Source organism: Rousettus aegyptiacus, unplaced genomic scaffold (genome assembly GCF_014176215.1).
Source record: "Rousettus aegyptiacus isolate mRouAeg1 unplaced genomic scaffold, mRouAeg1.p scaffold_m13_p_1, whole genome shotgun sequence".
Classification (NCBI taxonomy): Eukaryota; Metazoa; Chordata; class Mammalia; order Chiroptera; family Pteropodidae; genus Rousettus; species Rousettus aegyptiacus.
The window spans coordinates 166,149,119-166,221,207 of record NW_023416284.1 but is presented as its reverse complement, the minus strand read 5'-3'; the positions used below and the strand labels follow the sequence as shown (position 1 = coordinate 166,221,207).

At 39.7% G+C, this 72,089-nt stretch overlaps 1 protein-coding gene across 1 annotated transcript; it reads right to left on the bottom strand.

Annotated features, from left to right (window-relative positions):
• Nucleotides 1-32,048: 32,048 nt before the first annotated feature.
• HECA (hdc homolog, cell cycle regulator) lies at nucleotides 32,049-68,348 on the bottom strand. The gene is made up of 4 exons (XM_016132676.2): nucleotides 67,947-68,348; nucleotides 43,307-44,347; nucleotides 36,833-36,987; nucleotides 32,049-35,556 (listed from the first exon to the last, which is right to left on the bottom strand). The coding sequence occupies exons 1-4, from the start codon at nucleotides 68,215-68,217 to the stop codon at nucleotides 35,392-35,394; spliced, it is 1,632 nt and encodes a 543-aa protein (XP_015988162.2). The 5' UTR covers nucleotides 68,218-68,348; the 3' UTR covers nucleotides 32,049-35,391.
• Between the last annotated feature and the right edge of the window lie 3,741 nt (nucleotides 68,349-72,089).

Below are 72,089 nucleotides of genomic sequence, written 5' to 3'. Positions count from 1 at the left end.
ACAGAACCAACTATTGGCTTTTGATTTTATCTCTTTTATTTTCTCTATAGTACATTTTGTTTTCTGTTTCATAAACTTGTGTTAATTTTTTATGTTTAATTTGCTTTTCTTTTTCTAACTTCTTAAAATGGATATTTAGATCATTGATTTTCTTTTTCTTCTTTTCTAACATATATATTTAAGACTATCTAGAATGACTTTAACTATATCCCACAAGTTTTTATCTATTATATTTATTATCATTCAATTCAAAATATTTTCTAATTTTTACTATTTTTTCTTTGACATACATTTAAGGGCATACAGACTCATTTCTAAATATAAAATTTTCTGTTTATCTTTTAGCTTTTAATAGCTTAATTCTGCTAAGGTCATAAGTCACATTCTGTATGATTTAATTCATTTGAAATTTGCTGAAGTTTTATAGCCCAGCATATGTTCAATTTTGGCAAATGTTCCATGTACAGTTGCTGTGTGCAGTGTTCTTTCTACATGCATTAATTATGTGAATTTTATTAATCATGTTCTTCAAATCTTCTTAATCCTGATTGATTGATTGATTGATTAACTGATTGATTTTTGGTCACCAGTTCAATCAGTTACTGAGAGGGGTGTGTTAAAATTTCCTACTATAATCATAGATTTGCATAGTTCTCCATTTTGTTCTAACACATATTGCCTTAAAAAGTACTAGGTGAATATGATTTTATAAATGTGATAACCTTATGTCGGAATGATCATTTATTATCATGAAATATCACTTTTTATCTTTAGTAATGCTCGTTGCCTTAAAGTCTACTTTGTCTGATATAAGGATAGATAAATGAGCTTTCTTTTGGTTAATATTTGTCTACTTTATCTTTTTCCATCCTTTCACTTTTAATTTTCCTTGAATTCTTATAATTTGCAATACGTACTTGTGTACAGCATAGAGTAGAGTTTTGTTTTAGTTTGGGTGGGGCGTTTTCTTTTGTTTTCTTTTGTCCGGTGTGATACTTTTTGTCTTTTAATTGGAATTTTTGATTCATTTACATAAAATGTTATAACTTGTATATATAAAATTAAATTCACTGCCTTGCTATTTGTTTTAAATTGGTTTCATCTGTTTTGTGTGTCCCCCCCCCACCCTTTTCGTATCTTCCTTCAGACTATGAATTTTTATTAATTTTATTATTCCATTTCTCCTTCTGTGGGCTATTTTTAGTTATATAATCTTTTATTATGCTTTCAATGGTTACCCTAGAGATGTCAACATTCATCTTTGACTCCTTAAAGTCTAATGAACAATATTACATTTACGACTTGCTGGCCAAAGCAAGGATTTAGAACATCTTAACTCCATCTAAACCCTTCCTACCTTCCTCTAATTCATCTTCCAGTTTATGATCTATCCTCAATTACATCTAAGCCATTGAGTTCTTAATTTTAGTTACTGATTTTCGTTTGGATATTTTGTTTGGTTTTTTATAATTTCCATGTATAGTTTCCAGTACAATTCTCTATCTTTCTCATATAAATTCTAGAACATACTAATCATAATTATTATAACATCCATTCCTGACATTGTAATATCCGGATCTCTTGAGCGTTTTTTTCTCCCCATGGTTTTCATTAATTTTGCCTTGAAGTATACCAAATGATTTTTATTTGAATGCAAGGCATTTTCTATTAAAATTTTTTGATATAGCTTAAAGCTTTAGATAATGTTATCTTCCTGAGGGGAGTTTATTTTTGCTTCCAACAGGCAGTTAAAGTGGAGCAGACTACCTTACCCAATCATAAATTGAAGTGATCTGAAGTTGATCTCCTATCTTTTTAAAGAGTCATCCATTTCCTATGGTGTAGTCATTTGAGAATCCCAGCAAAAAGCCTCTTTGCCAGAGCTCTAAATTATTGGTTATCTCTAAACTTCAATTTTTGTTTCTGATGCCCCATAAAACTACAGGAAGCTCTGCTTAGCTTCCCAGTCTCTCAGCCACAGCTTGGATATTTGCAAGTGTCTTAAAGGGAGAGGGGAAATCAAAATGTTATTTTATTCCTCCGAGGTTTTTTTTTCTTTTTTTTTTTTTTTTCCTTTTTCTCGAGGACCTTGTCCCTTCAGATTTTTGCTACACGGGTAGCTCTCCAGCATCTTCAGACAGTCTATGTATTTTCTCCACTTTTTCTAGTTATTCTTAGAGGGAAGATTACCCTACAATAGGTGATTCCACCCTTACCAGAAGCAGAATTCCCACCCAGCTTGTGTTTTGAGCATTGACTTCATCATCTTAAGGTTCTGGAGAGTCATCATATTTCCTTTGAGCCCTAAAATTAAATGATTCTATTGTGGCTCTATCTCCTTTGAGTTTCTGTTTGAAAACCAACTATGAGGGAACTGTTTTGTTGTTTTAGCTAATATTTTGATCTTTATTATTGTCTAACATAATAAAAAATATTAAAGATCAACCACAGTTGAAACCAGATAAGCAAGTTTTATCCCATGTGCCAAAATGTCTGATGGGCCAACAGGAGAATGTGCCAAATTAACAATGCCTACCCTAGAAAGAGGAATTGCGGCAGCATATTTGCCAGGTATTAATCAGACACAGATGAGGTGATCCATAAGTGAATTCATCTGAGTAGTTACTTTGTATCTTCTTAAATTTTAAAAGGGCAAGGCTTTGCCTCTCTCTTAAAGGTGGACAAATATCGCAATCTTGGCACATATTTGTCCCATAAAGTAAAAATACTAGCAAAAAACAAATTCCAATGTCTAAGAGGTTATGAGTTCAAAATAGAGAGAGGAGGCACATTGTAGGTTGTCTAAATCCATTTGGGCTGCTATAAGAAATATCATAGACTAGTTGGTTTATGAACAACAGAAATTGATTTTGCACAGTTCTGGAGGCTGAGAATTCCAAGATCGAGGTGCCTATAGATGCAGTGTTTGGTGAGAACTTGCTTCCTGGTTCATACATGGCCATCTTCTCACTGTACCCTCACATGGCAGAAGGGGCAAAAAAGCTCTCCGGGGCAGGGGGGGTCTCTTTTATAAGGGCATTAATCTCATTCATAGGAGTTTGACCCTCATGACCTAATCACCTTCCAAAGGCCTCGTCTCCTAATACAATCATACTGGTGGTTAGAATTTCAACATATGTATGACTTTTGGGAGGACACAAACACTAAGTCTATAACATTAGTTGAGACTCAGCAGTCAGGAAATGGAAAGTAATTGTGGTGACCATATTTCCTAAACCCCAAGCAGAGGCAGTATCTGACAAGAGCTAATGCTTTTATAACAGCAGTAAGACAGAACATTAGAAAATCAAGACTAACCAGGAGAAGCCAGCATATAGGTATAAAAAACACAATTGTCACCAATCCAAGATATTCTAGATTTTCACTAACTTGGTTCCAAGATAGGGCTTTAGAGAGTTAGCCTTTTTGATGAGATTCTTCCAAACCAGAGTTATAGGAGGGAAGAGCAGACACCGGATAACTGACTCCAAACCTGCTTCTTTTAGACCAGTAGTTTCACTTCTTGACGTCTCCACTCTTACAGTCAGATTCCAAAGGGCTTTACTCTGAAACTGCTTGCAAGTAGGGGCAGAGAGCAACAGCTGCCACCACACTGATAACAAGTTTGTGCTGCTACTTGCCCCAAAAAGCTGCTTTGAATTGATGATTTGCATTCCTGCTTGCCCAAACCCACAGTCTCTGCGCTGCCGCCAGCTTCAACACAGAGAGAACAGGAGTGCCACCTACCGAAGCACTAGAGATATAGCCAGCATCTCCGCCAGCCCAGGCTGCTGTAACCCAGCAACGGGACTGAAAACCATCTTTGAACAGCGATTAAGTAGGCTTCATTTTCTGCCAACTTCAGTGATTGTTTACCATGGTTAGGCTGAAAAAGTCTCAAGGAAGTTTATTCTGCTCTAAACAAATGAAAGCAAATTGCAGTTGGGATCCAGGCTGTATTCTACTTAAGTGAGAAGTGGGCAAATGCAGAGTTTAACACAAAACAGTTATTAAGTACTTATCCTGGATAGACTGTACCATACAAGATAAGTACTTATTCTGGGTAGACTCTAGGGATAGCCATATAAATAATCAACACGAGAGAAGCAAAATGATAAATCTATATCCGTATTCCACAATTGACAAAATACACTCAGGAAACCCAGGCACAATTTATTTCACAAGAAACATGTCTCAAAATACATAATTTAGAGATCTGGATTTTCCTTTTTTCCCTGGGTTCTATCACCACTGTCACTAAGCTTAGATTGAGAAGTCTTGATGACTTTATCTTTTATTGTTCTCTTCCTTGGTTTTTTTCCAATTACAGTTAACATTCAATATTATTTTATATTACTTTTAGGTATATACAGCATAGTGGTTAGACATTTATATAGTATCACATGACCTCGTTAGTTTTTTTTTTTTTTTGAGTCACTAAATAACAAAAAATATATTTGGAATTTTGTTCTCAAAATAGCTGCTTTGTGGATACCACATACATCCTGCCTTTCAGAAAACATTGCCAGGACAGAGTGTTAAATCCTTTCCCTGTGTTCACAAACTCCTCTACATATGCTAATGGCACATTCCTGATGATGATACATTTTTCAAAGTTTCTAGTGTGGAACAAACAATGTCATAAAATCTTACCACACGTGCATACATACTTATATAAGTGAGCGAGTAAACACCCTATTAAGTTAAGAACACGGCACACAGTGCTTTGGTCACACGTTTGCAGCTGAGTAGCAGAACCTAAACCCCCCGAGGCCTGCTGAGAGACACTGGCGCTTCAGCCACTGGGCACGGCCACCCTCTAAGCATACTCTAATGTGCTGTCCAGGTGCACCTCCTCCTCTAGGAGGGGACTAGGTAGAAAGAAATGATAGGAAATAGACAAAATAGAGTTATGTTGGACACAAGATTCATGGGTTTTAGGCAGAAAACAATATCAAAAAAAAAAACTAAACTAAAAAATTTTAAGCTACTCTTGTGAGAATTATAGTTGAGGTCCTACTAAATTTTCTGGTATTTTACTATAATTTCACTCTTGAACACAGTCCAGGTGGGCAGTAACAAGTATTTATTATGTCGTAAGTATTTATGTTAGCTCATATTTTCACATATAAATGTATAATCCTCATACATCCCATCCATCCCTACCTCCTTTTTACAAAAAGCAGTTTTGAAAAGCTGTTTCTAACCAATCATTCAGCTATTGATCTGATAGACTTTTCTTATATGCCTTATTCTTTAATTCTCATAATTTGGTTCTAAGGGGGCACTGAAAGCTGCTGTCCACTGCTACAAATCCGCATTTAGCTCCTAGGTGAGTTGCTGAGAGAACAAGCACACGCCGCCCTGGGCATTTCTCAGGAACTTCCACAAAACTCTAAGGCCATTCCAGCGCTCGTTCCTGCCAAAATATCTGCACTATTCCAAGGTTAGTCCTCATGCCTTATCTAGTCTCTTTTTGAGGGATACAGACTAGAAGTACTGGGCTGGACGCAGAGGCCGAGTCTCCTTTCATACACCTCTCCTTCCTTCATTTCCTCTCCTTCCTGTTCCATCCTTCAAGGTCAGCAAGGAACTATTAACTGCCACCTGACCAAATCAAAAATACTCAAGACTTGGGGATAACCTTGGTAAAAAAAAAAAAAAATATATATATATATAATATTATATATATATAATATAATATAATGAAATGAAGCAAAATAAAATAACCATAGGTGTTTACATGGGAAGGAAACTTAAAATTCCAATTCAACCTCTTACTCAGAGCTTCAGTGCCCTTTTCACTCCCTGCCAAAAAAGTCATCAACACATTAAACATTTCTAGTGATGGGAATGTACTAACTCCCAAGCAGCTCATTCAATGTTTCAAGGGTTCTATCTTATATCAGCAAGAATATGACACAATAATAATGACTAACATTTGTTAGATATTCCATTTTGTGTATATATAATATTGTTTATTCTCTTCAATAATGCTGGGGAAAAGATACCAAGAACAACCTGTTCCTTCGATGAGAGAACTGAGGCTTAGAGAGTTTAAGTAACCTGCCCAGGATCACGTAACAAGGAAGAGAGAGTGTGCAATACGGACACAGGCTGTTTGACTATAGAACCACTCTAAATTATTGGGTTTGTATAGCATGATTCCTGCTTCCTGTAACTTCTACTAATTAGTTTTGGTCTATCCTTTGTGCCATGAGGGAATCTAATTTCTCTTTCACATGATAGTCTTGCTACTTAGCATAGAGGAGGTGCTATCTGTTCCCCTAGCTAACCACCCAGGTCCTTCAACACACCTCCCATGACATAATTCTATCACTCTCCAGGCCCTCTAATCTAACATGTTCCACTTGGTCTATGTTCCTCTGAAATGTGATACCCAGATTCTAACATAGCCATATCGTTGATGTGGTTATACCAGTGTAGGGAAGAGAGACATGACCACTGCCTGCATTCTAAACCAATACCATCTAACACAACTTTCTGTGATGATGGAAATGTTCTATACTTGTGCTGTCCTACTCAGTAGCCACAAGCCATCTTGGCTATTGAGTGCTTAAAATGTGGTTATGAAACTGAGGAACTGAATTTTTATTGTATTTAACTAATCTCATTTTACAAAGCCACATGTGTTAAATGACTACATAATTGAGAGGTGGTTCTAGAGTCTTTATTTCTACATCACATCTTGATCCATGTTGAATGGAATATTCTCTATAAGTATGTCATCCCCATCTTATAACATGCAGCTGGCTTTGGGGACCACTGAACATATTTTACATTTGCCTTTGACAAATGTTACCTCATGATCATTCCAGTCTATTAAGATCATCCCCAATCTAATTTTGTCATCCAAGTATTTGGACCTCTTATGCTTTACAGGTCACCCACAAGTTGGCTAAGAATACTTGCTACATCTTTACAAAACACAGCTAATTATGTAATAGTAAAAACTGTAGGTAACATTTATGAGGGCTGACTAAGTTCCATAAGCTGTGCTATGCATTCCAGTACCTTATATATCTCTCCTCATCTAAACCCAAGATGGTCTGGCTCCATGATCCACAGTCTTAACTACTGACTAACTGCTTTCCACATTGAGGAAACACACAGGCATCTCTCTCTCTCTCTCTCTCTCTCTCTCTCTCACACACACACACAGAACACTATTAACTTTCTTCCATCAGTTATTAATCTACATTTTTCACACCATCATTCAATCAAAATTGCCTTTGCATCCAAGACAATATTATCGCATTCACAAAAACTTCCTAAGAGTCCTTGTCAAATCTCTGTTGAAGCACATATTCATAATGTCTGTAAACACGTCACTGAATGACCTAACAGCCTTTTCAGAAATATAATGAGATCGGTGTACCCTGATTTGTTCTTGAACTCATCCTGACTCTTGGAAATATTTAATATTTATTCCTTGCTTAGTAATTCACTCAGTCAAGGGCACATTCCCATGGCTATTATGAAGAATATGAAAACTTAAGACATTAATGAAAATTTTATTTCAGCAAGCTGTCTAGCTTGTCAGATAGGGTTGAGATATGTACTTAATGTTTAGAACAAAGAACAATTTGGAATAAAAAGCAAGACTTTAAATGAGAACATTAAAAAAGATACATAAGTCTAACGGGACAGTAAAGATTTTTTTGCCTATTGCCCCAATTTCGACTAAAGTCTCAAAATGGAGAATAAGTGATAAAGCACCCACACATTCTGAAGAGTGAAGCTGGACTGTCTTTGATTAAGAGGGAGCCTCAAACCACCATCAGTAGTCTGTCAACTACCTATAGCCTATATTTGAAAAAATTAGAATGATAAAGAAAGGGCATATTAGTGGATGAGGATGTTTTTGTAGAGCTTTGTGAGGCAGCTGTACAATTTCTCTGTCCTTTCTATCAGGGAATGTATAGTAAGAAAAGGCTTAAAAGATGGGTTGAGAATGACTGCAAAGAGATGTAGAAAGAAAATCAGGAGAATGCATTGTCATGGAAACCCAGGAAAGAAAGTGTTTCAGGAAAAAGGGAGTGGACAGCTTTCTCAAATGCTGCCGAGAGGTTAAGCAAAGGAATGAAAGTATTTGCTGTATAGTTAGCAATAATGGGGCATTGGCTTCTTTGATTAGAGCAATTTCCTTGGAAGGGTAAGGGTGGAAATGAGATTGCAATAGGTAAAGTACTGACAACAGGAAATCCAGACAATTCTTTGAATCAGGCTGAAAGTAGATAGAGAGAAAGACTAGTAACTGAAGGTAAATATAAATTCCAAGAAAGAATGTTTCAGATTTTAAATTAACAGATAAGTGCTCAAGGAAAATAAATTTGCAGCTTCACATGTACTACATGGAGACTATATCCTGGAGTATAATGAAACTATGGGTCTTGAAGAGCTATTCGTATATACACATATTGGTTTTAATAATTTTTAAAACAACGATCAAAGTTAATTTGTTTAAGTCATGCTTAACCAAAACAAAAATAAAATAGAAAAGGAACCAATGGTCATTTAAAGTTTGAAATTCCTAAAATATCTAATGTATGCAAAGGTGGAAGACTTCACAGGACTGTTTCATCTAAACCAAAGTCCACAATGGTCCTAGATTAGTCTAATAAAAAAGAAAATGTATAACCAATAAAGTCAGTTTCAAACAGGTTTCTAAACTGCGCTAAAGTAACTAGATATAATTGAGAAATTTTGAGAAGGAAATTTTATATAGTGTCATTTCAATCAAAAAGAAAATAATGAAATTAAGAATACAAATCACTATTGGGAAAGAAAAACGTGGTCATGGTGTGGGTACTACAGGAGTTGGTGGGTCATTGCATGCCAAAATGGTTAGCTTGTGCTGGGTAGGAAGCAATTGATTTGTCCTGTTGCTTTAAGCTCTGGGACCAGTTCTAGGCCTCTCTAGCGTGGCTGTCCAGTGTTTATCCCAAAGTGAGTTAAACAGTTTGAGAAGGGGATCATGTTTTCTGTTTTCTATTTCATCTTTCACATGCCCCAAAATAAAGAAACCAAGCTGTGAGGAATTCCTAGAGAGGGCAATGTGGACGAATCGAAACAGAGAATTCTTGAGATTCTCAAAGTGGAAGGAAACAGATAAAAGGTATTAACATTTTAGAGAGGAAGAGACAGCTTTTTAAAGATAAGGAGGAAGAAATAAAATCACAGATACTGGGAAGTTTGCTAATCTGAGGCCAAGAAGTTGAAAGATTTTTCATTTGCTGACTTTAATTTCAATGCGAAGGAAAAAGCAAGTGTGTGACTGTGAATGAGGATGGGTGTGGTGGTATTAGTTTAAAGAAAATGGAGAGTTTTTTTTAAAGAATAAAGATCTGCCGTGAAGAATGGGGGAGGAAAACTGGCAAAAAAAGGACACAAAATTGGAGACTAGTTGAGACTGGACAGAGATCAGGAACATGAAATATTCCCAAATACACGGTCGTGGGGTGCTCAGCAGCCTCCCAGGCCACGGGAGGCACAGAGAATGTAGTCTACAGTTAGCATTTTGTCAGCCGAGGTACAAGTTGTAACCATGAGAATATTGGCAAGACAGGACTTGAAGCGCTAAAGGCTGGATTGGAGTCCTGTCACTCAATAAATCCTTGTTAACAGAGAAAGAAAACTAGAAACCTAATAATTAACCCTCTTCCCACCAAACCTAATCACCGTGCCCTACAGACTTTACATTCTCAGTGTGTCTCCATTCTCCTCACTTCCACTCTCTCGCCACATGATCACCAATATCCCTCACCTCCTAACTCGTCTCCCACATCCCCCATTTATCACAGCAACCAGAAATCTTTTCTTACATGTCTCAACTTACCTTTCAACTAGAATCAGCATCTTTCAGGAATTCGTCAAAATGACCAACACAAAAAGAAAGAGCAGAGGCACTGCTGTATGTTTTCTAGGCCTCTTAGAAAACATGGGTTGTTTTCTCGTATTTTCTAAGAGAGTTGATGTTGTAGACATCAAAGGAATGGGAATTACCAGGGAAAAGATGGCCCACAAATATTCCCTTTGGTAGTTAGACAATCTCTCCTGCATCCTGAGAGACAAAGGACTGGAGGGCCATAAGCCTATAACTGGTTTAGTCTGGCCACGGATACTTGCACAGAAAGTACTACCTTAACCTGCCCATAACCTCAGCCTCGTTATACCATCATTTCAATATCATGCCTATGCTCAGAAGTTCATGAATCTAATTATAACAGATGAATTCTGGGTAAACACATGAGCACTAAGTGTAACAGCCAAATGTCAATCGAAATGACCTCACATGCCAATCGCCTAGGAACACCTTTGTAACCCCCATCACCACCCTAATTCAGACCTTCCCACTTCTGTGTCCTCACAGCCCCCTTGGCTGTAACCCACTCAAACGGAGTGTATTTTTATTTCCACGTGTTTAGCCAATTCAGGTGTGACTTGAATCTGCCTTGAAACACGACTTTAATAAATTTTATCACTCATAACTGTCGCTGTGCTAGAATTGTCTCTGCACCAGCTAAAAGACCCGAGAATCTCCACTATTACCACAACAGCACCAGAGTTCAGTTTGCCCCATACTGTAACAGATTTTGTGCCGTATCCTGGATATCCTAGTGAGTACCCAGGCTTCACATTCTTCGCTGAAGGCCCAGCACAACTGCTTGGCGCTCTCTGCAGTGTGCCGCTGGTCGCCAGGACCCAGGATCTGTACTTCATTCACTTCTTCCACTGGGGAGGTGGGAGAGGCAGGCCGAAACGCCGCCCCACACATGCCCCTGTGCGGGGCAGAAAAAATATCCGCCAGGCACAGTTTCTGCTGCTGGCGAGCCCTCTCAGTCTCGTCTGCTGCAGGTGAACTCAAGCATTCGTTTCTCTGTGGGTGGATCAGTGAACCAGGCATGGCCCTGAGTCTCTCAGGTGTGCGCGCATCCTCTTGCGGATTAAACTGGCAATGCTCCAACTGTCTAGCTGCTAGAGAAACGATGGCAGTGCTTGGCTTTGGTCCCTGGCCCACACACTTCAGTGGGCGGACTGATGCGCTTACAGACTCACACTCAGCTCTGATTGGTTTCTGCCTGCAATTTCAATTGATCTCTTCACTCATAGTCCTAAATTCCTCTGTCTAGCCAGAGGGGACAGGTGGCATTTTCCGCACCAGAAGGGAACTTCCTGTGGTGAAAGGTCATATCTTGTGCTAGAACCCCAGGTCTCTTCTCTCATGCCAGAGAAGAGGGCAGCTGTCTCATGCCAGAAAGGTGCATTGCATAGTCTTCCACGTCAGAGATGCATTTCTTCCCTTCTCCTCGCCCATCTCCTTCGTCTTCAGACCTGCGGCCATCACCATCTCGTCCTTAGACTCCCTCCCAGAGCCATCTTCCCCCGGAAAATCTACCGCTCTAGATTCGGGCTTTCTGAAGCCACTCTTTTTCCCTTCTGAGTTTTCTAACTATTGCCCGCATCCATTTTTATTTCTTTCGTATTTGTCGCCTAAATTTACCAATTTAAAAATGCTAATTGCTTACTTTTGCTTATCACTTGAACTTAAAGGCTGTATAAGGTTTTTTTCTAACTCTCAAGATCTTGCAGATAGCCAGAAATGTAATGCAGCCAGCCATTGCTGCTTCGGGCTAAGCCAACTAGAGAAAAAAAGGGGCACTTTAAAACACAAGCAGCTGGACTCTCAAACTGTACCCTACCCCTACTCCAGCCACCACATGGTGGCTAGTGGAGGCAGCTGCCACAGGCCATTACTTGTAGTTTTCTATTCTCCTTTTCAGATGAGAAATCAACCATCATGCTGTCCAGAAGCCCCCTTGTCTGTATTCTAACTCACTGGGCTCAATTTGACCCACAGGCTCTGGAGAAACTCACATTTTCTTTTGCAACACCGCATGGCCACTATATAAACTTGTGGATAGAGAAACCTGACCTATTAATGGGAGCCATAACACCATACTCCAATTAGATCTTTATTGCAAACGCCAAGGTAAATGGTCAGGGATACCTTATGTTCAAGTCTTCTTACTCCAAGAAAATAATTCCCTTTTACAGAAGTGCGAACTAACCACTTTAGATTTGCTTAATACTAGCAGGAGTTCCCCTTCTGAGTTTTATTCAGCTGAACCACTGACTCCTTCTACTCCTTCTCCTACTACTCCCTCTATCTACCAGAAACTTCCACTATACCCAGAGAAATCTCTGCCACCATCTAAAGCTTTCTCTGTATCTCTTCAAAAAGTTTGCCCTCTAGTGGAAGCTCACAGAGGAGAATTCAGACCACAGCTTGTCCACAAACTCTTTTCACTTACAGAACTTAAACAGATCAAAGCAGACTTAGGCAGCTTTTCTGACAATTCTAATGGGTATATTGATACTTGTTTATTACACTTGTTTATGACTTAATCTATAAGGACACCATGATTATTCTGGGACAGATCTTATCGAACCAGGTGTTAGAAGCCCGGGCTCACTAGAGGAAAGGAAGGACAGAAGCTAGGCACACCCAGATACTAGTGGCCTTTCCAGGCCAATCACAGCCCAGGTCCTTGAGTATTCTACCTCCAATGGCAAAGAAATCATCAAAATGTGCCATCTGTCACCGACATGGCCACTGGACCAAAGAGTCCCAACAAGGAAAGCCTCCCAAATCTACGTATTACAAACGTAAGCAGTTGAGTCATTAGGCTGCCCTCTGCCCTGAGGGTCAAAGGACAGCTGGATCAGAGCCAGACAGGCTTCCAAATAATTGCACAGGACTGAAGAGGCCCCCTTCAATTGACCTATCACTAGAAATTTCCATCACCGGACTGGAGCCAAGGGTACAAATAGACGGGGCAGTAGGACAATTACTTTCCTTTTTGCTTATTGGGGCCACCTACTCTATCCTTACTTCCTTCTCTAGACCCTTCTCCTCTTGAAACTACACCACTTGGGAAATCACTGATAAGCCAATTTTTCAATATTTCGCTCCACCTTTACATTACCTATAGGACAAGTATCCATTTACTCAGACTTTTCTGATTATGGTTAAATGCCCAAACTCTTTTCTGGACCAGGACAATCCTCACCTTTTTGGCCAAGCCTTAGCTCATGACCTACAAGATTTGAGGGGGGACCCATTTTACAATAAATAGATAATCTTTCTTTGTTCTCCTACCACACTGACTCCATAACCTTAGGCTCTTATGTCAGGTCACTCAACCAATTTATTAATCAAGGTGTATGAGGATAATTTTCCAGCCTCTCAGCTACAGCCAATTTGGAAGAGATCTTATCCTGTTCTTTTAATCTTCTCCAACTGCGGCGAAGGTCCCCAGAGTTTCATTAGATCCACCCTCTCAAGTCAAACCTTATCTTGAGACTCAAGAGGCCCCTACACTAGACTCTACTAACACCTATAAACTAATAGAAGACTTGAGATTCCTCTTCAAGAAAAAAATAACAGGAAAAGTTTTGTATTGCAGAAGCAATGACAGGTGTCACTGCACTTGGCCCTCAAAGAGAGCTGTTAGAGGAACCACAAAGGCCTTTGCCCTGACCCAAATCCAGGGACAACTAGACCGCTCAGCAGGTGTAGTACCTTAAAAGTGAAGAGCCTTAGATCTTCCAACAGGACAAGGGGAAACATGTGTCTACCTCCAAGAAAAATGCGATTTTTATGTCAACCGATTAGACCAAATTTCCACATCTGTACAATCCCTTCATTCACCACTTGTCATCCCTCTAATCTCAGTTTTTTATTTTCCTAGGACCACCTTTCCTAACACCTTGTTCAAATTTGTTTCTTCCAGGGTCCAGGCTGTTCATCTCCAGATGGTCCTTCAAAAACATCACTCAATCTAGTCAACAGATCCTATACCATATTATGGAGCCTTAGATAGACATCAAAACCTTTGCCTCCAGTCAACAGACAGCAGGTATAGGGGACCCAATCCTCTACCTTTGTCCCTTCTCAGCCTGAAGTAGCTCGACCAGTCATTACCCGAAGACCCAATGATTTTGGTCCCTAAGACTTGAGGGGGGAAATGTTAGTTACAAATATTAGACAGATATGAGTGACAGGGAAACAAAGGAATGAAAGCCCAGCCCAGAGACAGCCCAGAGACAGCCCAGAGACCACCCAAAGAACACCCCATTCGTAAAGAATCTTTCCTGCATCCTGAGAGACAAAGAACTGGAAGGCTATAAACCTATGTCTGGTTTAGTCCAGCCACAGATGCTTGTGCAGAAAGTACTACCCTAATCTGGCCATAAACTCAGCCTCATTATACCATCATTACAATATCATGCCTATGCTTAGAAGTTCGTTAATCTAATTATAACAGACTGAATTCTGGGTAAGCACATGCATACTAACTAGGCAGGGAATTATATAACAGCCAAATGTCAATCGGAATGACCTCACATGCCAATCACCTAGGAACACCTTTGTAAACCCCATCACCACCCTAATTCAGACCTCCCCACTTCTGCGTTGTTACAGCCCTCTTAGCTATAATCCATTCCTCACGTGGAGTGTATTTTTGTTTCCACGTGTTTAGCCAGTTCAGACATGACTCGTTTCTACCTCAAAACATGCCATTAATAAATCTCACCTCTCATAACTCTTGCTGTGCTGGAATTATCTTTGCATCAGCGAAGAGAACCGAGAATCTCCAGTGTTTCCCAGGCAGTGCTGGAGTTCAGATCACCCCGTACGGTAACAGTTCTTGCCAAGAGAATTAATGTATGTGTAAGAATATTAAGCTACCTAAGAGCTGAGATAGCTTCCTGAAACATACGAAGGAAAATGATTAGCAAAAGAAGGAAGTAAAAGAGAAAGGTACGTGGGTTCGATGGAAGCACCAGCCAGCTCCACCCACAGAAGCATACTTTGTGAGAACAAGTGGGAAAGAGCCCGAGCTGCTGGAAATCATTCTCTATGAATTCATGGTATAGTAGGTAGAAAAAAATGAAGACCTCTGGACTGTTAAACAAACAAACAAATATACAAAAACTGAATTTACCCTGATTTTCCAACTGACGTTATCCTGCTTTTTACTGCTAAGAATCTTTCAGTGGTATATTAGTATATTAGCTAACCACCAAGGTACTTCAACTACACTACATATGACATGGTTTTCTATTTCTCTCACCCTAAAAGCCCCATGTCTGACATGCTGCAATCAGTAAATGTCCCTCTTAAAATGTATAGTCTGGATCCTAGACACTGAGACAGGATTAAACATATGAGGATGTTATTAGGGGAAATGGCTGTGAGAGACAATTGAGAAGGAGACACAGAAGCCTGTAAGAACTGTGAGACCACCAGGCAGTCTGACCCTGAGGGTAAGAGTGAGGGAAGAAAGATGGGCAAAAGTGCCTAGACTGCCATACCGTCTAAGGAAAGTATGGCAGGCCATAGTAGTGGGGGAGGTCCTTGAGCTGAAAGGCTTCCAGAAGTCCTGTGTCTCTCAGCAAGAAGCCTGCCTTGACTACCGTACTGTCATCAGCCACTGGCTGGGAGCATGGCCTCACAGCAAACACAGTGGTGGATATCAGCACTTGGCCCCTGGGTCCCTGGATGATTTTGCTTCCTGTCCTTGAGGTCTGCGAGGTGCATTCTTACGACCTCCACAAATAGCTTCCCACTACCCTTTAGGTAAAGTCTCAAATCCTTAATAAAGCTTCAGAGACCCTATAAATTCTGACCTTCACTCACTACTCCATCCTTACCAACCCTGTTTTTTTCTGCTTCAACTGTATCAGACTTCTCTACAGGAACATGTCAGGCTCACTCCTCCTCAGTGAGGCCTTTATAAAGTCTGCATACCCTATCAGGACAGCTTGTCCTGATCCCATCTCCACCTTTGCCTAGCTATTTTTTTACTCAGACTTTACTCATGTCTTTGCTTAAATGCCGTCTCTCCAACTCCCCTGTCAATAACCCTCAGATTGTGGGTTATATTTCCCCTTCTGTGTTTCTGTAGCAGTTAGTTCTCCCATGTAGAATGGACCGCATGAATAAGCATCTGTCTAGTGTCTTACTTCTCTGCCAGATGAAGTAGCTCTATGACAACTGGGTCCATCTGTCTTGCTAACCAATGGACTCCAGGGCCGATGCTCAAGAGATGTTCAAGAAATCATCTTGACTAACTAGTAAAAGGAGATCAGGTAAAAGAAAGCTGCTAGTAAGAAATCAGGGCAGTCATGGGCCTAGAGTGCCAGATAAGGTTGAGGTTTAGGAGAAAAAAATTAGCGAGGGACCTAAAAGAGGAGGATTAAAACAGAAAGTCAAATAAAATCATGTATTTTGCAAAGAAAAACTAAGGCAAAGATCATACTAAAAATGCAATCATGTATTGAACTGACTATGAATCTGGGGTCTAAATATAGATATTTTTCAAATAACATGGCCTCCATAGGCTGTTATCAGTCAGGAATAAACTTAACTGCATATAGCAGGGAACCTAAATATGAAGCTCTAGCATTTAGGGATGCCAGCATGAAACAGATGGCACCTTCAAAAGGGTCTATCTGAAACGAAGTTCAAAGAAGGCAGTATCATGAGGTGTAGACAAGGTTAAGGAAACCTACAAGGAGGGTGAAGCTCCCTAGAGCTAGCAGCAGTGGGAAGCCATTACCACTGACAGGCTGAAGGGACCACGAAGACAAGGTGGTACTGGAACCTATCAAGAGATGGCAACAGGGAGAAGGAGCAATGGGCAGGAGCTACAGCCCCAGAGAAACAGTCTCTGCTAAACCAAAACTGTTCAAGCAGGGATAGAACAGAGATAACCATTATTTTCTTCTCCCACATTGATCTCCTGCCAAGTGCCTCAATTGGCCAAACCCAACTGGAAGCAAGAAGACAAGGAAGCTTCCTAGGGCACAGATCATAGAAGAGTGAAGAATGGACCTTGGGGGGGGGGTGGCTGCAAAAGGAAAATAACCAATACAGAAGATCAGTTATCTCACATTATAACAAGTCCTGACGTAGGTACCCCAGAATTGATCGACAGCTCCAGGGTCCTCAGGAACCAAGCCTCCTTCTATCTTTTGGATCTATCATTTTTAACACTTGGCTTCCTTCCTTACAGTCACATCAGGGTCTAAGATGGCTCTAAAGCTCCTGACATCCCATTCTTCTTCCAGAAAGGAAGGAAGGACTATAGTTAATAACACTGTATTGCATATTTGAAAGTTGCTAAGAGAGAAATCTTAAAAGTTATCATCATAAGAAAAAAATGTGTAACTTCGTATGGTGACATGTGTTAACTAGACTTACTGTGGTGATCATTTCAAAATATGAACAAATATCATTATGTCATACACCTGAAACTAGTATAATGCTATATGTCAATTATGCCTCAAAAAAAAAAAAAAAAAAAAGGAGAAAGGAAAGAATGCCAAAAGAACACCTGCTAGTTGAGTTGGCTCCCTTTAAAGAGCTCTCCCAAAGCTCCACCCCGGACTTCCATGTATATCTCATTAGCTACCCAGAGCTGCAAGGGAGACCAGAAAATGTGTGTAGTATTTTGGCTGGGCATGATGCTTTTGGAATAAAATCATGGGTGTTTGGTAAAGAAAGGGTAGGATGGATATTAAGTAAACTCACCTGAAATGATGATTGAAGAAACATTCCTAGAGATGGACTTACTGAAAGATCGTGTGAGTTTTCTGAGGGAAAATTTTTTTTGGCCTCATATACTGATTTTATAACCTAACATCTGTTTAGATTCCACAGGTTCCTATGTTTCAAAACCTATCTAGACTACAGAGACCATTTGCTTTATATCTTATTTTCATCATTATCAAGGTACATTTGTCAATTAATGATTTACTTCCTTAGCTGATTGTAATGAATCATCCTTTCAACTGATGAAAAAATAAAAATTTTTCATTCATTCATTCAACAAATATTTATTGAGAGCTTACTATGTGCCAGGTACTATTCTAGATGCTGAAATATAAACGAATAAAAAAGACACAATATGTCTTCATGGAGCTTATATTCTAGTGAAGAAAACAGATACTCAATAAAATACATAAATATATAATATAGAATAATGGTCTTAAAAGCCCTGGAGAAAAATAAAGGAGTGTTAGATGGGAGTTGCAATTTTCAACAGTCAGAAAAGATCTAACTGAGAAGAAAATACGAGCAAAACCCTACAAGAAGGCATGATGTTGGGAGGGTGGGAGTAGTTTAGGCAAAGAGAATGGCAACAAGTAGAAGTAGTTCCATGATGGGGTACAGTTAACAGAATAATAGCCCCCCACCAAAGATGTCCGTGTCCTAATCCCCTGAACCTGTATGTTACGTGACAAAGAATTAAGGTTGCACATGGAATTGAGATTGCTAATCAGTTACCCTTAAAAAAGGGAGTTCATTCTGGCTTATTGGGTGGGCCCAATCTTCTCTCAAAGGTTGTTAAAAATGCAAGAGGGAGGCAGAAAATGATGGAGTGATCCAATGTGAGGACTCAACCCACCATTGCTGGCTTTGTAAAAGGAGGGAAGGGGCCGCGAGGAAGGAATGAGGGCGGCCCCTACGATCTGAAGGGGCAAAGAGACGGATTCTCTCCTGGAGGCCCCAGAAAGGAATGCAGCCCGGCCAACACCTTGATTTTCACTCAGTGAGACCTGTGTCAGACTTAAGACCTACAGAACTGTAAAATAATAAAGTTGTGTTGTGTGAAGTCACTGTTTTTGGTGAGTTGTTACAGCAGTGACAGAAAACAAATACGAGGGGTGACATGCTAGGTGTGTTAGAGGAGTAGCAAGGAGGCATCACTGAAACAGCGAGCAAAGGAAGCAGTGGTAACACATGGGCTTAGAGAAGTAATTGGGAGCCAGATCACGCAGTTTCTTGTTGGCCATTTAAAGGATTTTGCCTTTTGCTCTAAGAAGAAAGGGGGAACATTACAGTTTCAAACAGGGCGATGATTGTATTTAAAATACAGAGAAGTCAAGGCAGAAGCAGTACACAACGACTAGAAGGCTATTGCAACGAACTGAGCAAGAGATGTGGTTTGTGCCAAGCAGTAGCGCTGGGTTCTGTGAAGTGATTGGTTACTAACATATTTTGATGGCTTAGTTGACAGGATTTTCTAAAATGCTAGATATAGAATATGAGGAGTACAGGGTGATTCCAAAGATTTTGGCCTAAGCTTCTGGACTTGCCTGTAACTAAAACAGGGAAGAATGTAAGAAAAGCAAGTTCGGAAGGAAAGATGAGGAACTCAGTGTTGGACATGTGAAGCCTGATATATCTAACCAACATTCTGCTAGACTATACTGTTGTTCGAAATCATTCTACCCTTTTCCAATCGAAGGAGTAAACTTCCCTGCCCCATTGACCTTGGTCTTGGCCACGTGACTTGCTTTGACCAATCGAATGGGATCGGATGTGACATGTGTCATGTTTAAGGGCATCAAAATTTTCCCCTTTCCTCTTGTTCCTGCTTTCTGCTACAGGAGAATAGCTCAGACCTGATAGAGGTGGTGCCTTCAGCCTGGGGTCCAAGACTGAGAAGACGGGCAGAAAAGATTCACCTATGAAACAAAGAGAAAATCTGAACCCAATCCATAGCCTGGAGCTGAGATGAAGTTGAACTGCAAACACACATACAAGAAATAAATGTTTGTCAAGGTAAGCCAATGAAATTGAGGGATGGTTGGTTTCTGAACTAATACAATCTAGGGTTTAAGGGAGAAATCTAGGAGTCTTTACTATACGGTCAGCATTTAAAGCCATGAATCAGGATGAGATCACCAAGACAGTGAGTATAGACAGAACAGACAAGAGGGTGAAGGACTGAGAACTGGGGCACTCTGTTGTTAGGAGGCTGGGGAGATGAAGAATCAGTTAGGGGGATTGAGAAGGAACTAGCCAGTTCGGTAGGTGGTAAAACTGGAAAATGTAGTGTCATGGAAGAAAAAAGGATCACTATTAAGTTATTAAGTGCTATTAAAAATTTAAATACAATGAAGACTGAGAAATGATGGCTAGTTTTAATATACAAAGGTCACTGGTGAACTTCACAATAGTTTTAATGGAGTAATTAAATGAAAACATCACTTTGTGATCATATTCACCTATTTATTCATTCAATAACTATTTCTGAGTATCTACTGTGTGACAAGCACTATTCTAGACATTTGGTGAAAGAGATCTGCCCACCCCTCAGAAAGTCATGGCTTTATGGGGCTCAGATTTTAGTGGAGACACACACACAATAAACAATAAGAATAATAAATGAGTCAAGGTTATAAGTGCTATCAAAAATAGTGCAGGACAAGGGAAATCAGGAAGGCCAGAAGGGTTGCAATTTAAATAGGGTGGTCAAGGTAGGCTTCCTAATGAAGATGACGTTCATCATTAAAGCTCTTTAATCGCTTTAAAGAGTTTTCTTTCTGATCCGAGATTACTCCAGGATTTTATTTCCCTCGATGCCCTCAGTTTACAACCTTCAGCTTGCATTAAACAGTCAAGTATATCTACAAGACCTGTGACTCTGGAGGGTTCCCCAAATGTTAATTAGTTGAATAAATAAACCAGAAGTAAAAACCAAGATTTAGCCTCCACTGATTTCGCTGTTACTCTCAGAATAATCCAGTTAGCAATGTGATCTGTCAGAATCATTCAACAAAGAAAAATCATGTTGGATTAAGTGTGATGAAGGTTCATAAGGCATTAGCAACTTAAAAAAAAAGCTATTAATATATTAGATTATTGGTGGAATTGTAAATCCCATAGTGTAGCCACTATGGAAACAGTATGAAGGTCCCTCAAAAAAATTAAAAATAGAACTACCTTATGACCTAGCAATTCCACCCCTGGGTTTTTACCCAAAAAAAACCCAGAACGCTAATTTGAAAAGATATAGGCATCCCTATGTTCATTGCAGCATTATTAAAAACTGAATTAAGTGTAGGTTTGGCTGCTCACGGAAGAGGCTAAATTGAGCAGGGCTGTTAAGAACATCAGCTTTAAAAAGTTACTTTCACTTGACACAGATATGAAATTAACCTTGGTAGTCAACATGAGGCAGGCAAGGGCTAAAAGCCTCCTTTTTAAAAAAAATACATATACATATTAAGTCTATTGGGATGACATTAGTTAAAATTATATAGGTTTCAAGTGTACAATTAATATACTACCTCATCTGTATATTGCATTGTGAGTTCACCACCCCAAGTGAAATCTTCTGTCACCCTATATCTGATCCCCTTTATTCTTTTCTACCTCCTCCCACCCTCTTTTCCCTCCAATAACCACCATACTGCTGACTGTGACTATGAGTTTTTGTTGTCTTATTTGTTAATTTGTTGTTTTAATTTTATATCCCACACGTGATTGAAATCAGATGGACTTTTTCAATATGACTTATTTCATTTGGCATGATATTACCAAGATCATGTGGTCGCAAATGGCCATATCTCATCTTTTCTCATGACCGACTAGTATTCCATTGTATATGTGTACCACATCATCTTTATCTAATCATCTGTTGAATGGCAGACACTTTTGCTATTTCCATGTCTTGGCCACCATGCATAATACTTCAATGAACATAGGGGTATATATATTTTTACAAATAAATCTTTTCAATTTGGGTGTGTAGATACCCAGAAGAGAGATTGCTGGGTCATATGGTAATTCTATTCTTAATTTTTTGAGGAACTCCCATACTGTTTTCCATAGTGGCTATACCAATTTACATTCCCACCAGCAGTGCATGAGGGTTCCTTTTTCCCCACAACCTCTCCAACATTCGTTACTACAATACTTCTTCTTGTCTTATTGATACTAGCCATTCTAAGAAGTACGAGGTGGTATCTTATTGTGGCTTTGATTTGAATTACCCTAATAGCTAGAGAAGTTTAGCTTCTTTTCACATATTCGTTGGCTATTTGTATGTCTTCTTGAGAAGAAGGGCCTATTCAGGCTCTCTGCCCATTTTTTAAATTGGATTGTTTGTATTTTTGTTGTTGAGTTGTATGAGTTCTTTAGATTTTGGATATTAAACCCCTATGTGGAGGTGTTGTTTGCATATATCTATTCCCATTGAGTTTGGTTGCCTTTTTTTTTTTTTTTTGGTCGATGTTTCCTTTTCCTGTGCATAAGCTTTTCCTCTCAATACAGTACTATTCATTTATTTTTGGTTTTACTACTTTTACTTTTGAGATCAAATTCATAAAATCTTCTGTAAGACCTAGGCCAATAAGTTTAGTGCCTGTGTTTTCTTTTATGTATTTTATTGTTTCAGGTCTTATATTTAGGTCTTTGGTCCATTTTGAGTTAATTTTGCATATGGTGACAAATAGCAATCTAATTGCATTCTTTTGCATGTGGCTTTCCAATTTTCCCAACACCATTTATTGGAGAGGCTTTCTTTCCTTCATTGCATGTTTTTGACTTCTTTGCTGAAGATTATTTGCCCATATATACATGGATTTATTTCTAGGTTCTCAATTTTCTTCCATTGATCTGTGTCTGTTTTTCTGCCAATACCATGCAGTTTTGATTACTGCCACTTTGTAGTATAATTTGAAGTCAGGGAGTGCAAAATCTCTGGCTTTGTTCTTTTTATCTTGGGATTACTTTGGCTATTCAAGGTCCTTTGTGGATCCATACAAATCTGATGATTTTTGTTCTATTTTTTTTAAAAATGCCATTGGGATTTTGACGGGACTTACATTAAATCTGTATTTTGTTTTGGGTAATATGGCCATTTTAACTTTTTTTCCAGTCCATGAACACAGAGTATCTTTCCATTTCTTTTTGTCTTCTTTGATTTCTTTTAATAATGTCTTGTAGTTTTCAGTGTATAGATCCTTCACATCCTTTAAGTTTACTCCTGGGTATTTTATTCTTTCCATTGCAATGCAAAAGGAATTTTTATTTTCTGTTCTGAAATTTCATTGTTAGTATATAGGAACACAATGGATTTTTGTACATTGACTTTGTATCCTGCAACTTTACTGCGTTTGTTTATTGTTTCTAATAGTTTTTTTTTTTTTTTTGGTAGAGTCTTTATAGCTTTCTATATAAGGAATCATGTCATCTGCAAAAAGTGACAATTTTACTTCTTTATTCCCAATTTGGATGCTTTCTATTTCTTTTTTCTTTTTTTTTTCCCCTCATTGCTCTGGCTAAAACTTCCAGTACATCGATGATCGACAAATAAACCCTTTTCCATTCCCAGAGATATGGCTCTGTGACTGCTCATTTAAAGTTGTCAATGTCTGAATGAACCACACATACTCCATGAGTCTCCTGAATAATAAATAACAAAATCATTCCACATTATTTCTAAATTAAATTATTTGTTAAAACACATGATACAATGTCAGGGGACAATTGTCAGGCATTAAGCTTTTCAGTGTCAGAGGGAAGAGCTTTGGTGAAAAAGTCTAGTCCTACATAGTCCAATAGAACTTTCTCCAACCATGGAAATGTTTTATAATTGGCACTAATATGATAGCCGCTAGCTATGTGCAGCTATTGAAAACTATAAATGTGGCTCTTAATTAAAATTTTTTTTAATTCGAGTGGCCGCATGTGGCCAGTGGCTAACTGTACTGGATGGCACAGCACCGGAGGTCTCAATTCTGAGCACTGTGTGTATGTTTTTTTTCTACACAATAAGAAGACTGAAAAAGAGGATTTTAAGGCATCTTTTATTTCTGACATTCTCTAATTGTAATTTTTTAAATCTTAAATATTTAAATAATCTTAAACACACTCACTTTTATTCTAAACATGTGAGAGATAAAAGTGATTTTTACTAATGGCCCAGGATAAAAGTCAGTTCTTGTAACACTGGTATTTTCCTTCTTTTTAATATTTTGACAGTTGATTTTCTGGAAGGAATCCCCAAAGAAACAGGCACCAAAAAGCAAAACCAGGAAGCATAGTCTAATGGGCACTATAGTACAAGAGTTGAAAAGAAAACTGCCTGAATTCTCCCACAACCAGCTCATTTGCGTCTCCGGAATGCAGAGCTGCCAGTACATTGACAGGTTCACTGAACAGGTAGGTAATGAGTAGGGCCCTGTACTAAGTATTATCAATAGCAGATGTCAAAAATATAGCCCTGCCCTCAAGGAGAGCATAATCAGAGTGGTATCTACATGGAATCCTATCACACGATTTCCAGAGCGCAACAGCCTAGCAATTTCTCTGTACCTCACATTTGAGCAACTTCATGCCAATAAGATCATCCTTGCTAAATGCTGACATTGCAACCCCATAAACATTGCTTTCTTCTGGATCTGCCCTCCACTCACTTATACCCCCCACAGTTGCAGAGACTATGATCTTTGAAAGGTTGAAAGATTACTTCCTTGGACCATATTAGAAACCTGACCTAGAACTTTTAAAATGAGTACATCTCCACCGCAGAGAGCTCCATTTACTGCAAGACCCAATTTCCTTTCTTTTGGGTTCAATAATAAATTTTGAAATCATTACTCGTAAATAATATTAATTAAAATTATGTGTAAAGAAAATGAAGTGTCAAAGTACTTGCTCCAACTTTAAAATAGAGGCAGTTCCAGTAACAAAAAACTTCAACTTGACTATTTCAAACAGTATCCTTCCTAGATAAAATCATCTCTTTTAAATTTTAGAATTTAGCAATTCCAAATAAGCTTTGTCATATAGCTTAGATGATTTGCTAGAGATATTTTCTTAAAACTCTCAACTAATGTAAATCCAAGTATGCACATCAGCCTTAAGAGAAATTATAAAGTTTTTAGCAACCGAAAAAGAATATGCCTGTCACCTCCTTTACAATGTTTTTACCCCGAAAGCTATAATAAAACATTAGTTCTTCTTACACTAAGCATCATATAAATGCTTAATGTTAAAATCCCAATTTCAAAAGAATAAGAACCATAGCCCATCTCCTGCCTATAGACACCAGATTAAAGACATCTGGAAAATGATTGAGATTCCAACTCAATTCTTCATAAAACTCTTGCTTCCCTGCACACAAAGTGCCACATATGCATTAATAAACCTGATGAAAATGTAAATGAGAGCCATGTCAGGAATGAAATTTCTCTTTCAGAATTTTTTCAACCTAATACAATTCCTTAATCTAAAAACGCAAACCTTATAAAGTTAAATGCTTTGTTAGAATTTCAATTAGTCCTTTAAAAAGGGATCTAGGCTTAAAATTTCGTTTCAGTTTTAGGATAGAAGATCACAGATGAGCTCAGTGATTCTCAGCAAGAACTATTTTGGGTGTATATACCTCAAGGAGTCTTGTCACCTCTCATGGAATGCCGACACTTCAAAATATAATTTGGCAAAGTTTTTAAAAGACATTCACAGCTTTGAGGATAACCTGAATAATCTGAATAATCATGGCCTTTTAGCTCCTACCCCTGCACATAGTATGTACTCAATAAATGCTAAATTGGATAGCATTTAGCACATCAAGCATGACATGTGAAAGACTAATTTTAGTGAGACAGTCACAGCTGTTTAACACCAAAGATCAAAGGCATCTGGGATAAATGCTATTTTTTAAAGTAGAAATAAATGGAATCGTCATGATTTGCTCACTTTAGTCATCTCTCCTATTTCTCATTGAATAGTTTATAAATTCATTAAGCCTATTAATTCATTAAATCTCACTTAAGAAATTAGAAAGTTTCATGGGATAACAGAAAGCACAATCTGAAAGGTTAAGTGATTTGCCTGAGTATGTAAGAGGCACAATTGAATCCCAAGCCTCCTGCTTCTGAGACGAGCACTGTTGCCAGGCACTTAGCCCTGGTTGGCTGTTGAGTTCAGACGCCTTCCAGGGGTTCACGACCCTGCGGCATTTCAGCAGGTATCACTGGCAAATTACACCCACAACTCCCCGAGCCCGACAGGGCCAGGAGAAACAAACACCAACACTAGAGGGCGTCATCTAGGCCAGCACAGAGTGTTTCTTTCCATCACACTCCAAGTGTTATCATTTGGGACATTCACTGCACTAAGTCAGGAGTGTGGATGCCATCCTTCATGGGCATAATTCAGGTGAAAAAAAAAATAATAATCACTACAACCTAATTGGTAGGCAGCTGCTTGTTTTCACTACCAAGAAAAAGAAATGGATCATTCTCCAGCCCAAGAAGAAACAGGTGTTTGGACGTCTCGGTTTGAAGCTAAACCCAAGTGGGAAAAGTCAAATAAGGCTTTCACAAAATTTCTAATCCATCTTACTAAGTCAGATTTCATCTATTTATTAGTCCCACAACCTTCTCGTCCCCTGCTTACCTCACTGCTTCACTGAGGCTTGGTTTTACCTCACTTCACACACCCACTGATTTGAGCTACGTGAAGGAATACCGACAATTCCAAAGTAGGATACAGGAAACGTTATTTAAAAGCTGTTCACAGCTATTAGATGATCAGCCCTCTGAAAAGTAAGGCTGCGCCTTTATGAGTCTGACATAAGGTCTGCAATTCCTCCTCTAGTGTTAGAGATCTCTCTAGGTTTTTGGGAGCCCCTCAGTAAGAAGCCCCCTGGGAGGTTCCTTATAGTTACCCTACTTGCTGGTGATGCTCAAGGCCTTCAGTCCTACATGCGGATGTGTGTTGTTAAGCCATTTTCTCTATCTGTAAAACAAATGAGTTGTCACATAATATCTAAGGTCCTTCCTGCCCTAAGTTTATGTGCTTTCTGAAATAAAATACATAATCATAATAAAGCACATTTTCAGCACTTACTCCATGCTGAGATTGCAATAACCATTTTCCTTACATCACTTAAACCTTAATAATACCCATACCCACAAGGAGATACTCTTAATATTTACAGATGAGGAAAGTGAGCATTAGACAGCTTGAGCAGCAGAATTTCCTTCAACTGACCTTTGCTTAGCCAACCCAGCAAATGCACTGATTCTAATTCATTTAGTAAAATAGCACTATGAGGAACGACCGCTATCTGGGGATGCTGGTGGCCGGTAGCCTAAATCTCAGGCAGGGTCTGCATTCAGTTTCCTCCAGCAAAGTGTGTATGATTACCGAAAATTAATTGTGTTTGTTCCTAAACTTGTTAATGCCAGTTATATTTGTCACTGCAATAATGAAATTTAATAAAATTAAAGCCAGTGAAATATAGTTATAAAAAGAAAACACTATTTCAACAACAGTAGGATATTTTGGAAAGATAAAGACAAATTACATATATATAAAAATATTGTTGAATTAAACATAGGAGATAAATAGTAAAAGATTAGGGGATGAAAATCCCAAAAGTCTAGAGTTTTTACATGTACATTGTGTCTTCAAGTTCTTATTCTATTTTAAAGAGAACCAAATGGAAAGTATTATTAGAGAATGCATCACAAAAGATTTTGCAAGAAAGGCAGCATGGTCCTACAACTGTAGGAATCACATTAAAACAAACTAAAGAACCAAACCATCAAATGTATTTGTATTCCTGGTTTAAATTTAAATAAAATGTTTATGATATATATTGTCATCCCTTGGGGGAGGGGCATCACTACAGATTCATTTGTATTTTCTAAGGTTTCGAGTAAATGTATTCATTCAGTATGTACTCTTTTTCCTCTGGCTGTTTCACTTTAATTAGTTTGAGATTCATTCATGCCATTGCATATGTCAATAGTTTGTTCCTTTTTGTTGCCAAGTAGTATTCCACTGTATAGAGAGTCCATGTTTAGTTCATCTATTGTCCTACTGATGTACATTTGGGTTGTTTCCACTTTGGGCTATTATGAAATAAAGCTGCTGTAAACATTCATGAACAAGTCTGAGAAGTGCTTTCATTTTTCATGGGTAAATACATAGAAGTGAAACAGCTGCATAATAGGACAGGCATATGTTTAACTTTTTGTGAAACTGCCAAACTGTTTCCCATTGGCAGTGTATGAGCTCATTACTTCACATCTTTGCCAGCAACTGGTATTCTCTTTTTGTCATTCTAAGAGGTATGTATTGCACTGTGGTTTCAATTTATATTTCCCTAATGATGATTAATGAATAATGTGAAGAATCTTATTATGTGTTTACGTGTCCTTGATTTTTTAGGCAGCATGTCTGTTACAATATTTTGCTCTTCCCCTTTTTAAGTGGGTCATTTATTTTCTTATCACTACGTTTTAAGAGTTCTTCATATGTTCTGGATTACTTACAGTCCGTGTTTTATCTTTTTATTCTCTTAACAGTCTTTTAAGAAGTTCTTAATTTTAATAAAATCAAATGTATCCATTTTTAGATTTTACATATAGATCTATGTTCATTTTGAGTTTTAAATACGATGAGTGTGAATCTAAGTTTGGTTGGTCATTTTGGTTATTGCATATCAAATCGTTCCAGCTTCATTTCTTACATTATCCTTTCTTCACTGAATTCTTTACATCTTTGTCATAAATCAGTTGAGTATATATGTTAAGTGTGGATCTTCGGGACTCTATCCCTCCACTGATCAACTTGTCTAATTCTATACCAATTATAGGTATCTATTTTTTTAACTATCTTTTTTGATTTCCTGGCCAAACTAATGTCTAGGTTTGTTGGGAGACTTTTACCTTATTCTAATGGATTATAAACTTGATGCAACAGAAAAGATTGGAGAAAAGACAAAGTCGGGAAGAAATATAGACAGGTGCATAATAGGGCAATAATATCACACAGGTAAAAGGAAAAGAATTAGAAGTAGACACTTTTTCAAGGCATTTTTCCTACTCTGCCATCACCAAAGACCACCTCCCACCTAATATGCCCCTATGCTGTTTTGAAAAGTTAGTCTATAAAATAAACAGTATTTACTAGATAATAATTCATTTGTGTTCTCATGTATTATTCATCAAAGGCATATGTTACTGCCAGTGTTTCTGAGAAGTATGAGATAACCCAGGTTACTGTAGCTTCTGTCAAAAATAAAGACCTTTTAGATATCCAGTGCAATTAAGTGTAGGCAATGTTATGATTTCCATTAAGCTTTTTGAAATATTCACAACAGCCCCCAGGACTCTAACCATCTGCTCCCTGCCCAAACCACTCTTTCTAGAATCCTGGGTTTCTGCAGCCTCAAACCCTAGCCTACGGGGGCTTCACCTGGTTTTACTTCCTTCATCAGCCACTTGCTGAGCCATCAGAGCTTCAGAAAAACATGTGATTTGTTAATGTAATGAAAATAACAAGAGTGTAAAGCAATGGTCCCCAACCTTTTTGGCACCAGGAACCAGTGCTCCTATGAAGATCTAATGCCTGATGATCTGGGGTGGAGCTGAGGCAGTGATGCCAGTGCTGGGGAGTGGCTGCAAATACAGATGAAGCTCTTTGCTGGCTTGCCCGCCACTCACCTCCTGCTGTGCAGCCTGGTTCCTAACAGGACACAGATGGGCAATGGTCCATAGCTTGGGGGTTGGGGACTCCTGGTATAAAGCACTGATTGCCAAGCCCTGATTTTATAATGACTTGAAATATCACTAAAAGATATTTTTAGTGATAAAAGATAGCCTTAAAATCATGAAAATGTTTTATTCTCTAAAAGAAACCTATAGCCAGCACTTGTTTCCCTTAAGATTGTGTGGAATTCAAATAAACTATGATCAGGTTTAACAACTCAAAAAAGTCTGGGATATCAGAGCTTCAGAGAAGATAGTGAGAAAATGAAAATGAAACACACCAAGAAACTGTTTGAAAAGTTAGTCAAAAAAGAAAAACCCTGCCCAAATTAGATAGATCAATGCTATCAAATCTGACAGCTTGACATGTTTGATCCAAAAACATCTCAAGGTCAGATCGCAAAGTGAATACAATGATGGATTACTGCAGCAGACTGTTAAAATGTCACCTTATACCCAGATGAAGTTCTCAAGCAATGACCTATCTTAACAAAAGGGAACAAATGTCCACAAATTAGTGCATGAAAAATGGAGTAGAGGACACAATTATTGATTTCAAATATTTTTCTCCTTTAAAAAAGTGTTCCTATTGTTTTGTTGTATATTTTTTTCCCTAATACTAGGGGATGCTTTCAAATGTGCTTGTTAGCCTTATGCAGGGACCCCAGCAAGGCATCTCAGAATTATTCCCATTTTAGCACCTGTACTGCTGAAATCAGAGCTACTATACCTTTTAAATCCACTGCCTTGTCAAAACAAACCCCAAGTCATCTCTCAGCAGAAAACAATGTACCCACCCATTGCTTTCATTTTGAGGACTACGAAGGAATCCAAACTTAATTCCCAGTTAGCCATTAGCTATATGAACTCAATATTTAGATTTAAGTTCTCTAGACCTGTTTATCTCAAATGAATACTATATTTAATGAAATTTAACCATCAAATATTACGAATTCAACAACTAAAGAACATAGCCCTTACTCTCTATACCAATATCTTTAAATTCTGTGACTCTTATGGCTATGACTTTTCCACTTTTGGGTTTATGGAATGTAATTAGATAGTTCTAAACTTGATTTTAATATATGATCTAAATTTTCAACTAAGTGTATCAGAAGCACTTGGCATGGAGGCCAATCCCATTTGAACCCTGACAAATCTCATTAGTGTTGTTCTAATGAATTCCATAAGACAATTTTTATTTTTGTTCTCCCTAAGGCCTAGCCATACCAGATAAAGTATATATAATTATCATATTGCTAAAGGCTGCCATTAGACAAATATATATATATATATATATATGCCTTAAAAATACCTTATTTCAAATAATATCACTGTATACCACTTTACTATCATCTAAAACATTTCACATTCATTAGATGAGGTTTATTCTAGGTGTGGAGAGCTGAGAGAACATGAAGAGAACAAAAGCTCAAGACCTTTTTCTTCCAAAATTTAACTTTACTATAGACATAGTCCACATAATTAGCAATCTCATTGCTGCCAAATTTAAGTCAAAACAATATAAGCAAAATTTAAAGAAACAGAAACCACTAAGAATACATAAGATTTTTCTTCCATTAAACTTAACTCTTAACAATTGCCATTTAACTTTGGTTTTTTCTTTCCACTACAGGAATAACTGTACTTTCCTTACAATTACAAAAGAATTTTGTTGACATAAATTACACTAACAGAAATCACAATATCCCAAGTTCTTGAGCTTTTAAATAAAATAAATTGTATGCCTCAGATGTCTGCAGTAAATAAGTGGTAAGACAGACTTTAATCCACTGGCAGACTGGACTGTTTCCCCACTCACATTTCCATATCTTATCCTGTGATCTAAGGATTTTGTGGATTTCAGTCCACTGGCTGAGAATGATACTTGAAATGAAAGGCAACAGCATGGACCTAAATGGTGTTACAGAAGTGAAATTCGTCAGCTGGAAAAAGACAAATAATGTATGATTTCGCCTATATGTAGAATCTTAAAAAAAAAATGAACAAAAGAAATACACCTAAAGATGCAGAACAAGCTGATGCTGCTAAAGGGGATGGAGGGGAAGTTGCAAATGGGTGAAAAGAAAAACAAATAACTTATTGACCATATATCTAGGTTTTGAAACATACTTGCTGAATATTATTGAATGTTTCAATAACAGATTAGGGCTCAAAAAAATGAAGGGGACAAGGAGATTTGAAAGTCAAACTATACGTGATCATGGTTCAGAGTCAGCAAGAAATTTAATTACAACTCAGTTTTCATTTTCTTTTAATGAAGAAGCATATGATCAAATCTTTTCATTATAAAAAATGTTACAGTGCTAGGAACCAAAGAAAATATCTGTAGAATAGGAATATCTCTCTATTTAATAAAATTCCCAATAACCATACCAATAATTTTGGATTATTCACATGGAATCAACTGTTATATAGAATGCTTATTTTGTTGCAAAGGGAGTTTATATGTGACAATCCACTTTCAAACAGCATGAAAAAAGTTCAGTTTTTATTAGCTACAATAGAGACTTTAAAATGGTTACCTGAACAGTGATCAGAACCTCAGAAAGTCTTCTTACTGTCTTTTCTGTCAGCAATCCAAGCTCAAAGACCTTGAACCCCAACAAAAAATAAAGTGACACACTGGAGAGTCCAATGTTAGTTTCTGAAATTTTATTATTTTTAATACATACATTTCACAAACAGAAACCTTCTAACATCACACACAATTCCATAACCAAATGTTTCAATTTTATCAACATTCTTTAAATATTTACACTGTCTTCTCCCAACAAAAGTGCAATCCAAGACATCTTGACAAGAAATCTTTACCAACAAGAATATATTTTTGAGCTGGTTTGAAAGATGCCCATCCATTACATTTTCTTTCAATTACTGAGAATAATAATGAAGTCAACAGGACATGGAGACAAGCTGAGTTAGGCTGCATCCGATTATAGGAACCAAAACACTGAATGAACAAGAGCACTTTCTCCTCATCGCTTCCCAAACCTCCAACTAAAATTACTGAACAGGTGCTACCGTGAGACTAAAGAGAAAAGCAAACTGGAGTTACTGACCCGGGCACAGGAGAAAGGACCGTGTGAAACACTGGTCCCACAGGACAAAATGAGAGACTTCAGCAGGTTAGTTCTGGTGGTCTAATAAGTTGTGTATCAGCGTATCTATTAGTTTTGGGGTTTAAACACCTAATCTTTCCTAATGAGTTAACTGCCCCAAACAAATATGAAAAGATGTTTTATTCTGAAAATGAACTTTGTTTACAAAAACTGCAAAATAAAGACTGGGGAAAGCTGTTTTATAACTGGAATGAGATAACTGACTCCATTCCCCAATTTCATGGCCAATGTATATCAACTGCTTCAGATGCAGCCAGAAAAAGTGGAGAATTGAATTGGCCTGAAGAGAAAATGATGAGACCATAAAAAAGTCTTCTCACCAAAGTATTTGTTCAAGGTATATAACTCTTAAAAGTAAATGATAAAAAAGTTAGAGTCGATGAAAAATTGCTTCGAAATTACATCACTTATGAGTAGTTCACATTATTGAACACTATTCATGAGAAAAAGAGAAAATGTATCTCCAGGTGACTAATTTCCTTTAATATCCAAACCACAACAAAAATAATCATCTTTTTTGACATATTTCAATTTCCATCAAGGTACTCAGAGCAAGGTACTTTGAGAAAGCAGAGAGAAAATATTACGGTCAGCAGATTTCCAAAATAAGATTTATTCTTTATATTATTGTATACTCAATTATGTTTTATTCTCAAATCAATCAAATTTTCTATTTTAGACAAGAATCCAATGCCATGAAGGCAGAATATGCCAGATAAGACACCTTTACCTTTTATTTTACATAGCTGCAGAATCCTAACTTCATCATCAAAATAAAAGTCAAAGCAAATTTTACCTAATTACAGTGAAACCAATCATACTTATTTTTTAGGGATTAGAAAACAATATAAGGAGAAAATATTGAATGCATCAGGCACTACACTCACAGCAGTGTTAGACTGAGGAGCTTGCTGAATGCAATCTATACATAAACTTTAAGCCTTGGGACAACCATATAAGCAGGTTTCTCTAAAAAATTTAGGTGAGTTAAAGAATAGCGTTACGAATATTTCCTACGCATTTTAAACTTAGAAGTAAAATCCAAATGGTACTCTGAAGACAAGAAAAATTTTTGAGCTTGGGTACATGAGAGAATCAATACGGAAACAGTTAACTCACAATTACATCTTTGCATATTAAAAACAAATTTTCAAGGGTTATGTCCTATAGACCTTGTTCATTGCTTCAAATACAGTCAGACCAGTAATGATTTTCTGTTTCTTACTGGCATTGAGCATTTCCCCCCACTGTGAAATATTTTTCATATCATCAAACACCAAACTGGATGTGGTAAACTAAATTATAATCATCCAAACTGAAAGTTGAAGACTATATTCGTTCTTTAAGGCTGTGCTGTTTCAAACAAAACATCAAATAGTTCATATAACAGAACTGAAGTTCACTTGCAATAATGCCTAAACACTTCTGAGAGGTGAAATAACTTTTTCTGGGGGTAAAAAAAGGTATAAAGCATGTAATATAAAATGCTCACATTATCCCAAATTTGGCTACTTATAATTATATTTTCAGCATTCTTTTAGCATATATGCATATTGTATTCAAAATTATCAAATGCATTTTTGAGAAATCACATTCCAATTCTATTAAGGACATAGAGTGTATGCCTATCTAAATCACCAAGATCTAAGGGACAGCAAGCTGAATTTTGGAACGCCCAATGCTCTGACGAGTTAAGTATATAAATTGTCACCTCTTTTCGCCCATGGTAAAGTATCATGGAGATGTTCAGAATGACCTACTTTCAAACATATTGTTGTAAGTTACAATCAGTGATTTTCCAGAATGAAACAAACTTAAAACAGAAATATTAAAATTATTCTTCTCTTCATACTCTCACAAGTAATTTTTTTCCTTTCTTTCCTAGGGCCAAATCTCTGATTTTGGAATTTAGCATTAAATTAGTAAAACATTGCTGTTAAGCAATTTTAGAGAAAATTAGTGTGGCAGTGACTGGTTCTCAAACTCATCAGTTTGGTCTGTGGCTGTGAGATTTACCTGTGAGAAGGACCTGACATCAAATGGTATTTCAACGATGCAACCTATATAAACTGGTGCTGCCCAAATCATGTTATTCATGGATTGTCCTTAAGAGCTACTGTGACCAACTTGAAAACACAATTTTCTGCCTTTTTGCCCTCTTAAATCAGTATGCATCAATTTCCAAATTCATTTAGTATATTCTATTATAGGTCAGCTTAAAAATATTTGCACCACCAATAGCTCTCATGTCTTATAATGTGGATATTATTTTCAGTATGAAAACTGACTGTTAACTTACAACAGTGATGGAAACAGCACTGTGTTCACTTTCAAAGACTCTGTCAGTGCAGATAAACTGTGGGTCAATTTGTGCTGCACAGTGCTAAACCAAGACAGACCAACATACTATCAGCTCTCCAGGCACAGACTTACATTCACTTGTCACTTGTTTTTCTCAAGGCCCAGAGAAGATCTAAAACTGGGTCTTTAGACAGTAACATTTCAGTAAGAGCTTCCTCCCAACTCCTACCATGCTCTTAGTTTATAACCACATAGTCCCTTTCCTAAATTCACCTCATCCTCCCTACCACCTTAAAAGCTGCATGAGATTCTTAGTTACTGAACCAATACCCCAAACACAGAATTACCCATTTGGGCTCTGGTTATGACCACAGACTAACATCCAGGGGTCAAGAGAGGGCAAGGGGCAGCCCCCATTTTAGTGGCACGCATACACAAAGGAACTCTCCTTTAAATTAGAAAAGAAATTAAAGTCACAGAATGTTTCCCTAGAAAAGATATGTAATAAAGTAATAATATCAATAAAATAGCTATTACCAAAGCAAAGCTTTCATCAATAAGCTTCGAGAACTTTGAAGGAGGAAAATGGCTTCACAAAATGGTAGTCCAGGTTCCCACAGTGTGGACACTGCTGGACGTTGCTGTACTCGGAGAAGTACTGCATCCCGATCCGCACGTCGATCACGGGCTTCCCACAGTGCTTACAGTTCAGGCGGGCCTGGGGGGAAAGACAGGCGCCGTCAGCCACCGTTCCCCGCGCCTCCAGCACCATCAAAGCCGTCCGAACCCAAATGCAAGATTGTTATACCTGGGAAACTGATCCGGAGTTCAGTAAAGTGTCCTTTTTATTACCAAAAACAGGGTAGGCAAGGCATAAGATGTATATTCAAATACTCATCATCCGTCTAGAAGATTAACTACAGTTTTCCTCCCAATATGTAGCACCGCTACCAGTTTATCCTACGCATAGGAAGAAAATGTAAACCTGTTCTGCCCTGAATGGTTCCACTAAAGTCCCCCTAACACAGGACATGCCTTCCCCCTGGATTTTAAAGAGTGGCAGAAGCTGACTTTCCTCACCCAAACCTGCATAAAACTTCTTTGAAGATTCTGAGCTTATTTTAAAAATTCATATACATTTGTCATTCTACTTCTTACCATATTTGTATTTTCTTTGACATAAAAATACCCAAGAAAGTTAACAAGCCTGGAAGAAGTGCTATCTTCATCCCAAGGCTTGTGGAACCCACTGGCCCAGCATGTCTCCGTCCGCGCCCAGGCTTCCGGTGGCCCAGTATCAGAGGCTTTCGCCACCAGACCCTCGGTGAGGAACCAGAAATGATAAACACAACAGACTCTCAATTCAGATTCATTCTAAAAATGTAATAGGAAAGTACAACCTCAGTTTGTCCTCAAAACACTCCTGTGCGGCAGGTAGTATTACCTGAATTTTTAATGAGACTGAGGCACTGTGATAAAGTAACACGCCCAAGGCCACATAGTTAGGAAGCAGAAAGGCTGAGATTTGAACCAAGTAGCTTACTCCGGAGCCCACGCTCCTTGTCAGTTCATACAAAACAAGAGAAAATATAGGTGAGCAAAAAGAAAACTAAAGGAACCGTTCAGCATCCCAACATCCAGAGACCGCCCCTGGTCAGCGGACCCCTTTTCATGTTTACTTTTCACGAATGGAAGCATATCGTGATGCCATTTATAATCTTTTTTCACTTAAAATACTGAAGATATTTCCCATGTAATTAATTATACATTATTCTACAATACCTCTTTTCATGGCTACATCGTAGTCCAGTAACAGCTGCGCCACACCGTAGTAAATTAACCAGCACTGCTGGACTTGAGAGGAGCTTCATGACGGCTCATGAGTGAAGCACCTTCCCACGCCCTCCGTCTCCCCCAGCCTCACTGCCTCTACGCTCGCCTGGGGACAGAAGCCCGCTATCACCCGCTTCTCGCTCTGTGGGGTCAATACCAACCTGACAGCACGGAGAGGCGGCCAGGATGTCATAAGTGTACATGGTGCCCAGCTGGTGCCAGCTGCCGTCCCACCGCGACTTACACTTGATGCAGATGATCTTGTGAACCCCTTCCAGGCAGTCCACGCACACCGCATACAGGTGCATGAGTCTCCCTGTGCACAGAAGACACGGTGCTGAGTGGCCATCAAGGAAATCACCTTTTGTCCCCAAATGGGATTAAAAATGGATAAATATAAAAAGCAAAATAGGTATTTATCACATATCCCCAAGTTGCCTTTTTAGAATGATGATACAACTGTCAATGAAACATATACTTTAAGTTCGATCTTATTAAATACTTGCTTCGATTCACTTTCCAAAAAGTGCTGCCAGATTTACAATACAGACATCCAAACTCAAATGATTAAGCCACAGACGCTCAAAACCAGCCCGTGACCATGCAGGACTTTCTGCTCAGAAGCCTAAGTGTGGCATATGGTGACTGACCAGCAACACTGGTCTATAGTCATGAGCTCTCATCCACTGACAAGTCCCATCGCAAAGTCAAAAGTCTGCCCTGTTATCAGTAGCCTAGCATTATACCAGAGCCAAAATTACTATGTTAACTGTGCTTGTCTCCAAAACTGTTCAACCATCACCACATCTAACTTGGGAACCAGAATTATATCCTACTTATAAGTGGTTTTTAAAAAGGAGTTCAATGTCTTATTATTTACTGGACACTTAAAAGTCACATCCCTATTCTTCCACAGGCATTAGATGTTGATGTTATTCATCAACATCTAATGCCTGTAAAAGGAAAGATGCCACCCAATTTTTATGGAATGGTTAGGGTTCAGATCACTGACAGTCAGAATGTTCAGGATCTGCCTGGGCATTGCACACTAGCAACAGGGCTGCTCTCCATGTGGGGACCAGAAGTTCCACTATGCTAAAAACTACTATTAGATCACATACTCCAAAGTGGCTTCCTATTCACAGTGTGTTGTTCACTGCCATCAGCCAGACAGTGGCTCTTCACCTTTCATGCTAAGGACCAGCCTGCTCCTTACATTACAGAGGAGTCTATAGTACTTACAGAGATACCTTTTATTCCGTTTGCTTACAAGTCTCCCCCTCCTTGAGGGCAGGAACTATGTCTTAGCCATCCTTGGAGGCTCAGCATGTAGCACACTGTCTGAAATGTGGATAGTACCCCCAAAATCTATGTTGTATGAATGAAGGGGGGATGTTAATAACCAAAGACAGTATAACCTTGGGGGCCTTTATGTCAAAAGTGGGAAGAGTGAAAAGAGTTTTCTGAAATACTACTGACCTCTGCTCCAGGGCACTGAAAATAAAAAGGTCTCACATGCCAGCCCCACTCAGAGTGCCCTGAGGGCACTTCAGGATGTCGGTTCAAGAATCCAGGGGCCACTAGAAAATGCTTCATTTCCAGTCTCTATCCTAGACATACTTACTGCAGTTCTCAAATACTCAAAGACACCAGGGAACCTGCTAAGAAGGGTAGGGGCAGGGGCAGGGACGGAGGTCAAGTGTGTTGGTAGCAATGACCATGATGATGAAATTCATAGAGAACTTTTATAGAGTGTTTACCAAGCGTCTAGCACTGTGCTATAAGGTTACATGAATCATTTCACTTAACTCTCACAGCAATACTATAGAGGCAGGCATTATTGTTATTCCCACTCCAGACAAGAGTAACTGAAGTTTAGGGAGCCTGAGTAACTTGCCCAAGTTCACGAAGATGGTAAGTAGCAAAGTCTAGACTTAAATTTCTATCTGTTTGACTCAACCTCCAAACAAACTCATGGGAATTCTTGGCCTGGACTGAGTCTCTAGATCTGTTTCAGTTACTATTATACATTGCCCTAAATACAAATAATTTTAAATTTCTAAACTTTAGGATTGTGAGTTTTAACAAAAAGCAGATTCCTCAGAGAATAGTCATCTGTGGTTCTAAGTGAGAAAGAAGCATAATTAGATCAGTCTTAATTATTAAAACCAAACAAAAACACCTTATCAGATGAAGGGTCAGAAAGCAGAGGCTGGAGCTGGAGGCTGGGGAGGACAGTGAGAGGTAAAGGGCATGGCACGGGAGTGACAATCCACATGGGCCAGAACTGGAAACAACAAGCTATTTCAGCAGCATGTAATCAACTGCACCATAGCATCCCGTGACCTGGAACTTGGCCTTTCTATTGGAGTTGAAAATGCTGTAAATCTGTAATGGAAGAAATGCTTTATACCAGCTTACTATAAAAAAAATGGCGTGGACTTCTCTGAGGTGTCACAACAAAAACAGTGGCACATGTTAAGGCCCCAACTGTGGCAGTGACTCTCGTCTGATACTGATAAACACCCTGATCTTCAGATTTTATCATCAACGTTCAAACTTCTCAAGACCTTTGTAGTGAATGCCCACACATTCATTATCTATTGGTGGATGTATAAATACTTACGTGCGTACACACACAAATACACACACGTTCTCAGACCTAATTTTTGCCTTCCTCCAGATACTCCTTGGGTCTTGGGCCCTGTCTTATACTCTTCCTGTTCTTTCTCTATTCTCCCAATTCAAGAGTTCATCCATTCAAGATTTTAACCACCATTGCTATAAAATAAGCTCCCCAGTTCATCCCAAATGCTTGTTACTAATAGCACTTGCTGGACATCTCCACACAAAAGTCCCAACATCCCTTTGAACCCAGTACATATCAATGCCCTCATCTTTCCCCTAATATCAAGTCCCTTTCCCAACTTTCTCCACTCTTATCTGTGACAGCATCATTGCATCTAATCTAAAACCCAAATGAACCAACGAGGACTCAACTTCACCCTCTATAGTCGTTGTCCTCAAAGTATTTTTTTTTAAATAATCTCCAAAGATATTCCCACTGTCAGCACCCAGCTGTCTCTTCTCTCCGTCCATCTAGATCAGAGGTAGAAGTTCCAACTCTGCCGAGGTTCTACCCCTTTCAACTTTTCCTCCAAGCAATCATCTGCCTTAAAAAAAATAAAATAAAAAGGTGAAACACTTTCATATATGAAGAGCATGGCAAAACTCTTTAACATGGCTTAAAAGGGCATCCACAACCTGTTTTCCATCACCCTACTCATTTTCCACTCTAGAACCTCTGCTCAACCAAACGGCTCTCTCCAGTTCTCTTACTATCTCCATTTTAAAACCAATGTTCCTTTGTTCTCTCTCCTTATCAACAAACACCTTCAGTGGGTAGATACTCTGCTTATCAAAATCCAGCCTGTCTTTTGATGTATGCCTTCACATGACCTCTGACTACCCAGGCCAAATTGGCCTCTTCATCCTTGGAAATTATAGGATGCTTAAAATACATAAATATCCAAGTGTTACTCGTCCCACTGGTGGTACAATTAGGCCTGGTAGTTAGTTACGTTTTTATAAAGCCATCTTACATCCTAAGATTATAAACTAATGACAGGCAAGGACTGACAGTACCCAGCACATATATGAAATTCATTTAAGTATGATTATTTGATAAATGGATTAAATAAAAAGAATTTGTCCATCATGAATGATAAATGAACTTTTTTTTAAACACTACTTTCATGTACCCTCTACCATTCTACCCCGAATCAGCTTCAAAAGAATATTTCCAGTCTAAAAATGAACCAAAGGTGTTTCCACCTACTTCCCTCTAAAATTATCTCCAAACAGTATAAAGAAGAAGAAACAAAACACAAACATCGTCATCCATGAAACTATGTGATATCTCAACCCTGAAACAGGATGAGGTCAGAAACTGGATGGGAGAAATGGTCAATGGTTTAGCTGTGAAACTGAACAAGCATCGGCGAGAGTGGGAAGAGGTGCTGAAAGGGAATTAGTGGGGTAAGCAAGCAACCATATAGTCTGTGTGACTTCTTCCATTAAGAAGCAGAGTCTAATCAACCCCTGAATCTGGGCTAGTCTCACAACATATTTGGAAGAACAGAATGTGGTAGCAGTGATGTTACATGGTTCCAAGTTAAGCTTCTAGAGAGAGAGAGACCCTGCAGCTCCTGCTCTCACCCCCTTGAATGCTGTCGTGAGAATGCCATGCGAAAAGCCCCGGCTAGCCTATTGGGTGACGAAAGGCTATGTAGAACATGAGTCATTCCAGCTGAGGCTCCTGAGGCCAAGCAGTCTGCCAACTGCTAGCTGTGTGAAAGACGCCATCTTAACCAAACAACCCATGGAATTGTGAGAAATTATAAATTATCAGTGCTTTGAACCACTAAGTTTTGAAGTGGTCTGCCTTATAACAAAGGCTAAAAGACATAGAGAATTAGGTGAAACTAGAAAATGAATAAGGCCATTCCTTGCAACTTTAGCTTCCTTTCCCTGCTGAAAAAGAAAAGACAAGAAATTGTATCCATGAAACAAGAACAGGACAGTATTAAAAAGAGCTCTTGGAAATTATAAATATGAGAACAGAAAATCTTTAAACTCAGTAAAAATACTGAAATATAAAGTCAAGTAAATCTTTCAGAAAGCAGAATTAATATAAAGAGATGAACTACTATATAGTAAAGGTAATATAAAGTCAAGTAAATCTTCCAGAAAGCAGAATTAATATAAAGAGATGAACTATTATATAATAAAGGTAATCAAAAGAAAATGTCCCAAACTTAAACTTAAAAGACCAGAAGTTTACAATGTTGAGAAGCCAAGAAAGCACTCTGCACACTGAATGAAAAAAGGAAAAGACCAAAAGACCAATATCATTCATATCATGGTAAAACTTCAGAATGTTAGGTATAAAAAGAAAATCTTAAAATCCTTGAGGGCTGATGGGAATCGCGGACAAGAATAAAAACATTATTAAACTTCTCAAAAGCAACATTGGAAGCAGGAAACAGTGAAGAAATGCCTTCAAAATTCTAAGAGGAAAATATTTATCTTAGAAGACTACACCCAACCAAAGAGCAATCAAGTGTGAAGACAGATTCAAGACATTATCAGACTTTCAAAGTCTTAAAACTTGCTCCCTGTCTCAGAAAGCTCCTAGGGTATGGTCCTGAAATTGAGGAAATAAACCAAGAAAAAAGGAAATATGGAACCTAGGAAACAAGATAAAAAGTAGAAAAGAACTAAAGGAATTCCCAGAAGGACAGCTGTGTAGTACAGCAAATATTGAGTGCACTAGGACAGACAGGAGCAAGGAAATGAAAGACTCCATGATGAAAATTTCTAGAAAAAAAAAGTTCCTTAAAATGTCTGACAAGTGTGTGGAAATGTTTTTAAAATGTGGTTTGCACTGCTGCTGGAAAATGAGTACCAGCCAAACATTCAAAAAAGGCTAAGCAAATGAAAATGTGAAGCAATTATTAACATCAATAATAAAATCAACAATAATAACAATAATAAACAATAATAAAAATAAAAGAGGTCCTAGAATGTACTATACTCTATATAGGAATACACTTTCTTGGCTCGACATTAAATATTTACATACTCATAACAGTAAAAAAACACTAAGGATTATCCAAGAGTTGCGAAATGTTATCCTGAAAGAAAGGGAAAGGCGCAAGGAAGTACCATCACCCACCCTAAAACTCAGCCACTAGCGATCCCTAAAATTGAAGAATGACGACGACAGTGTTTAAACCGTGATAGTAAAAACCTGAAGAATCAGTGAGGATTTGAAAGTGTTTGTCCCTGGGAACTGAGACAGCAGCAGCCGGTGGGGACACAGGTGGGATCTATCGTTCTTACTACAGGCTTCTTCAGCACGCTTTTACAGTCATAAATGTATTACATGATACACATCCCGTTTTCATGTAAATTCATTAGTTTTACATGAATTGACATCTCTCACTTATACTGACCAACTCTCTGTCATTCAACTTACGGCTGAAATGTCACGGAGTCCTTAGTCCTTGTATGTCATCCCCAGGGTAAATGTCTGAGCTTCCAATAACCCTCTATTTTCCTTTTGCTGTTATCAAGACAGTCTCACCTTTCATAAAAGTCAAGATTAATTCAACTAATCTAAAAACACCTGGCCCTCTCTGATCCCTACCCTCCCTCACTCAGTATGTTTACAGGGATCCGAGAGGATACACAGCTAGCTGCGCTCATTAACACAGGTCTCAAAAGCAACTATTTTACAGGGAGTCGCATTTTTATGCAATTCCTTCTCTAAATTTCCTCCCAACTATGAAAAATTACACACTCGAAATCCTCTCCTCAAATTACAGAACAAAAACATAAAATTACCCACCAGGACAACCGTACTATTGGCACAGTGACATCAGAGTAAAACAAACCACCACCACTTCCACCATCTCACCAGGCAAAGCTGAAACATCCAAGTGTGACTTAGCACCTGACTAGAACAAAAACACACTACTGGTTAAAATGAAGCCAGAACAGAGAAGACCCATCTTGTTTGCTGCCCTGCTTTTAACAAACAGAAAGCAGGCAAGGTGAATTAACACCTGTACCTTGAAGGTGACAAGGAACATCATATTCGATCTCATCATGTCTCGAGGGGCTTAAGAACAGAGTTCCGTCCACCAGTGGGAACTGTTCGAACACCGGGAGCACCCGGTGGCACAGGGCACAGTTTACAACATTTCTGTGGCTGGCACTGAGGGCTGCAAGAATGAACTTGCGCAGATCCTCGCCCTGGCCCATTTGGGCATCGTCTTCCATCCGCACGTGGAAAGTGTTCAACTTATGCCTGGGGATGTGAGTTAAAAGCTCAGAGAGGTCCAACCGTCGCAGGAACTGTACAGGCGCGTCAAAGTGGCCGCCCCTGTGAACTGATAACCCAGCCGGACTGTAATCAAAGTGGGCATTTCGGAACACGTGGCCCCCAGCCATGGCCTTTTTGTGAGGCTCAAGATGGATGGCATTCTTTAAGAATTCCCCAAGGTATCTGGAGGAGCGCGGGCCACTGAAGTGGGCAGGGGAGAGGATGGAGTAGCCGGTGGGCGGGGATTGGCCAGGGGAGCCACAGGGAGAGCGGGCCCCATAGGCCCCGGCGCTGCCCGCCTTCTCCTGAGAGTTCTGCCGATCCACGGAGTGCCGGCGGGGGAGGTCGTGGTTCAGGCCCTTCTGGGGCTTATTTGGGGGCCTGCACTTTTTTGCCTCCTCCACAGCCTCGCCAGGGGGCCTCCCTGTGTTCTTCTCCGATCCAGACTTCTTCTTCTTCTCATCCTGCATCCGCTTCACCTGGTACCAGTCTGTGTCCTTCTTTAAGTGGCCCTGTCCACAACGGCAGGAGCAGAAGCGGAAGGCCAGGTCGTAGCCCTTCTTGGTCCACATGTTCTGGCGGCACTGCTTCTCGTTCCAGCTGCGGGCCCTGCCGATGCAGTTAAACTGGACTAGGATGCTGCTCTCCCACTCATAGAAACACTGCAGGTGCATCCAGGTGCTGTAGGGGCAGTGCTCGTTGTTGCACACCACCTTCTGGTAGTCATCCTTCTCCAGGTCAACCGGCCTCCCAAAGCTGCAGATCAGGGGCGTGGCACATGGGGCTTCTGGGGAGAAGCACAAAAGGAGAGAGAGATTCAGCACATAGGATGTGGGATCCCAGCTGACACCAAGTCAGAGATCAAAGCTACCATCCCACATTGGCCCATCCATGTCAAAGGTATGATTTTTCTGGTGTCAAGATGTCAACGACTGAAATGACACCAGGCATGATTGGAAAACATTTACCATTTTCTCTTAGTATGATATGTCAAGGTAATTTTTATTTTCTGATATTTGTTATCTGCTGAAAAATACACCAAGGAGTTTCAAAGAGTCCAAGTCCTTCACAGTGCCATTAGCTGTATGCCAGTACTTGCAACAATGTAGAATGAGGTTTTCCTAAGACACAGGTGTAATGACAGGCAGTTCCAGTGTCCTTTCGAAAATGAATCACTCCAGTGAACTAGTAAATAATACGGTGAAGCTACTTAACCAGCCAGTTCATGTAGCAGCTGCAAAAGGGCCCTCAAAGCCCTTAATCGGGGGTTTGGGTTATCCTGAATACCACAGAGGAACCAGAAAGCAGAAACCAGAAAACTAGAAAGTTCTGACACGTAATGGCAGGTATGTTTGGTCAAACTAATTGTTGGTCTACATGGAATTACGCTGCCAGGTTGTGAAGGAAAAATAGAATTTTCCTAAAGCTATCAGGACAGAAAGTGGGAACACAAAGACTTTTCTACCCCATTTAACCACATGTCTCACAGAGCGTCCAAAAGGCCGAGCACATTCCCAGAAAGGAAGGAAAACTTGGTGACACAAAGTAGAATCCACTTCTTAAGAGGTAAACAGGATTTATGGAGATTAGAATTCTACTGGGTTCCTGTGACTTCAATGTCCATAATATTTTCCAAAGGCCCCTTTGTAGGGCAGCACTACTCCTAGTTAGAAATCACTGGGCCTGACCATGAAGGTTCCACATGCTGTGATCTATTGTAGCTGAGAAGCTAAACGGGGACTATAAGCCACAGGGCCCCTCACTCAGAGTTCCGTTTTAGAAATCTCACCCTGGTGGCAGTGTGGGACATGTGGCAGGGAGGCCAGAGCAGGATGGAAGGGGTACTGCAGTAATCCCGGTGAGAAATGACAAGTGCCTGGGCTATGGCAGCAGCATAAGATGACTCTCAGTGTTGGGGGCGGTCAGACGCCAATGGACAGTGAATGCGGGAGGGACAGGTTTGGACAGAAGACGATTTTGGGCTGGCCCTATTTTGGACCTGCCGTATTAAAGTGCCTGTGCACCACCGAGGTGAAGAAAGATGTGACTGGAGCTCAAGACAGCTGGGGCTGTGAATACAGGTGTGAAGGAATGTGCCAGACATGGAGGTTAAACCCCCGGACTGAGGAGCTGCTCCAAGAAGAATGTGAAGAGAAGAACCCTGGGAAGCAACGATAAAAGGCTGGAGGAGAAGAGTCCTCCACAGGGATTGCTAAGAAAGGAACTGAGAATTCACTGGAAGACAAGTCAGGAGAGAATTCTATTAAGGCAGGTGGGAAAGCTGTAAGAATGGAGGACCTGAAACGCCCTGGAGTGCCAGCTAAGGCGAGTGTGTCTCGCCCTCTGCACTACACTTCGGGCTGGAGAACTCTGCTGAAGGACCTGTCCTGCCACTGTGACACTCCAAAACGTCTCCCAACTGCAATACCACAAAATGTCTCCAATCATTGCTGGATACCCCCTAGGGGAAAAAATCACCCCTGGTTTGGAACTACTGGGTAAGATAAAGACTGAGAAGTCCTCACGAAAATGAGCACTGAGCCGGCCACTGACACCTCAGCAAGGACAGTTCCAGTGAGACAGGTCAGAGGCAGATGGTGAGGAGTGGATAGTGAAGTCATCCAGATGACCATCCAGAAAAACCTAGAAGTACAGCTAGCTGTAGAGGGCAGCAAAGAGAATGGGCAAAGGATACAAAGGCTGAGACCTATTCATCACTCGGGGGGATGAAAGCCAAAAACTCAAGATAACTTGAAGAAGCAAGAGAAGGAACAAGCTACTCAAAAACCCTCAACTGAATTACATATACGACATTCCACCAAGTGAAACAGCACAGGCGAAGGCACCCATAAAGCCCATGACTTCTGTATGTTACAATCATCCCCTTTATGTGGGACTCCAGGACCTTGGAAATGGCTCTAACCAACTTGTCTACCTCTGTGCCTTAGGTCACTGGGGCCTCCCCATCTACCTCCCTGAAGTCCACAATCCTTAATCTTCATTTCTCCAAACTGCACTCACCTACTATACCAATTCACAGCATGGACTCTGCAACCAGACTGCCTGACCAGAAACCCAACAGTACTGCTGATAAGCTATATGCAGTGGACAAGTTACTTTGTGTCAATTTCCTCTGTATAAAACACAGATGACAGAATAAACCTTAGGCTGTCATAAGAATGACGTACACCTATACTTCATTCTAGGTAGTGCCTAGAGCACAGCCTGGCACATAGTAAACTTCCAGCCCTGCCTCCTATCCTTCAAGGCCCACCTCCAGACTCCAATTTCATCAGGATTCTCCTCTTCCCTTACTTCCTGACCCCCTCCAGCACAGTTTCGTCTGAACTTTACTTGAGTCCCCATTGTGGTCCCCACCAGGTTGACTCAGGAGAGGATGTCTCTTATGCATCTTTGTGTTCCTGAAACCACTGGGCCTAGGCCTTGCACATACATATCCAGTGCTGAATAAGCTTGCATTAAAAAGACGCTGGCACGTGAAACCCACACATGACAAGCAGAGCAGAAGGAAGAGAGAATTGTAATCCTAGACAAAGAGAAAAGGCATGAATGTACTGAAAAGCAGCAGAAAAGTTGTTTAAAATGAATAAAATAACTGCAGTCACCTGGGTTGTGACCTTTAGCATCCTTTAAAATGTTAGTCAATTAAACAAAGTTAAGTTGCTTTTGTCTTCAGTCTTTTAGAGGAATAGCCTTGAAAGGAATGTCTCTGAAATGCAATGGCAGTAACCAACATATTAACCCAGAACTAATGAAATCAAAGAATGGCCTAGCTATACCTTTGCATTTACAATATCAAAAATTTAAATGCTCAGATTGACTTGATATTTCTTTTAAAAATATTTCCACATTAAAGAAAGGTAGACTGACAGGGGAAAAAATCCTGTTTATGTCTTTTCAAAAAAGCTGCAACTGTATCACTTAACCAATACTGAACGCTTCCTGTACACCACGTCTTTGGAGCCAGAAAGACTGGCAAATCCTGCACAGAGTTCTAACAGAAGTAAATGCCTGGACCACAGAGAAGGTAGTACAGCTCCAAGTCCCCGTCCCTTTAACCTTGTCTATAATCATCACAGTCATTCTCACCTGCTTCCTACACTCTGAGACTCAACAATGAAAAGGCCCCACTCCAACTTGCTAGCCCTGCTTGTTTACATCTCAGCCACTTTGGTGTGGCCTTGTGGTTAGCCCTGAAAAACAAATACAAAACCAAGGGCTTGTTTAATACCAAGTATTATGTGCAACAGACACCTCTCCCTGTTACACACCTCCAGCCTGAGAATGAGGCTCCTAGGGATTGGTGAGCAACAGGGTGAGCCTTGGGACAGTCGAGGGCTTCCTACATGGCTTCTACACTCACACACCCTTCCGAGGAAGCTGTGGTAGGCAGCCTCTACATTCAAAGACAAATCAAGGCTTGGTTCAAACATATCTCTCTGCCTGGTTCCCCTCCCCTTCCCACTGTCCACACTGGAAAAGCAGCTAGAACTGACAGGGGAGTCCGGGTGCCTGTTCTGCTACTGAATAGCTGCTTGACATGAAGTGGTTTCCGGTTTCACCTCCAAAATGAGGATGCAAATGCTTGCCCTCAAATATATATGAAAGCACCCTGTAAAATTAGAAAAAAACTTTTCTATGTTCCTCTACCATAACTTCAGTCCTGTGTATCTAGCTCCCCAACGAAAAGCAAACTGCTCTAATATATTTCCTACTTTTTCTAATGCTTTGGACACACGATAGGTATTTAAAAGTAAATAAGTTAATAATGCCTCTTTTTTAAAAAAATTTTCCAAGCCTTACAATTAACCAAAACATGCAGAAAAAAGATTTTGTAACTCTAAGAACAGTGCATATAATTATAATGGCATATAATGGCATTCTAAATGACACTTATAAGAAACTAGCAGTATTATAGAAATATATTTTTTTGCTTCCTGAAAGGCATCTCTAAATTTACAAGACCTCCTACCTCTTAAGAACAGCTGTCCCACAGAGGTATAAATGGAATATAGATCGATGTGACACAACTAAACCTTTAAGTGGGGGAAGGGGAGAAGGGAAACCCACATTCATCGAGGGCTTGTGTCACACACATCTCTTGGGACATTAGTCCAAGCCTGATAGCTCGACTAACAAGCAATCTGGAAAAATGTTACTTTACGCAGAGTCAGAATTGTTTTAAAGAATGTATATAAGCCCTCCTGTGCCTGTTTTTACAGCTCCATCATCAAAAATTCAGTACTCAGCTTCTACTTCTCTCTGCCCAAGTGAAAATAATCAGGGCTCGCCTCATTCTGGGCAAAAATCTCAACTAGTTTTAAGTCTGGACAACAGGATAACTAGACTGAAGTCACCAGGGCAAAGTCTGTCATCTTCGGTTTTCTCATCCTGTATATCACCCCTCCCCTGCCCCCCAGCGCCCCACCCAGGTATCCATGCTCTCCAACCTATTAAAAGGGAAGGATCTGACAGTACTCATTTACGGTGGCTGCCCAACAAACCCAAACCCATTGACAACTCATTCACACTAACAGGAGCCCCTTAAAACAGGCATTGCCATCTTCAGCTTCTTACCTGTAAAATTAAATGTTTTCACCCTCTTAAAATAGTTGCAAGCATTGCAAGCAAGTGGGGAGTTCAGCTGGGTAGAGGAGTGGTGAGGGTCTTCAGAAGTCATATGAGGCTTTCTAGGCAAAACCTAAGACTTGGCCCTATTCATCCTTATAAACCCGCTACTATGAAAATCATTTTAATGTTTAATAAATGTCTCATTGAAGGAAAGTATAGACCAATCAGATTCAGTACTCCGTGGTGATAGTGACAGAGGATGGAGAAGGGAGAAAGCCAGAACCCCTGGGGAGCACAGCCTGAGTGCTCAGCTCCCACTCATCTTCCAGACTCAACTCAGGACTTCTCTTTCAGGGCGGAGCCTGGCCCTCACCCTCGCTTCCTCAAACTCACTATTATCTATTCCATCCTCCTTCAGTACCCAGTAACCCAATGCAAATAGCGGGGTTTCTGAACGACTATTTTATTATATAGATCTTTTCCACACAGTAATTCCTCTTACGCAGAAATACATCTCGTTTGCTGAGCAAGTTCTCCACAGGATATAAAGTTTTAACAAAAGAATCCTCATCTCCAGCTTGCTGAGAGGCCACAGAGCATGGTGACTGAGGATAATGACTCCAGAGCCAGCCAGCCTGGATTTGACTCTCACCTCCACAATTTATTAGTTTTAAGATTTGGGAGAGTCTTTTAACCTCCCTGTGTTCTTGTTTTCTTACCAGTAAAACGACGGAAACAACAGTACCTACCTCAAAGAGTTGCCACAAGGATTAAAGGAGTTATTTAGGCAGTTTGAACAGTGCATATAATTATAATGGCATATAATTAACACCATTTAAATGTAAGCAATTATTATTAAAAGTCTATCACTTTATATTACTTGATATAAAAACCAAAGAACCTTGAATGCATTGAGAGCAAAGCTACAATCAGGAAGTCACCAGCCTATCTCCATATATAAATTAAGTGCAAGAAATTTATTTCTTCCCCACAACAAACAAAGCAAGGTGACGTGCACAAAATGAGTCACTAAATATTTACCAACAAGTTTCAAAGACATAGAAGCAAAACTCTCCTCTTCTAATCACTTAAAGATATTCTACTCAGTGTCAGACAAATAAGTACATATTTTTCCATCTAAGTGATCTTTTCCAACCCTACGCAACAGGAATTCGTAAAGCAGGGCTGCATTTGATTCATGGGATGTGTTCCTGAAGAGCTTACATAATTTAAGACTGATTATCCCACAGTCTGGTGGTAGAGTGTGGGGAAGGCACCCTCAGAACACATACACTTCCAATTGTGTTATATTTCTTGCTTTCCTGATGCTTTGTATTATTAGCACTGCCTGTAATATTTCTCAGTTGCATTTCATAAATTGATAGCATGGCATATCATAATGTGTTCGATCACATTTCTATTCCATAGTTACTGATTTTCAGGAGTTTTCAGCACCAATGTTAGCACACCTGGATATTCCGAAGGCTATAATAAAGACCTCAATTATAACAGTTAATTTAAAAATAATAACACAAATTTTACCACAATCTTTGAAGAAGTTCTATTAACAACATGAGTTCACATAATATTGCCAAGGGTTAGTATGATTTTCTCATTATAAGAAAAGGTGATATCACTGGGTAACAAAGCATTTTATAATTCAGTTGACTTGCTAACTTTGAAAATATGAGATGGCTTGATATATACTTTGGGAAAATATCCCTGTTGAAATTTTGCACATGCTGTGAAGATTTTATTAATATTATTTGTGTGTCATTAGTTGAAATTTGCATAATTCAATTTGCATATAATGGGATCACACTGTACTAGGAGATAAATTAGAAGGCTACATTTTCTCTCGCCCAAGCATGATCTTGAGGGTGCTGGATCACAGAGAACTGCGCAGCAGCCTAGCGTTACATGTACTGCATGTACTCACCCTGAAAAAAGGTAGGTCCATGAGCTCTGAGAACCAAATCACGGTATCTTGAGATAGGAACAGAATTCCAGATTAAGTATATGTTACATGTCTGAGTATGTGCATGTATGTACGCATACATAATAATTGTAGAGAAACTATCCAGACTGTTATTAAACCATGCCATTTTTAAAGCCTCCAGAAAAGACTTCATGCTATATTCCAATTTTAAAGCATTTTCCTTGCTTCAGAAGAAGCACTATAGAACTTGATTTTAATTACCCTTGTCAACATCCACCCACTTGCCGGCACAAATATTCAAAAGGGGCCATAATCAAAACTCCTAAATCATATTTTTTATAGTGATTCCCATTTACTACCTAAGTTATAGCACAGCATCCCCAAAACATTGGCCTGCTTCTTCTCTCTTGGTGGGCCCAAAATAGTGCCTGGAGACCAAAGGTCACAGTGGGGGTGTCCTCTTCTCCTTACCAACAATTCTCAATGGCCTCAGCTGAGAAGACGAATGACTTTACCTCCTCAGTCTGTCCAACAGGTAAAATTTATGGCCGCATGATTAACTGGCAACATGGGTCATCTACAGACCAGGTACCTGTCAGAGAATACAACCCATAACTCACTGCTCCTCAGTACCTTGTAAAAGCTCAGCTGAGAGAATTTTTAAGATTTCATAGATGATAGCCACACGCACCTCTAAATCGGAGTTTCAGTGGGGTGGTTTGGCCTCCAGTGCGTCTTAGTAAATCAGTGCTGGGTTTTTGTTATTAAATGTAAATTCAAATGCCTTTTAGGTGCATCACGTACTCTCCGATCATTCAGGCCTCCACCCCAGTGAGTCTCCCACCCTGAATTCGCCAAGGGGCTCTGTGTGTGTTCTAGGGCACAACTTCAATGCTTTAACAGTTTACAACTCTGTTTTAGCTTTTACTTTGTTTCTGCAGAACCACAAAGTTGCCGGAGGTGAGCGTGAGGACCATCTCAGGTCTGTCCTGGGCATGCAAACAGTCCTGCCCATGTGCATTGTCTTCTAGAGCACCAGGAATATAAGAGAGCTTTTCAAAGACCCCATTGACATCTCATTCCCAAGATATTCTTTTTAACTTTTTTGGCCCACTTCTTGTTTGCCCCAACTGGTATCACTGCTACAGGCAGTTGCCATGTTAAACAACTGCTGTTGATTGTTTTCAGCAGACACCCAAGAATAGGGTTTACCACTGACTGATCTGAGCCAGGTCAAATCAGCTTCCAGACAGTTCAAATAGTGGCAATTCTCTGGGGTTATGGCTTTGAAGGTGGGGGCTCCAAACCTGTTCTTCCCCCTCCAATGACTATTAGTATGCTTGTTTTGAAGCTACCATGTAGGCTAGGGAGAGGCTAGGGAGATGGAATGGACATAGAGCAAGTTAAAATACAACAAAATTCACTGTTTTTACTATGATTCACCCATTTCCCTTGAATAAACACTCCTAGAATTGTTATACGCCTATGGTTAATATCTAGATTTCTGAAACAGTTGATTTTCATCATTTTTGCCAGTGTTCACACTGCCTTTATGAAGAAGCAAACTTCAGGAGGTTCTTATTCTGCCATTCCAGAAATGCTTTTTAATGTAAATTTAAATTTATATACACACTTTTATACAAAAATATGATAGGATGATCTAAAATAAGACTTTCAAGCAGAACAATAATCCATTTTAGGGTCAAATTCTGGGTAAGAATTAAACTGAAATAAAGAAAGAATGTAAATCTTCTATTATTTTTTTAAATGGCTGATAACGGGTATCAATTTAATGATATTTGGATTGTTGAAATACATTTATGTAAACCTTTAAAAAAAAACTGATGTGACAACATTATATGTGTGCAAGGACTCTATTTTTTCAAATTCTTTTAGAGGATACAGAAACAAAAAAGTTTGACCACCACCTTCAAATCAACTTTATGCAAATTACACTATGATTATGTCACACACACACACATTCAGGAACCTCAGAAACCCCCAGACTGAAGCCCCAAGTCCTTAGGATATGTTCAAGGAACTCCACAATTAGGCTTCCTTCTGGCCTTTCCACCTGCTCGCCCACCACGCCCACATGCAAAGCCTCTGCGCTTCGTCAGTGACCCCTCCCTGTGGCGGCAGCACGAGCCCAGATGAGAAGGGGAAGGAGTGGAGCGGACTGGTTAGAAGGCTAACTGCAGCCCACGGGTGCCCCACACCGCACCTCAAATTCACTCGGTGTCTGAAAACACTTTCTTGATTAACTGATAATCTTTTAAGTGAAAACTAAAAAGGTTTTTAAATAAGTTTTCTCAACAATTCTGAGACCTTTCTTCCACTAAAAATTTTTAAAAGACACTACATCCAATGTATAAAGGGAAGTTCATACACAAATATTTTGTCAACTTGTTTCAATTAGTATAGGAGTTACACTAAGCTCACTTAAGCGTATCTATCTTAACCTCTGATTTAGTTTATCCTCTCTTATGTTATTCTAGTGTGTGAGACTGCTCCAAAGTGGGTAGCAAGTTGAGTACATGGCGATTACATTCAGTTAAACATGTTTTTATGCTAAGAGTAGAGTTAAAACACAAGGCTTTTACTCAGACAAACCACTTTATCCAAATAAACATGGAAGCTTCACATTCCAAAAAAGAAAAAAGAAAACAATGAGAGGCCTTCAACTATATTTAGCAACTTGGGTTTTTAACATTCTCTCAGTATATTCAGTTTATTCTCCTAAACCCACTCTTTTCTTACTTTCAATTAAAAACCACAAACCAACCCAGCCTCAAGTTAAAACTAAATAGAAAGCTATAGGCTTCTATTTTTTAATTTCCATTCTGGCCCCCAAACTCTGATAATGATATATCAATATTGATATGTTGCTATATCACTATTCATTATAAAGTAAAAAGTTCATATTATCTTTGTCAAACAGAGCACAAGTCAAGGCCAAAAAAGACCAGGACCTAAAATAAGCCTGGTTTAGGCTGACTATAAGGATGAAGATGATGGTTTTATAGTTTTCTCTGAATATTTCTTAAAAACATCAAAGTTCCACAGAACAGAAATAAGGCAATCCCTTGGTTCAGATCCTACGAACACTTTCCAAGCCTACTTCCAAGTGATCCTTTGGTGATCTGCCCACGGTCAGTTGGCTAGTAAGTGGCTTTCCCTCGTCCATTCTCACCTACACTGCCCAAGGACCAACGAAGAGCAAAGAGTCAGTTTATAAGGAGAGGCAGTGACCGATAGCTTTGTGTGACCAGATTATAGTAAGTAATTCTGTACTTTGGAGTAGTATCTTATTGAAAATTATAGAACTACTCACTTTGATCTGGTTATATAAAAGTTTATTCAAAATGTTCAAAGCTCATATTAATCCTGAGAATTACTTAAAAACTAGGTATAAAGAAAACCAAGTTAAAGAAATATTAAGGTTTCCTAACCCCAATCTTTGCTCTCCTTAAAAAGGAAGATAGGCAAACAAGGTAAATCTACTCTAGCTAATGGAACTGCCAAACTAAAAAAAAAAAAAAAGGTTGTGACCAAAGCCTTACTTGCCATTCAGTGAGAATAAAGCAATTTTCCTTGGAAAGAATGTAAAGAAAAAACATTCTATCAGTATGCAGACTATCAAATTTGGGCAGCAGAAAAAGCACTGACATTGAGAAACAGCTCAGCCTGCCTTGCCGACCCCCATTTGGTTCGATGGACTGGGTCAACATACCAATTCCCTCAACGATTATAAGGCTACTTACTGTATTTAAAACCCCAGCACAATGTAGCTAAATTCATTTCCCTACCTTTGTTTTCCATGTACCTTTTCTAACCTGGTGAACTCCCTGAAAAATACTCTTTCTGCTCCTTTACCTTCCCTTTAAAATAAACTGGGGAAAATGCTTCATAGCAAAATCCCTCCCACTCTGGCAGTCACTCTGCTGGGATCTAGGGAGAAAAGACAAAGCCTTTGCCTGGGGGCCATACTGCTGGCCTGTGCTGTCAGCAACCAACAGCAAGTTACAGAACCTGCTGCAACAAGGAAAGACTTGTCAAAGGAGAGGGCATGTCTAAGTTTCGTATATATCTCAGCAAAAATGAAAACTAGACCCAAGAATCAGTCATGTCTGCGTCCCAGTCCAGCAGTTCATGACCAAAGTACACTCAACACAGTCTGCTATAATGACTTATTGTCAAGAGAGTATTTCATAAAATTTCTTACTGCAAAGGAATCTCAAAGTTTAGACCCCACTGACATATTAAGCTAGTGATGTTTTATAAGTAGACATTCATTCCTTTCCCAATTACTAATTCTTGTGGAACACAGATATAATTCTTAGTATGACCATTCTCAAAGACTCAAAACTATTCATTTCTGAACTAGAGAGAACAAAATAATATACCATTTATAAGTTACCAAAAGTATCTAGACGTTTCTTTTTGACATAAGACTGTCATATTACATATAATTCTATTAAAATATGTAAATATATACAAATGTATATGATTATATTTCAAACAAATTCTAAATAGTATTTCCAAATCTGTCAAGAAAAAAAACATTTCAACTTATTTAAAAATTCTTCCAGTAATCTTTAGATCACATACCTCACAGAATCTTAAAAAAATAAGTTATATAGAAAGCTGCCTTATCCCGAAGTCAAAAATTTCAAATCTAAATATCTCAAAGATGAAGTTTACGAATTGTTTTTAATCAATGGAATAAAAGAAAAGCAATGATTCAATATAAACACTGCTACATTTACATACATATACTGATAGACATACATACCAAGTATCATATGCCTATAGAAGTTATTTTTTAATCTATAATATAATTTGATATATTCACAATTCTTGTAATTTTTTGAGGTAACGTTGGTTTATAACACTATGTAAGTTTCAGGCATGCAACATTATAAAGCGACATCTGCATGCGTTACATCCTGCTCATCACTGACAGCCTAGTTTCCATACCTTGCCATATGACTGACCCCCATTCCTCCTTTCACCCCACTTCAGGCCCCCTTCACTGTGCTTCCCTGCTGGTAACAACCAATCTGTTGTATCCTTCTATAAGTTTTTTGTTTTGTTTTGTTTTGTGTGTCCTTTGTCTTGTTCTTCTTTTTCTTTAACCTAATGTAAAATGCAAAATCTAAAAGGGAGGTAGGGAAGCAAATTAAAGTCATATGTAAGCATTTCAATGCTTTTACAACACTTAAAAACTCCCACTCCATAAGACCCTAGAGGCAGGTAAAGAGCAGAAAGCAGAAAGGTCTGAAGTGAATCAAGACACAAACTATGTGAGGTTGATTACAAATACAGGCACATACTCATAAATCATGCAGTACAACGGGCCAAAGGCAAAGAAGGCTCTGTTAATCAAATGGTTAAAATCACAGTGGAATCTGCTGTTATAATGAAACCTGGGGACAGGATGATTCATAGATCACAGCAAAACAATCCCCAAGTCAGCCATACTCAAACTGGTGAAAGAATCCTCCCAAGGCTTCGGCTGCCAGCTCTTCTCCACTCTGGGATCAGAAAGGCCTTTGGCAGAAACTCCAGAAGAGTTCAACTCCTCAAGGAGCTGGGCTTGCCCTGAGACCAGCAGGCAAGCACTGCAGAGTCTCTGGGAAAATCCCACAGTAAGAGCTCCAAGATCTGAACTTGAAGAGAAACTAGAGGCTCCCCAAAGGAGACAGAATAAGGAGTCTGGGAGAGTAACATTTGCCTCAAACTCCGTGGGGGAAATCAAAGGTCTGCCCTGAGTTCTTCCAACAAATTGGAGTGCGCATTTTGTCACTAGCTGGGAAACAGTCTCACTAACACATGATAAACTAAAAACCAAAAACCCAACTAGAAAACATTAAAAACCCCAAATCGTGACACAACTATTTGCCTTTTCTAATAGCTCTACAGTTTGTTTGAGAATTACAGACAATATTATGTTATCCTCACTTTCTACAGATAAGAACATTTGGGCTCAGAAAGGTTCATTGGCCTTGCAAAATGGTAGATCTCAAATTATAACCAAATCTCAAATCTCACACTCTTTAGAACAAGCAAAGAGTTTGGGAACCTTTCCCAAATCTCATACATCTGAGAAGGCACAAGGGCTGACTAAACCAGCATGATGTACGGGGTGCGAATAAACTCTTGTTTCAATTTGAGTGCTATGTTCTCATTTTATTTACATACAAATGTAATTTCAATCCAAGTCCTAGAATGTGAAACATGAGAACTTACTTGTGACTGAGCATTTAAGTTTTTTATTACAAGGAGGTTATGGACAATCTAGCCTACAAGAGGCCTGTTTGCAGCTTGGTTCTTGAGAAGCGGTGATAAGAAAATAATGGGCCTTTATCTACAAGTATCAAAGTCCTTGGAACTAGCTGGAATAAAAACTGCAAGGGATTTTAGAAATGTGCAAGTGATAGGTGTTGAGCACTGGAGCTCATGTGTCAACCAGAGAGTGGCGAGTAGTGGCCAGGGAAGCCGAGGGTCAGAGGCAAGGTCTGGGAGGGTGGCAGCAGTTGCAACTGATTCTGTGAAATGCCCTCAAAAATTAAACGCAAAAAGGAAACAGAACCTCACAAGCGTTACAGCATTACTGCGCACTGACATCCAAATCGACTCAGCCTAACCTTATGCCATACCCAAAGCACTCTTTCTACAAGCAATTTCAAACAACTTTCCTCACTCCCCGTCTTCCTCTTGAGGTTCTATCTCTCTGTGGATGTTCTGTGATCATACAAAACTGTAACATTTCTAACCAATGAGAGCATCTTAAATACAAAAAAACCATAAACCAAGGAAAAGGAAAATCCTAAAGTATCCTGAAGACTTTGTGCAAATCAATAAGAACCCAAATATCCCATCAGTAAAATGGATAAAAAGAGCAAACAGGAAAAAAAATACAAATAAGTGGTATACATATAAAAAGACACTCACTCACTGATAATTCCAAAAATGCAAATAAAAATAACAATGGGATGTGTACTTTTTCATCTAATTGGCAAAGATGAAACTGGTTATCGAAATCCATGCTGAGGAGTGTGAAGAAAGAAGCACTCCAGGCAGGGCCAGTATCAGTGAAAAGGTTAAACCCCTTCAGGAGAGCAGTTTGGCAACCTGGATCAAAGCCTGGAAAACCGTAGGCCTTCTGACCAGCGATCCCACTTCTAGAACTTCAGCCTAAAGAAGATAATTGGTTCCTAGTTATGAATCGTCATCCATTAAGAACAGAAAGTATCAGTTCAAAGGTTCATAATCTCTGCAACTTCAAGAGCAGGAAGTCCTTTCACATCAGGGAATCAGATCGACGTGAGTGTACAAAGTGTGAGGGAAGTGCTTCCTTGCTCGAGTGTTTTCTTGTTTTACAAATTTAATTTTAGTTCAAGTGCCAGAATGATAAGCTTGAGGCCTTTCAAAAGTAATTAATACAGTTCTATTGCTTCCTTGACATTTTTATACTGAATTTAAGTCCTCTACTTTAAAGCTTATTCATTCTTCATGCACATGTGTGTGTCACTCAAGACAAACCCAGAATCAAGGAGGATCCAACTGTGGCATCGTCATCATCTCCCTAACCAAAGTGTGCCTTGTCTGCAGAAGGGAAGGAGGCCATCTCTGGAGCTTCGCGTCCTCGTCCTCATGTAGACTGCAGACTGCTAGGTGTCACACCTGGTCTTCGTAAGCTCTCGATAAAGGTCAGTAGTATCATCGTCACTAGGAAAGCCACTTCTCCTTTCTGTGGATTCTATGGGTTCTACAGCCCCAACACGCCTACCACCCAGGAACCTAACCTCATTTGCTTCTGTACTGCAAAACATCATCCGCACCTCTAAAACTAAAAGCCTAATACAGCAGAACCACATACTACAGGGTGTATGTGGTTCCTGCAATGTGTAAGGCTGCCCAAAAGAAGAAATCTAAGGAGTTGGAAACCATTTGGAAAAATCCTTGGCACTATCTCATGTTAGATGTGCACGACTTTGCCTCTACCACTGGAAGACACTTCCTATTCTCAGTGCCAGGCTCTCTACATGGCTCCTGGCAGCAGTGTTTCTTCATTAACCACCGTCACCAACAGTCCCAGGCTGTCTCTCAGATTACAGACTGCACCTGCTGCCAATCAAAAATAGCCAGAACTTGCTTCTGTACATTCCCTAGTTTCCATTTCTGCCCAGACGCTGAGTTTTGTCTGGCATAACAAGTAGTGTGTCACTTTAATAAGCTGTGCTATAACAGAGTTCTACTAAATGTTATATAGAAATAATCATCACATTCAGGAGTTCTCATTAGAAACCTAAAATAGTTTGTGATTCAGTCTCAACATTAGTGTCGAAAGACTCCTGGGATGCTTTACCTTGAAGGGACATGATCTGAAGTTCTATCAGACTTAGGCTTACCCCTAGGGAAAAATACACATTTTATATTTAGCAAATATCTCCCTTACTTATATGAGCAATTTGACATCTTGCTAACTTTTGCCTAAATTCATCCTCTTTATCATCTTTATAAAGGCATATGCCCTAAGGTTGTCTATTTCTAATAAAGTTCCAATACAATGAAAAACAGAAATCCTAAATTATGATACTGTGTTTACTGACTATCTGTAATTGATATTATGGGGTGGAGGTAATGTGATTTGAGCTACAATATATTTTGAAGGGGTCCGGAATATGTCATTGTGGCCTAAAAATTATTTTGAGTTGAAGGCACTGGAGTTCCTGAAATCTCTTATCTACCTAAAAGCAGAGCCTCTCAAAAGAACTCAATTGTCATAAATCCCCTCCATAGGAGCATCCAGGGAAGAATGAATCTTATCAGCAGATATAAATCTCCACAGTACACTTGAATAAACATTGTCACAAAACTATCATATATCTTATATATTCTCTAATAGGAAAGACCCATTTATCTTTCCAAAAAATCATTTGTTTTCCTATAGGTTCCCTTCCTGCCTGGTCAGCCCCTCTATTAAGAAATCATTTTTTTCCCCCATTAATGCCCTTCCCTCTTCCCTTCTCCTATTAAGATGGTATATAAGCCACAGATTCTAACCCTTGGCCCATTTCAGTCACGTTTTTCTGTGGTTTAGTCTGTCTTTTCTCTTGCTAATCTTATCTTTTGTCAGTTTAATGGGCAGGCCCCCAAATACTGAACCTAAGAGGGTAAAGTTTTTCCTCCCTGACAATTTAAATCTATGAAATACACTGTATTATGAGTGTATATGAAAACCATTGAACCTTTTAAAACATAATTGCAGTCAAACAATTATATGATTAATACTTCCTCTTTAAATCTTCCTCTTTCCTTGCTTTTCTTTAAACTTCCTCTTAACCTTTGTTTCTCTTAGATTGTTTTCAAGTATTAGTCTCATAAGAGTAATTTAGCAGAAATAATTTGTCTTCCCTTTCTACTTCTGATAAACCAGAACAGATAATTATCAAGTGTTAAAAATGCTACTCACTTTTTGCCAGTTTATAAAAACCTCTCAAGTACAATCAAGCTAAAACATCATATTGATTAAATAAAGCAAGTTGCTATTTCACCAACCACTGAGAATGGGAAGCTTTCTGAAATATACAGAATTAAAACACAGTCACTTTGTACAAAACAATGATATCTCCCTCACTGGAGCTTATTGTTTTCAAACTGATTTGATGATGAAAATAAAAAGACAAACCAAGAAAATTAGTCCAAACTGGCACAAAGATAAATACTTTGTAGTAAAATATGAAAAATAAACGATAGGGACACCACCCTCCCTCCAGAGAAAAGCCTTTCTGCTCAGATGGCCCCAACCCTTCCCTTGGCATTTTTCTCTGAAGTTAACCTCAATTAGCTAACCTCCCATGGCTCAGAAGCACAGGGATGCTGGTGCCCACAATTAAGACAGCCTTTCCACACAGCAACCGTGTGTGCTGTGACACTATCATCCAGCTGTGCAGAAAAGCGGTGTGTGTGGTCTGCCCATCGCTTTACTGAAAAATCACAATCAAGGGTGCATGGCAGGTTGGACCACCAACCCTTGCCTTGACAAGCTGTATCAAAAGAAAAATTGCCAAGATACCCATTGTGTTAACTTTACCTGCTTGTCAACAACCTAAGATTATTCCCTTTGGCAGGTTCAGCTGACCATGTCCCTGCTGACAAACCTCAGGGATGATTCTGCACTGGCTACAAAACATCCAAATGTGACCGTCTGTTCCCATCCCTTTCCAGCCTAGTGTCCCACTGCTGCACCTCAAAGCAGCCACAAACTCCTAGCAGCAACCAGAAATCAAGGCTCTTTCCCAATTCCCTCTGCTTGAAACATATTTCCTTTGTTTTCAGAGCTAACTGCTTCTCTTCCTGCAAGACGCAGCTCAACTGTCCTCTCCTCCAGGAAACAAACTATTTTCCCACTGGGTACCCACAGCACATTATCATGGTTCCAAGCAGTACACACATGTCTCTATCCCAGCTTCACCAACAGCCCATGGGGGTGTAGATTCTCATACTTCCAAGTACAATTCAACATTATATTTCCAGTCACAGAAGACAGTAAGCACATACAAGAGCCTCGTAATTGGATGAGTGCATAGATGAACAAAACAATGAATAAGCAAGCAAATGAACAACTGAACTAATGGAAGAACTTTCTGGTTGTTGTCTGGAGAGGGAAGGGTCTTTGTTTAGTCCTCAGTAACCCTAAGCCCTAGCTGACCCCTGAAACACCCTGAGCTCCTTACCCTCCTTTCAGCTACTCTTCAACTCCACATGCTTATTTCACTTCTACATATCTTTAAATCCAATCCCCACATTTAATCCAATATTTTACCACATCAGAAGATCCTTTTTATTTCATAACTGCCCTTGTATAGTACCTGTAATAACCTACTTGCACTTGTTTCTATAAAGGTCTCCAACTAGACCAAAAGCCCCTCGGGCCCAATTCTTTTGCCCCTATAATCCCAGAGCCTAACACAGTGCCTGAAAAACACCAGACACTCAATATATATGAGATGGATAAGTGAATGAATGAAGAAAGGAAGATATAACAGTTTTCACACTTTGCTTTTCACTTTAACTAAATTATCTGATTTTTCCAGGTAGACTATGATCAAAGAGAGATGATAAGGGAAGACCAGATCATTTAGTTAAATCAGTGCTTTAATTAAAAATCTGAATGATACTAGTCTTTTTCTATATCAACATTCACAGACCATCATCATCTTATTGTCTCTCGGTGTCTATTTTCAACAGCGTAATAGTTTAACAAGTTTTGTTATTGGATAAAGTTGAATCGATCACAAAACTTTTATAGGCTATTGTTGATAGTACCCAAATCTGTCAGGCCCTATGCCAAGATCTTTCACATATATTTTATTCAATATTCGAAAACATTTCAAAAGGGTTGCATTTAGAAAATGAGAGGTGAAAAAGGTTAAATAATCCTTCCTACAGTAACTTTGCTATTAAGTTGTAGAACCTAGGTTTACACCCTGGTCCATTCAAACCTCATACTTTTTAACTAAAACATCAAAAATCCTAGGCCTTACTTCTTAAGACTAGAATAATGATACAGACCGGATTTCAAAAGCCTATGCTTTTATCTTTACTATTACCAGCTGCTAAAATATCATCACCATTATTAGATATTTTATTGAATCCTTGTTAGCCACCAAATCGCTAAAGAGCACAGAAGTCCCCAGGAGAAATGCTGCTTTGGAAAGGCCCCCTAAGAGTGGCAGCTCCAGGCTCTCAATCCAAACAGGTCCCTCCTATTGCTGAGACACTTTGGGGTACCAGCAATTCTCCAGATTTCTTGAAAACACCAAGAATCAGGGACTGAGAAAGGGCACTCTGACCACAGCCGGGTCAAACTGGTACAACCTTTATATAAAACAATCTGTGAGCAATTAAATGTCATAAAAATAGGCATATCCTTTGACATAGCAAGTCCACAGGAAGTAGTTGGATAATGTCCAGAGATGTATGAATAAGAACCTAAAAATCAAACAATAGCAGATTGATCAAACTATCCAATATGCAGACATATGACGGTATATTATGCAATAATGAAAATGGTGATACACCTATATATTTCTGCTGTGCTAAAATGTCCACAAAATAGTGTATGTGTAAAAAGCAGATCATAAATATTTGACTCTTTTCAAAAGCTGTATATGTACTTTTTAAAGTATGCAAGAAAAAGAATTTTAAAGGCTACAAGTATATTAAAATATTAACAATGGTGATCTAACTGGTGAGATTATGTGTTTGACTAGAAAGTCGAAAAGAATTTTGTCTATTTTATTTTTTAAAATTTTTTCCATAATGCCCATTTTATGGCTGCTAAAATAATGATAAATCAATCTCTTAAAAATGCCAAAGAGCTGGAGATCAAAATCAATCAGGACCGTTTATATTCCCAAAAGTCTTCCTTTTGATACCATCGAGTTCTTTAAATTGTTCATAGCTAAAAGCCTGGGGTAAATTTACAGGAGGATTAAGCTGAAAGAGATTTCCCAATTTTATCTCCTGTTTTCAATTTTTTACAAAATAATATATATTCTTGGGTTTATAGGAAAGCTGACACTGAAGGTTTAGTTTCTAGAATTTAAGCTCAGGTCCTGTAACAAGTAAAGAGCTGTGCATAAAACTCCATTAGCAGAGCACATAATAATTCTTTCTTATTAAAACATATAAAGTGCACATGATGAATCTTTGATGGATGAGGCAATATTTTCTACCAATGCCAATTATAAAGTCGGATATCAAAAGACAAGGTCCAAAAGTAACAGATATTTTTAAAGACCTAAAGTAATTTCAAGATAAAGAAAATGTCTTCCAAGACCACAATGATGCTCTACATACCTTAGACCCTCAATAAAAATTCCTTGGTTTGAAAACAAACAGCAGGCAACACTCTTCATTTTCCTTCCGATGGATATAGGTAATTTAAAATGTAGTAAGAATTCAAGTAAATACCTAAAAAGAGAAACTATTTAAAATATACTACAAACCTGAGGTTATAAAAAGTATGTTCAGAAGCTTAAGTATGCAGAAAAATACAAATTTTGTTTACAGGGAACAGGTGGTACTCCAAAAATCTATTTGTAAACAGATGTGTGGAATTCAGAACACATTTTCCCATCACAACAATGTTATAATGGTGTTAACTCCCGGCCTGGTCCATGAACCCTACTTAGCTGTTAGTGAGAACTATTATCCTACACCTGCATTTTGTGAATGGCACTCATGGTCTAAGTGAAGCAACCCATAATGTTCGGGAGGTAGAAGGGGCTCTCCTTCACTGGGAGTCAAAGGCTCAGGTGAGTCCCTCTCCACAGAGGCTCTCCAGCTAAGAGATGCCACCCCCATGTCATAACCTCTTCCTGGGGGAAGCCAATGTCCAAATGACAGTCAGTGGGGGAGGAAAGGTTTAAAGGCCCTGCCATCATGCCTCCAGGTGAGATAAATTCTGCAGGGCCACTCCAGCTCCAAAGCTCACTTATATCTGCAACACAGTTCAACTCCTCCTCTGCAGAAGCCTGCTTCCCTCACTCCCCTACTAGTAATGATGCCAAGGACAACCCCAGTAAACTTCCTGCACATAAATCTCCACCTCAGAGACTATTTCCAGGATCTAAGACAAATAACTAATACTTAGTAAGCTCATTTTATAACTCAGGCACTATGTGAGTGCACGTGTGTGTGTACATGTATGTGTGTGTATATATATATACATACATACACACATACATAGTATAATGTATATAATGTGTGTTACATATAAAGATAGATATCTTACTATATATATATGGGTAGGTACGATAATCCCATTTTAAATATGCAGAAACTGAGGCTCAGAGACGTCAAATGACTTCCACAAGATCATATGGCAAGTAATTTGAGGAGCTAGGATGTGAATCAAGCTCTACCCAATGAAAAGCCAATCACTATGTAAATGAACTCCATCTCCTAAGAAGAGCTGCTGAACGTGTTAAGGCAGACTCTACAGCCCAGGGGTTATGGTGGCAGTCAAAAATGGGTGAGGTGGTAAACCATGGTCACCCAGAAAACAGGAATTTATAAAAGGACTTGGGATCCAGGCCCGCTGAAAATCAGATACTATGATCAAGGGTTCATATATTGTTAGGCCTGAAGCAAAAAAAGTGGAGGTCCAATGGAACCAGAATTCCAGAATGAAACTACATAGTTATAACCTACTGCGTAACTAAATCCTAAAAATAATGATTGGCAAATCTTGTCCACCTACAATCAAAATGCTACAATATGTGCATAGAGATGTTTACTATGTAGGAGGAAGTGCTTCCTCATCTTTTACTCCAATCCCTGGAAAAAGCTTCAAAAACATACATAAACAGTATCTAAAAATGTACTAATAAATTTCTTACTGGGGTACAAAGTCTTACAATTAATAGTTAATTTACCCAAGATGTACAACTGCAACTGGTTTAACTTCAACTACAACCAGACCATGGCTTCCCCAAGCTTTCCCTAGCTAGCAATCTTCTTTCATAGAATAAGTAGTTATTTATACCTACTGACGAACAGTGAATGACTAAGAACTAATATTACTCGGCACTGATAGCCACACTGCCCAAGAACTACAAGACATAAAACCATTCTACAACCTCCAAATAACCATAAATTAATACTATTAACTTTAAGTGAAGTCATTAAGTTTTCATTCTTGCAGATGTAGACCACGGCTGACTCAAATGGTGAAAACAAACCATTTACAGGTTTAACAGAATGTAGATTTACTACATCCTTGGAAGAATTGTTAGATTTGTAATACAATCACATCACCTAATGTCAAAGTTAAGCTAAAAAATTGAAATATACTTGGAAAAATTGTAATAGTCCATAATGTCATTTTAAAATTCAAACATAATTGGGCCTTATCAGTTGATTTATCTAAGAGTTTGCACATATCTGTAGCCACTTCCTTTAAAAATTCACCAAAACCACTTCTCCCATCCCTACCTTATAATGCACAGCTTTAAATGGTAAAACAAAAAGTATCTGTAATTTCCTTATTTATCAATTTTGCACACAGGAGGTCTTCAAATTAAAGTGGATCTATCAGAGACTTCATACCATGTCAGAACCAAGAATTTGGCATCATACACCTCAGTTCACTGTTCTAAAATAAGTTTGTACATTTTCTAATCCTGATTATGGCAATGTTAGACCTATTTCTTCCCCTTCCCCACCTTCAATTACTAAAACAAACCCCAAATCAGAAATACACAGATATATACAGAACTGCTAAATATACCTGAATCTGCCACTTCAGAGGACAATAATAAAAGGAACACCATAACAAATGAGGAGATGCCACCAGCCTAAGAAAAAAATTTCTTCACACCATCTTAAAGTGGTCTAATCCTTTCGAGAAAGAGGAGGAAACAGCCAACTTAAAGTACGTGTCACTCTGAGCTCTACAATAACCCTGTCAAGGGGCCAATATGAATAGTGTATTTCTTTTCTTCAATTTATAGGTGAGGAAATTGAGGCTCAGAAAGACTAACCTTCTCAAGATGACAAAAGTTCTAAATGGCTGAGCCAGGAGTCTGTCTTCCTTCCCCTCAGTCACATCAATACCAAAATGAAGTTTAGAGCTAGGAAAACAAAAGAACATGGAGAAGACAGTCTGGCCAAAGGTGCATTATCAAACATTCACAAATGTGTCAAGTTTGGGAAACTTCCTATTTCCCCAATGCAGAGACACAGCAGATGCACCCTAAGGTTCTGTTTCTAATAGGTGACACTTCACTGTGGAGTTAAGTGCAGGTGCCCTGTTTAAAAAGTGACTGATCCAAATAAATAACGGCTTCAAAAGCTGAAAGCTACAAGTTAAAAGCCAAAAATAAAGGTCTTAATCTCCTTCCATTGTAACCTACTTATATCCCCTTATCTGAAAAACTTCCTGACCAGAGGAATCAAGGAACTGTCCAAGTAAATAAAGTGTTTGCACCCCCTAACGAAAGCCAGGTCTTTGTAGTGACAACAGCAATCCTGTCACGTTTCACTATTCCTTAAGTGTCCCCTGAAAAGGTGCATTCTGGCACTACCTGAAATTGTTAGGCTTCCAAATTTGTGAAGCAGTATTATTAAATAGAGGGCGATTTTTTTTTTTTTAACTCTGGGCTGAGAACGGAAGTCAAGTTCAGATTCTCTTCCTTCCTCAAGCGAGCAACTGAATTAAACAGCACACGCACACACACCCTACAGAAAAAAAATATGTGTATATATACATATCTCGAGGCTCTCTTCACCTGTGGCAATCGACACGGCATGCCCAGATTTGCTGGGATTTAAGGCTCTTCACTCGAGGAGTGAGGGAGAAGGCGGGTGGGTGAGGGGAGTATAGGAAAGAATGAACTGGTGCCTAAGTTTTCAATCGGATCATTTTTCTCAACTTAGGCAGCTCTTTCCTTCCTTCCTTCCTTCCTTCCTTCCTCTCTCCCTCCGGGCCGGAGCACACACTCAGCTTTGCCAGCATGGGCACCAAGGCCAGGGCCCGAGGGTGGCGCTGCCGCAGCCCGGCACCCGCAACCCGGCGCCCGCACCCCTTGGAGTCCCGGGCGCAGGCTGCCCAGGGAGCGCGACTTGTGCGCCGCGCGGACACTGGGCAGGGGCCGCAGATCAAGCGTCGCCGTCAGGCGTGGGGACCTGGAAGGGGCAGCCGCGGCGGGGCAGAGGGGCGGGGTGAGCACTTCCTGACTCTCGCATTGTCCACGCATCGCCCGCGCCACCCAGGGCCCCGCCACCGCGCCGTCCCCGTCGGGGAGGAAGTTGGCGCACCCCTCCAGCCCCGTCTTACCGTTCTTGGCGTCGCCCGCGGCTGCAGCCCCCGCGGCGGCCGCGGCGTTGGCGGCGCCGATCCCCGCGCCTCCGCTGCCCGCCGCGCCCCCGGTGCCCGGCGCGCCCGCCGCCGCCGTTCCGCAGCCGGCCGCCGCCGCCAGGGCCCCCCCGGCCGCCGCGCCCGCCGCGCCCGCCGCTGCCAGGGCCCCGGCTCCATTTTCCTGCTCGTCCCCGCTGCTGTTGGCGCGCTTGTTTTTGCGGCCGCCTTTACTGTTTTTGGGGTTGGGCATCTCGGGAGCGTCCAGGTGCCCGGCGTCAGCGAAGGCGGCTCCCCGCGGCGCGGCCTCCCGGGGCCCCGCGCACAGCCGGCTCCGGGACCGAGAGAATGGAGGGCGCGGGCCGGCGGCTCCTTCGGCGCACGTCTAGCCGCGCGGCCCGCGCCGCACCATCCCGGCCGCCGCGCCCTGCCCGGCTTCCTGGAGCCGGCGCGCGGCCACCCGAGGCTCGCAGCCGCGCGGGCGCCGCGGGCTCGGGGCGCGAGCGAGACGCTCCCGAGCAGGAGGGAAAAGGCGGGTCTCGCGCTTGTTTTGATTTGGCTTCGCTGACACGCTCTGGCCCCGCCCCTGCCCGTGACGACACTGGGGATTCGCGTGGCCGCGCCCACCAGGTGACCTCACGGCGGACTGCCCCGCCCCCGTGACGTCACACCACGCGCTGAGACGGCCACCTTTGGATGACGTCATCCTGGCGCCCTCGTCCACGACTTCTGGCGCTCGGGTTTGTCTATGAACCGCCTTCCCGAAATGGCCTCTAACGTCAATCCGATGGCACCTGAAGTTAGTCCGTGGCCTTCTGACCTTCGTGTAATTGAGGCTTAGCACAGTATGGTCCGGAAAAATAGGCGGGTGAGTAGAACAGGAATGAAAAAGGATTTCAGATTTTGGATTAATAATCCATTAAAAGGCTTTGCCATTTAGGAACAGCCTTGGATTCAATAATTACAGGAATGGGGTTGAATTCCTAGACAATGGAAGTGAACTGCAGAGTCCCTGAATGGGAAGCCAGCACAGTCGAGTAGTGGTGACAGTTCAAACGGGACCCATCATCCAGGGATGTAACCAAATGTTGCCTGTAACCAAGAAGCAGGCCCTGCTTGGGAGGAAACCCAAAAATCCCTATGAATAAGACTGAGTTGTCCGGATAGGTGCTCACGTTGTTAGCCGGCAGAGATTAGGAGGTGACCTCTGTTGATGAGAGGCAATGACCTGAGGGCAGGGGACCCCTGGGAAGAGTTTCACTTGGTCTCTTTCACTGCAACTATTTTCTGCCATTTGGCATATCAGCTCTTTCCCATCGCTCATATTCCAGCTCAAACACATCACGTCCTTCAAGATGATATAATTGAGGCGCCTTCCCTAAAGAGCTATCACAAGTACCTCCCTGTTTATTTCCTTCATCCATCTCTAATTATTTTGTCAATGCATATGTTTATTTATTGTCTGTCTGTTTCCTTCTCACCCAAATGAAAATCCACAGGATAGGAGATTTTTTTTTCTGTCTTGGGCACCTCAGGGAATAACTAGCATATATTTGTTGTATAAATTAAATTCTTTTCCCGTGAACTGTGGAGGAAAGCTATGTTTGCTCATGGTTTACAGTTTTCTCCTCCTATAGTGTGATCTTCTTTAACCCAGCTCTTCAGTAAAGGCTGTAGCTGTGTTGCAGAGGTAATAGACAGGCAGGGAAGTTCAGGGCAGAGTACCCACCCCGTGTTCACTTAAGGAGGAGATTCTAATTGAGAACTCTAGGCATTTATCCCAGAGTCCATAGCAGAGCCTGGAGCTGCAAGGAGGAGAGCTAGATACTTGGGAGCAATTGCTAGTTGGACTTTTCAGTTGGAAAATTATGAACCTTTTAAATTCCCTAATTTTTATTAGAGGAAAGTGACTCTTTAGAAAGCTGTATTCATAAACTAGATGGTTTTTTGTGCCTATATTTTCATATCTATTTCTCCCCCACTCCTACAACCTCTAAGCACTAGGAGAGCCAGGATTGTATCTATCTATCTGCAGAGTCTAGAATAAAGCCCACCCACACTAAGTGTTCAATAGAATTTGGAATGGAGGATGCTTAAAGCACTTTTCTGGCTACATTTTTCTGAACCTTAAAGTCTCAGCTAAATATCAACTCTCCAGGAAGTCTTCTCTGATAACCCAAAGCTGGATTCATCCCCATGTGCTCCCTGTACCTTCCCCAGCACACCAGCTTGCACACATGGTATTGAAATTGCCTATTTACTTGTCTTTTTTTCTGGGCTTCCACTAGACTATATACTCTGTGATAACAGAAACCGTCTTACTCATCATTGTATCCTTGGTGCCTAGCACTGTGTATGGTGCACAGTAGGTATTTAGTAAATACATAACAAATACATAAATAAATGAATGGACCGATGCTTTGAAGGTATGTATATGCAGGATTTGGTGGCCATTGGATTTGAGAGGTGAGGGAGAGAGTAAAGTCAAGAAATTTTAAAAACTGGAGAAAATGATGATGATTGTTAATTAAATGGAGACTTCAGGGGGGAAGACAGTGAAGCTGTAGATGAGGATAATGAGTCAAAGTGGCCCATTTGACAGCCTAATTTAATTACTGATATCTCTTACTAGAGGTAGCTGTGAGTTCTCAAAATCTTTTAGTGACCTGGGATTTGGCCTTTCTTTTTTTTCTTCTTTTGTTTTGTTTTGTTTCTTAAATGGTAAGGAAGAAGAAGCTTAAGTTAGAGTACAAGAAAATTGAGATAATTATTTTCTTAAATAAGCACGTTGCTCTTATGCCATATTGGATGAGAGTAATTGCGCATGTACCCTGAAGACAGACATTCACACCAGCTGCCTCCCACCTCTACATAACAGACTTAAGAGTTGGAAACTTTCCCACAAAAATATCATAATTGGCTCAAAGCACACAGCCAGCCAGCCAGTTGCTGTTCTTGTTCATTGTGCGAGCCACCTCCTTCCCATTCAAACTGAAACAAAATGAAAAGGAAGGAGGAGAAGTTGGGCCACTTCTTCAAGCTCAACTTTGCTAATCTATTTTTAGCCTTAGTCGAAAGTTCTGATTTATTGCTACAAAAAAAAAAAAATGGTATCAAAATGTTAAAAGCAAAATTTAGGTGGAGTTAAAGGATTCTACTTCCTACTTCCATACAATATGTGGAATTTCACAGGAATCCTGCTGTTCTAACCATTTTATCTTTCCCTTTTTCCTACCCTTTCTGAAGAGGAAAGAATGAGAGAGAGGAGGGGGAGGAGGGAGGAAGATGGCACATGGTGACAGAAAGCACACCCCTCAGATGCTTCCAGAAGGAAAGATAATGAGCTCTAGGAATCAGAGGAAGCCACTATGCTCTGTATAACCACGCTGGGCTTCTCTTTCTGTAATTTCCCTGATCAACTCATATGCTCCAAATTAAACTTCAAAAAAATTATACCTCTACCCAAGTTTTCCTTTCCCCAAACTTCATCACCCACTCCATCACCCAGGTCTTTGAAAATTAAATAAAGCACCACAACAAATCAAGGTCATCAAAGGTAAACAACCTACATAGAGCCTTGAGAAAAGGGACACGTTGATTGTCAGGGCTAGATGGGAATAAGTGGTCATTGTTACAATATTCTTGTTCTATTTATGGGGGGGGGGGTTATTTATTTCTTGTTTGATATTTGTGCCTGTCTCCTGAACTCTTGGGGTTGACTAAGTCTTTTGGGCTAGAGTTAGCCTGAACAATGTATGTTATCTCTATGTATCATTTCTTCTGGAAATAGCCTCTCTTATACCTATAGGTTTACTTTAAAAGGTAATGATAATTGTGATTATATAGAACTTGGACAAAAATGAATTACTAATGCAAATAATATCAATTAGTAAATGCCATAGATCTTTTCTCCCATTAGACTATTCCCAAGTATCAACATTTTTCTCAAATATGTACCTCAAAATCTCTTTTCAGGCCTTTAGTTTGACTTTAACATTATTTCCATAATGTGCAAAAGCAGCCATATAAAACAGGGCTCCCCAACCCCTGGGCTGTGAACTGGTACTGGTCCATGGGCTGTTAGGAATCAGGCCACACAGCAGGAGGTGAGCAGTGGGCCAGCAA

What these genes read in the sequence shown, in the direction of transcription:
- HECA (XM_016132676.2), bottom strand. Translation starts at nt 68,217, where the DNA reads ATGCCCAACCCCAAAAACAGTAAAGGCGGCCGCAAAAACAAGCGCGCC. An exon ending in CGCGGGCGACGCCAAGAACG is followed by an intron (nt 44,348 to 67,946) that starts GTAAGACGGGGC and finishes GCTTCTCCCCAG; the next exon opens with AAGCCCCATGTGCCACGCCC. An exon ending in TGTTCCTTGTCACCTTCAAG is followed by an intron (nt 36,988 to 43,306) that starts GTACAGGTGTTA and finishes TTCTGTGCACAG; the next exon opens with GGAGACTCATGCACCTGTAT.